The 72089-nt window shown below is 46.0% G+C and overlaps 2 protein-coding genes across 2 annotated transcripts in view; one reads left to right on the plus strand and one right to left on the minus strand.

The window, feature by feature from the left end:
* Positions 1–29520: 29520 nt before the first annotated feature.
* Positions 29521–58636, plus strand: NDUFA4L2 (NDUFA4 mitochondrial complex associated like 2). Its single transcript, XM_083599850.1, has 4 exons — positions 29521–29741; positions 42115–42203; positions 58061–58121; positions 58340–58636. The coding sequence occupies exons 1-4, from the start codon at positions 29640–29642 to the stop codon at positions 58394–58396; spliced, it is 309 nt and encodes a 102-aa protein (XP_083455976.1). The 5' UTR covers positions 29521–29639; the 3' UTR covers positions 58397–58636.
* A 10809-nt stretch (positions 58637–69445) lies between these two features.
* SHMT2 (serine hydroxymethyltransferase 2) overlaps positions 69446–72089 on the minus strand; it is a 19243-nt gene continuing 16599 nt past the window's right edge. Inside the window, exons 10-12 of the mRNA XM_083599777.1 lie at positions 71472–71627; positions 70518–70625; positions 69446–69876 (exon numbers count right to left, since the gene is read on the minus strand). Of these exons, the coding sequence (XP_083455903.1) occupies positions 69749–69876; positions 70518–70625; positions 71472–71627 (392 nt within the window). The 3' untranslated portion in view covers positions 69446–69748. The remainder of the gene's footprint in view (positions 69877–70517; positions 70626–71471; positions 71628–72089) is intronic.

Genomic DNA, 72089 nt, shown 5'->3' on the forward strand with positions numbered 1-72089 from the left:
ATCAGGGTCTTTTCCAGGGAATCTTCTCTTCTCATGAGGTGGCCAAAGTATTGGAGCCTCAGCTTCAGGATCTGCCCTTCCAGTGAGCACTCAGGGCTGATTTCCTTAAGAATAGAGAGGTTTGATCTTCTTGCAGTCCATGGGACTCTCAAGAGTCTCCTCCAGCACCAGAATTCAAAAGCATCAATTCTTTGGCGATCAGCCTTCTTTACGGTCCAGCTCTCACTTCCCATTTTTCACTTCACTTACCATTTTTACTTGTCTGAAAAGTGATGCAGCTATTTAAGCTTATACAATCATAGTTGTTGGGGAAAATAAATAAAACAACTGTTCATATTCAGTGGCGGAGCTTCATGCTCCAGCACTGAGGGTGGAGAGCAGGCTGGCGTGGTGCGCTGCCCGCTGGGATGTGGTGCGTGTCCTGGGGGCGTGGCACGCCATCTGTAGGGGCGTGGCACCCAGCACGGGGGGGGGGGGGAGGCAACTGCAATGGCACCCCTCCGGGATCATGGTGCCGGGGGCGGTGCACTCCCCCTGCCCCCCTCTTCCTCCGCCAGTGTTCATATTACACTGTATGTGTGTGTTTCAGTTTTCAAAGTCCTCTCAAGTATATTTTTTACAATAGCAGAGCAGTTTGTAAAATTCTGAAGGCTGGTGGGGGGGAAGCTGAGGAACATGTGAACGAACTGTGAAGTGAATTTGAACAGAATTAGTTCATTTTTGGAGGGTGTGAACAGGAACTAATTCCTTTTTAAAATCAACTTTCCAAGCACTGGTATCTCCTATATGTTTTGGTACCACAGGGATGCAGGGAGTAAGGGTTAAAACTCCGCTATTACCACTGTTGGAAATATCTCAGGTGCCTTGGGATTTGAAATATTTATTTAGCCATCAGCCTTGCACAGCACATAAAACGTTGAGGTGAGCTCCTTTAAAATTGACACCAGTGCCAAGGAATTGCTTGTGGTTTCCCAGCCCTGACTATTATCATAAAGTGTGTGTTTCAGGATTAGATTAATGTATATAGATAATCACTTTTTATAAGTATTCCCCTCTCCACATGGAACAGAAGCTAGGCATATCTGGTTGTTCTCAAGCCCAGGCTTTTATTTTAACCTGGATGGTATCCTCCTCTTGGCTTGCAAAACAGCAATGTAAAGGGAGTATACCAGGGACCAGAGACACCAGACTAGGAACACAAACTGAAAAACCTTTCTGCACAGACTGAGAGACAGAAACATCATGGAGTCAGCTCACATCGCCTCAGCCCCAACACCTCTCCATCACTTGCGTGTGTCTCTCCCTCTCCCCCCCCCCATGTGTATGGCGGGGAGGAGGGTCCATGCGCTTGTTTCATGCCATTATTTTCTCTGTCATTTTTCTCCACCACTCCCAACTCTACCCCACCCCTCCCCCACAAAGCATTTCCCTGGGAAGGGTATATTTTACCTTGACACCTCTTTTTTATTTATTAGCCTGCGGCTGGTGGCAGTAATAACATCCCCCGGCTGTGTACAGATCAGGCATGTGGAGAAAGAGCAATGCTCTTTCCATTCACAGCCATATAATGGTATTCCGTAATGGGAGATAAGAAGTGGTGTCAGGGAGGTGGGAGGAAAGGAAAGAATGAAATGTTTTTTGAGTGGTCATGCTTTTCGCTTTGTTTTTTTTTAAATCCCACTTTCCCATTCCAGCGCCATTTTGGAACAGACAACAGGCTCTGAGCAAAGCACTGCAGTTACGGTACATCATTTTAGACTCTGTGGTTGGAACAGTCTTATGGGTTCAGCCAGGTGAGAAGATGCATCACCTTCATGGACTTTGAAATAGGGGTAAGCCATCCCTGCTGCATTTGGGGAGGGGGTCCTCCCTGCTCCTTCTAGTGAGTGTGGCCCTGGATCTGTGCCCCAGAGTCCCACCCCGATGCACCATTGGCTGGACACACCACAAAGCCTCCAACCTGGGACAACTTCCCAAGATGCACCTTGAGGTCCCAGGGGTAGTGGTCAGTGGGCTTTAGAAGACTTGGCAACTTCTCCGTCACATCGTGAATCTTTGCACCCAGAAGACAGCACTTATGGTTTGAGTACTTCCTACTCCTTCCTCCCAGATTGTCATGTCTAGGCTGCAATTCCCTTTCTCTAATGTCATCTCCATGGAAGGTAGCAAGTACATTATAAGTATACTCATCCATGGTCAGTAGCCCTACATCTGAAGGAGTTAGGTCAAGAATGGAAAAAGACTCCTCCAAATCTATCTCCTCCTGTCTTTTTCTCCTGGGGGGAGGGGGTTGCAAGAATCATGCTGTGCACTGTATCTTTCACACCCACCTTCGTGTCTTCTGAGGTTGGCAACTGCTGTCCTAGCTCCTCTGGCCCAGAATATGTGTCCAAGGTGAGAGTACGGAAGCAATTTTGCGACTCTAATAGCAAAGTGTGGTTTGTGACCATCCTACCTCTGTGCATCACATCTCTCCAGAGGTTAGACTCTTGCAATGGGCAATCTTTCTCCACCCTGGGGGCACCCCATCTATCTCGGTGCTCAATCTCAGTCAACTCAGCTCTATCAAGTAACTCTGCCTGTTGCCCTGTTGCTTGAGGTGTGGCTAGGCGGGCCTCAAGTTGCTACACCTTCTGTTCCAGCAAGACAACCAGGTTGCACCTGCTACAAGTGTGCTGTTGCTTGCTCTCCGGCAGAATGACAAACATGGCACAGGTGTTACAGGTCACTGCAGCAGGTCCCTCACCCTCCATGTCTCCGGTCCTATGCACACCAAGAGACAGAACTCTGGACTTCCCCCTTAAACTCCCCTGCTAAATGCCCCTGTTTGTGAGGTCTGGTCGCGAGCTCCCAGGATCTGCACTGAACTGGGTCCAAGAACAGATCTGTGCCCCCTTTTACATCCAGTTAACCTACAGTTGGCTCACTGGCATTTTATCATTGTCATATATATTTTTTTGGTCGAAGAGACACTTTCACTAGAGAGGGGGAGCCTCCCTCCCAAAGCAATGAAGACTATTGATGATGAGAATAAAATCAAATGACCCTTGCCAAACGGCATACATTTGAAATCCCATTGATCAGGGGTTATTATTGAGGGGGAGTTTTGTTTTTCACCTCACTGGTTCAATATCAAAATGACACCCACCCCAAATCTATTTTCCTCCAGCTGCAACTGTGTGTGTGTGTGTGTGTGTGTGTGTGTGTGTGTGTGTTGCCGAGGTCAGGCACAGTAATTCTTTCATCTCTGGGGAAAAATTCTCAAGTTGTCTCTCACCTCCCCCCCTCCACAACTGCTGAGCCATCACATCTCAAAGATAACTTGAAGCCAGGAAGGGAATCCATAAAAGAATAGGAAATTCAAGCAGATTCCATTTTGCCTGTTATTTATTGCATTCCATATTTAGGGAGAAGGGGGAGGGCATGTGTGTGTGTGTGTGTGTGTGTGTGTGTGTGTGTGTGTGTATTTTCTACTCAGCCGTTTCAAAGTTGAACTGTAAAAGTTGCTCTTGAAAGCATTTCCCTCCTGAGGAACCAAAACAGCGCTCGGCTCTCTGCCTGTAATTAACAAAGAGGGGGAAATGACTGGTCTAAATTAAAGCAGATCTTAATTATAATAATTAACAATGGAGGGCACAGCTGCCTGAGGTTGTGGGTTAGCGCGCAGGAAATAAAAGCTTCTGTGGGTGCAGAGGGACTTCAGAGCTGCAGAGTTAACTACTCTGGTTCCTCCTGTGGTCTCCTCTCACTATTGCCCACCGCCAACACCAACTCTTTCCCTCTTTCCCCCTCCGCTGTCCGAGCATCTTCTGAGAGCACATTAAGCATCACAGCCAACATCTGCCGTGTGTGATCTGCTGCCTTGTTACTGGAGAGGGCCAGCCGTTTGGGCACTGGGCCACAAGACAAGAAGATCTGGGCTCGGCTCCAAGTACTGCAAACCTGTGTGTGTGTGACCTTGAGCTAGATTTCCAAGGACAGTGGAGAAGTTTTCAAAGGCACTTCTGGTTTTTGCCTGGTGTCAGCCTTTGCCTTTTCTGAACTGGCCAGCATCTGGCATCTGCTGATCTGCTTCTTCATCTCTGCAATTCCAGGTGCTCACATGTGAAACAGGAGCAGGGAGGGCCTTGAGGCAGCCTTTTCCGGTGGATGCTCTCTTTGTGTCTGAACAGTGTCCATCTCCTCTGTTCATCTCCTCTTCTCTGCCCCATCCCTGTATGAGCTTACTGTTTTAGGAGAACAAGGCCACTGCCAGGTTGGAAGGAATATTATCCTGCTTTTCAACCCCCTTGAGATACATTCTCATGGGGGGTCGACATGTCATCCAAGTCTGATCAGTGTCGTCATCTGCTAAGCAAGGAATGCTTTTATTCATCTGCCACCCTTTCTTCCTATTACTGATTACAAGTAGGAGCTGTTAAGCAATGTTGCAGTGTGGAGTGCACCTGTTCAGGATTGCAGCCTGTCCCGGTTCCCAGTCTCAAACACAGTCCTTGGACTCTCCACCCCATGACTTCTGAATGCTTTATTCCACAAGTCTGTGTGCTGTTTATACCTAGATCAGGTCACAGGCTACACATTTCAGAAGTTTAAAAGCAGAACTCTAAGATACATGGCTAGGCCCAAGTGAAGACACACCAATTGGGCTGCCCTTTTGAAGAACTGGAGTCATTCACATGGTTCACATCCTAGGTGTTGGGACTGGGCAAGCAAGCGGGCACTCCTGCACATGGGCTGGATCTGCTTACACCAGCACATCCAACAGTGTGTCCAGGGGCATACCTAGGACTGGCTACTGCTGAGAGATCCAGCATGTCAGAACAAGTTGGCAGTAAATCACAGGTTGGAATTAACTCTTCATTAGCAAAAACACAATCCACCCAGACCTGGCAGAATATCAGGCCTAATGAGCACAGCAACTCATTCCTGGCAGGTCTTGCCCCCCATGAAGCAGTTGCCAAGACTGAAGGTCCATGCCTCCCCACAGATGTCTATGTATCCTCCTCCCTAGGGCTTTTCCCAAGCAATCAAAGACTGCACCAGCATACCTGTCTTTGCTCCTCCCGTTTCATGCCTCTCCTGGTTCTGGGAGATCAGTAGGAGGGAAGCTTGTCTCAGCAGGAGTGGGAAACACCTGTGGCTTTTCACCAGTCAGACTCATCTCTGCCTGTAAACCTCCCTCATCCCACTTCTCCTCTTTCAGCTTCTGATTCTAAGCTTCTCTCTGCCACAGACTCTCTCAGCTCACTAAGCCCCGTCACCTCTTCAGCTTCCAACACCTCCTCTTCTCCTTGTGACCACTCACAGTCACCACCACTCCCTGGGCTCTGAGACTTCTTCTCTTGGTTGTTCCACAGCGGGTTCTTCCCACCATTCCTCTGCGTCCAACCAGTCCATGACACAGCAGTAGTGGGGTGGAGATGTCTCCCAGTGCACTATTGGGTCCTGCCCTGACATCAGACACAGTGTTGTCATCCCAGTCCTTTTCCTCCTCCAGTCAATCATGCCAGGACATCTGCATAGCCAGCCATGCTTTTTTCCAGGATACGCCATTTTGTTCTGTCCTCCTGGTTGTCTGTTCCACCCCCAGTAGCCAATCAGCATTCCATGCCCAGTGACCATGCTCAATCCTAACTGGGCTCTTTTTTGGGGGGGAGGCCCACTTAACTTCCTATCTAAAGTTTTGTTTTGTTTATCTAAATATTTATGCCAGCCTGGGTTTCCACCCAGGTCTGTTGATACTTTCCTCTTCTGGATGGGTGATGCCATTTTGGCCATGTAAGCATTGTCACTCACTGGGAATGGGGAATAAATTTAATTCAATTTGCACTTCGAAGTGAGTTTACCTAATTCATACTTCCTGTCAAAGCTGGCCACTGGAGTGGTGTGGGATGGGGGGATTGGGCCAGCTGTGTGGATCCAGTTTCCCCATCCCTGCTGCAATTGAAGAGGGCCCCAAGCTTTGTCACAGAGCAAAGTGACCATCATGACTAGGGAGGAAACAGGTAGGAGAAGTTACCTTGTTTCCTGCTGTCTTGGGAGACTTAAAGGTACATGAGAACAACCTTCAGTTTTGACCTGTCAACCCCAAAGTCCAACACAGCGTTAGACTCATTGTACAGGTCTGATCGGTAGATTAGTCAACTAAAGATTTAAGGAGTGGGGATAGGCAATTTTAATTAGAAGAACTGCAAGTTAAGAGCATACCTGTTAGTTTGTTTTAAAGCTGTTTTCAATATTTTTTGCTGCTTTGTTACTGTTGTCGGGAAATATGGGGAAAAGAAGCAAATATGAAAGATGCCCTTTCTTTTTAATATTGAGCAGTAGCTTTTGCTTATTAAGTTATCTCATACTTCCCTCAGAATCTCGGAAAGGTGCTTATACTGAATACAGATGTCATGTGGAGATATTGAAGGGAATGTGAGGTAACTTAAATACACCGAGGCTGAAGTAACATGCAAGATTATTCAAACTTAACTGAATTAATGGGTCAAAAGGCAAGAGAATTGCCAGCCAAAAAACCCTGTTCAATTGGTTCACAGCTCTAATAATAGCCCAGTGCTATTTATTTTCTCATTCAGTCCTTGACATACCTTTCTCTTTCCCAGGTTTCTGGAGTGTTGATGAGGGTAAAGCAGACACAGAGCTCATCCAGACTTCATAAGTCCATGATTTCCAAGCACGGGTGCAAGCAGTTGCTGTTGGCTTTTTTCAGTCCTGCCAGGAAAACCCACTTTCTACTCGAAATTGGAGCAAACATTGATTGGGTTTTCCACAGATGGAGACTTGCTCCAATTCAGTGGTAAACAGCTGGTTTTCCCGGAGGAAGCAACTGCTTGGATCCATGCCTGGAAAGCACGGACCTGTAATGGAAGTCTGGATGAGCCCACAGGGTAGGTTCAACATCAGAATAAGAACTTCTGAGGGAGCTCTTAGGATCACACAGCTCTACCTAGGCTCCCCCTTAAAAAAATAAAGCCAGTGTTCCAATCAGTGCCACTTGGTTTGGTCTGGGAGCCAACATACTGTTGCCTCAGTGCATTGTGAGAAATAATGGCAGTGCCAAGCCATTTGGCTCTGATCTGAGCATGTATGCCAGGCTTACTACCACCAGGGCTCACTCACATATGAGGACTTCCCCAGGTCACACAGCCTGACCATCCACTTTCCTCTTCCCAGTGCTATTTTTCTAGAAAGAGAGGTGCCAGAACTCACCATGAACGCCTCCCTTGCTCTCTTAGAATGGCAGTGGTGTCCACCTGAGGGTGCCAGAACTGAGTTCCTATGAGTTCCAACGGGGGGGGGGACGGGACCCTGCCTCTTTCCAGGCCACATTCCTCACATACTTTGCACCTTATGTAAATGGTTTTGCCTGGCTGGAATGTGTCCTTGCACTCTGATGATGCCTCTTAGTTACCTGGATGGAGGAAAGAGAGATGTGTGTGAAGAATCAATGCCCTGAGTGAGAGCTTCTGCACCTTCTTGGCACATCCAAAATTGGCTGTGAGGGGCAGGGGCACCGACTTGCCCCTTTGAAGGGACACAGCCACATGACGTCTCATGTGACGCCGGGTGGGGGCGGGATGTGTGGAGGGCAATCTTCACACTTGCTTGTCCCAGCCCCCGCCTGGCTCCTGGGCTCCCAGGCTAAGGGCTGGGATGCATGGAGGGCACTTGGCAGTGGGGGGCACTCCCCTCAATATTGAGGGGGGTAAAGCCACCTGCCCCAAAATATGGGGGGCTAAAGCCCCTTGCGCCCCATATACCTGATGCCCCTGGCAAGGGGGTGTCAGGAGAACCCCTGAAATAGGACGTGGGCAGAAGAGGAAGGACTGTTCCATCTGGAAAGCTGCAGTGTTTGCACTAACATAGCACCATTTTGAATTCCACCCACAGTGGCCAACCAGATACCTATGAGAAGCCTGTTACAGTTTCTAGCAACTTGTATTGCTAGAAGGGGGAGGGGGTTATTGATCTGTTTTTTGCTCTTGCTTTTATTATGTATTTGGTGTTTTGTATTGCATTTTTATGTTGTAAACTGCCCTAAAATCTGCAGATGAGGGGCAGTACAGTGGTACCTCAGGTTACATACGCTTCAGGTTACAGACTCCGCTAACCCAGAAATAGTACCTCGGGTTAAGAACTTTGATTCAGGATGAGAACAGAAATCGTGCTCCAGCGGCAGCGGGAGACCCCATTAGCTAAAGTGGTGCTTCAGGTTAAGAACAGTTTCAGGTTAAGAACGGACCTCCGGAACGAATTAAGTACGTAACCAGAGGTACCACTGTATACAAATTTAAATAAATAAATAATTAAATGATGGCAATAACAATAACAATAATAAGCATTATCGCCTCTGACCATGGTGACAGAGCATAGCCCCTCTGGCTAGGAGCCATGAATTTGTCTAATATTCTTTTAAAGCCATTTGTTGGACTATATGCCCTAGTTTAACTGTGCGCTGGGTGGCGTAGATTTGTAACTTACCTTCCCACCCAGGAGCTCAAGGTTGCGTATGTTTTTGTCCCCTCTCCATTTTATATTTGGAATGAGCAGCAGTTCTTGTCAATAGATTGCTGGGGAGGGAATCCATATACAGCGGCCCAGAAAATCTTGTTGACATTCCTGTCTGCGCATGCAAATTCTTGTGTTTACGTGAACCTTGTGGGTTTCTGCCAGTGGTTCACAGAACGGGAAAGCAGCCAGAGTTAAATACAGGAACCGCAGTAGGTAAAGAAAATCATGAAGGCCCCAGGACCTGATGCCTCTGGCCTCCCGACTGCAGAGGCAGTAAATCTCTGCCGTGTGGCAGTCCCTGCCAAGATAGAAAGACCCTGGGGGCACTGGATGACTAGAGATAACCCAGTGAGTTCCTGGGGAAGATTAGTGCGATGGGACGGATCCTGATTGCTGTGAAACCAGGGCAAAACCTGAGCTGGCTACTCTATATAATTGGTCCAACTGTGAGACAGAGCTGCAGCTTTATTGTTACCAGGAGATATTGATCTGACTGCACAAGCTTATGGTTAGCGTCGCATTTAGTAGGGGAATGCATAGCCCTTTCAGGTGCACAAATCAAATTCAAATATTTACTCGTGCTGGAGAGCACTTAAGGCCATGACTTGCACTGCAGAATAATTACTCGTTTCTTTTAGGCTATAGCTCTGCAGGAGGGGGCAGTGGAATATGCAGAGGCCCCTTGGTTTCTACCCTATTCCCCTATTCCAGTCTTTTATTATCAGTATTGTACCATCATTTTTGTGCAAGTGTACCTTGATTGATAGTGAGCAACTGCACCACCTTCTCATCCGGCACAGCAAGTATGGTCCTTTCTACTCCTTACTGATTGCAGGCATGGCCAGACTTGGCCCTCCAGATGTTTTGGGACTACAACTCCCACCATCCCTAGCTAACAGGACCAGTGGTCAGGGACGATGGGAATTGTAGTCCCAAAACATCTGGAGGGCCAAGTTTGGCCATGCCTGGATTAAGGGGTTCAAGAACATAAGAAGAGCCCGATGGATCAGGCCAATGGCCCATCTACTATAGCATCGTGTTCTCATAGTGACCAAGCAGGATTTGAGCACAACACTTTTCCCTCCTGTGACTTCCAGCAAATGATATTCAAGAAGCATTGCTGTCTGCAACTGCGGGTTTCTAATGCAGATCCTCCAAGTGTCCCTAATTTCCAGGGACAGTCCCAGATTTATAGAAGCTTTCCTGGTTTCTGATTTGATCCTGGAATGTCCCGCTTTTCCTTAGAACATTCCTGTTTTCACCAGAGAAATGTTGAAGGGTATGGAGCTATCTGACCCCTGATCCATCTGAAGGCAGCCCTGTGAAGGGAAGGGTTTTTTTTTTAATGTTTAATGTTTTATTATGCTTTTATATAGGTTGGAAGACACCCAGTGTGGTTGGGGCAACCCAGTCAGGTGGGCGGGGCATAAATAGTAAAATTATTATTATTAATATTATTATTATGGAATAGGACATCCCTATTTTCATCAGAGAAATGTTGGAGGGTATGCGGATGCCTGTTACTTTGCACGTAGGAAATACAGTGTTTGGCACAAAAATAACTCTCACTGGTACAGAGGGCTGTATCAGACTGGTCAAGCAGGGCCTGTAAGCAGCTTCTTTGGTGTTTTAAGGAGGCAGATCCTGTGCACTGTGTGATTAGGTAGCCCCTCTTCCCTGACCTCCAGTCACTTTCTTTTAACCATCTTGCCTTGACTGCCCACCACTTACAGACACTTTTCCACCTTGTGCCTCACTGCTCTCAGTGCAAAAGCAGAATTAAAAAGAAAAAAGAAACAGCAAAAGAAAAAGAAAATCCACTTTCTGAACATCAAATATTGAGCTCAGAATGCAGCATACAAATTGAAGGCATTTATGCAAAATAAGCAATTTTGCATATATGGTATTGATTTGAATAATTTATTCTGCACAGGCTCATCCACCATAAAGCCTCTTCCTTCCCTTGCTTGCTGTCTTCCCCTGCTCCTGTCTCCATGCCTAGGACTGGAACACCCAGAGAGAGAAAGAGAGAGAGAGAGAGAGAGAGAGAGAGAGAGAGAGAGAGAGAGAGAGAGAGAGAATATCAGCTCTTTGGGAAGAAGGAGTAGCACAACCAAGGACCAGCAAGGTGGGTACCTGTTGCTGATAGTTGAGCCATGAAGCAGAGGTGAAGGGCAGCAATGTATTTCCTTCTCGCAGCAGGTGGCAGCAAATAAGTGGTGAACAGTAGAAGTGGAAAGAGCAGCTTTGGACTGAGGGTGGGTACAGCTGTGGACATAGAGGGAACCAGCCAGTATTTAAAAAAAACCAAACAGATTAGAAGCTAAGGTAGCAATAAAACCAGCATTATGAGCCAGCATCATTCCCAAAGGCCTTCAGAAACAGCCATGATTTCATTGGCCGTCAAATAGCAAGGCGCCAAAGAGCCAGGAGTTGAGCCCACCTTGGAAGGCACTCCACGGCACTGGTGACTCAACTAAAAAAGGCTCTGCTCCAAGTACCGCCTGCCCCCCCACCAGTACTGCCCAACAGAGCCTCAGACGTTGATCTGAGTATTTGGGAATGTGAATATGGGAAGAGCTGGTAGCCATCGTGGTGGCTCTGCAGATATGTTGGACTCCAGTTCCCATCAGTCCCAGCCAACATGATCAGTGGTCAAGGAGCTGTAGTCAGCAACATCAGGAAAAATTTTCTGATGTTAAGAGCTGTGTGACAGTGTAACGGACTCCCTTGGGAGGTTGTGCACTCTCCTTCCTTGAAGGTTTTTAAGCAGAGGTTGGATGGCTGTCTGTCAAGGATGCATTAGTTGAGATTCTTGCATTGCAGGGGGTTGATTCTATGATTCCATGAACATCTAGAGGGCATCATGTTGGTTCCCCCTGATTTAAGTTCTCCCAGCTTCAGAAACTATGCTGCACCCCAGCCTTATTCCTTTGTCAGCATACAGATTTCCTATTAGCATGCCTTCCAATAACAATGTACGAAGTTGGGTGTCTGTAAAATATATTTCAGCATAGCGCCCTGGCCTTCATTCAGTTAGCCAACAGAGATGCAAGTCCTTCTTCCATTAGCATTCATGCCCTTTGGAAAGCTTTGCTGGATTCCACTCAATTTCACGTTGTTCTCGTGTGTTTTCAAAAAGGATACGTTACTAGCATCAAACTCACTTTTGATTAGGTTTTTTTTAAAAAATGAAATCAAAATTACTGGAGTCAATAGGTGACCTTGCATCAAATGGGAATCAAAGTCAATCGCCACACACCCAGAAAAAAAGACATTTGCATGAATGGCTCCCAGCTGCCTGGTATGTGGAAGAAAGAAATATTGAGTTCATTCAAGTCAACATGGGATTGAGTTCATTCAAGTCAACATGAGCTGCAAATTAATAAATAGTCACGATGGTCCGGATTGAGATGCAGCAGCTTGGAAAATCTGTCTTCTACTGCTGCCCCTGGGTGTACCAGAAGCTATCCCAAGTTGTTGCACCTGTGCTTCTCTGCTACCACTGTGTGGCACACCTGTTCTTCTGTGCATCCCATTTGGCAGAGGAGAGAGAAGAATTCTATATAACAACCCCTTACGCCTGGTCTAAGGGTTCTTTCTACTAAAGTTGCCCCCTTGCACAGGTTGAACCCTTCTTCACATGTTTCAGAGCTCCTTAGTGGCAAGTTTGTGGCTTTTGCTCCCACTTGCCTTGCTTAGAATGCTAATCTTCCATATCTGGGTAAGGTAATTGAGAGAGCGGTTGCTGAACAGCTTGGTAGGTTTCTGGAGGAAACATCGGCTTTAGATCCATTTCCGTCCAGTTTCCGTTCTGGTTTTGGGACCGAGACGGCTCTGGTTGCCCTAACAGACGATCTCCGTAGACAGCTGGATCAAGGCGGGTCAGGACTGGTGATCCTTTTAGATTTGTCAGCAGCCTTTGACATGGTCGATCATGATCTTCTGGACCATCGCCTCGCAGACGTGGGGATACAGGGCATAGCCCGTAACTGGCTGTGCTCTTTTATCTCTGGTTGGGGACAGAGGGTGGCACTAGGGAGGGAAATGTCGTCGCGCCACTCCTTGGTGTGCGGAGTGCCGCAGGGCGCAATTCTCTCCCCGATGCTTTTTAACATCTTTATGCGCCCCCTTGCCCAGATTATCCGGAGCTTTGGGCTGGGTTGTCACCAATATGCGGATGACACTCAGCTCTATCTGCTGATGGATGGCCACACCGACTCGGCCCCGAACACACTGACCAGATGCTTGGAAGCTGTGGCTGGATGGTTTCGTGGGAGCCGATTGAAACTAAATCCTTCGAAGACAGAGGTCCTATGGCTAGGTCGGGATGGCATGGGGATGAGGGACCAACTCCCTTCTCTTGCGGGGGCCCAATTAGTGCCATTGCCTTCTGTTAAGAGTTTGGGTGTAATCCTTGACGCCTCCCTTTCCATGGAGGCGCAAGTTACAGCAACAGCCAAGGCAACATTTTTCCACCTTCGCCGCATCAAGCAGTTGGTCCCTTACCTTTCCCGCCCCAACCTGGCCACAGTGATCCATGTGACGGTCATCTCCAGGCTTGACTACTGTAATTCACTCTACGCGGGGCTGCCCTTGAAGCTGTCCCAGAAACTCCAGCGGGTGCAGAATGCTGCAGCGAGGCTCCTCACGGGGTCTCTGCCATGGGAGCATATTCACCCATTTTCAAGCTGCACTGGCTCCCAGTGGAGTACAGGATCAGATTTAAGGTGCTGCTTTTGACCTTTAAAGCCCTCCACGGCCTAGGACCCTCGTACCTACAAGACCGCCTCTCTTGGTATGCCCCACGGAGAGCCTCAAGGTCCATAAATAGCAACACCCTAGTGGTCCCGGGCCTTAAGGAAGTTAGATTGGCTTCAACCAGAGCCAGGGCCTTTTCAACTCTAGCTCCGGCCTGGTGGAACACTCTGCCTCATGAGACCAGGGCCCTGCAGGATCTGATTTCTTTCCGCAGGGCCTGTAAGACAGAGTTGTTCCGCCTGGCCTTTGGCTTGGAGCCAATTTGATTCCCTCCCTCTCTTTCTTTTCTCTTTTCCTTCTCCTCCTGCGATGAGGCTACATTTTAATATTTTAATGTTTCAATATTTTAATGTTGTATTTTTAATTTTGTTTTTAAGTTGTAATCATTTAACTTGTTTTTATTATTGCTTGTAAGCCGCTCTGAGCCTGGCCTTGGCTGGGGAGGGCGGGATATAAATAAAAATTATTATTATTATTATTAATAATAATAATAATAATAATAATAATAATATGCCCTATAGCTATTGGCAGTCTTCTGTTTGAGGGGGTACCTGGTCCAAATCTGGTTTAAAGATAAAAGAACCCTAAGAATGGAGAACCGGAGCCTTGAAGTTGCCTCAAATGGTTAGTTAGCACCTGGACAGCAGACTGAGCAAGCACACAGCTCACCTGATCACAGTCTTCCCCACTATGATGAGATGGCTTTCCATTCTATAGAAATTGTAGTCTTGTGTGCCTCCTTCCAGCAACTCCTGCAGCCAAGCTGGTGCCAAACATATTGCCCTGCTTTCCTTTGGACCACATCACCGAAGTGACCTCTCTGAAACACAAGCCTGAGCAGAATGTTTGGAGGTCCTGGGCTGCCTAAAATTATCAAAGCACAACATAGCAAAAAGACTGCAGGTTTATGAATACTAGGGTTTACCTCTGAGTAAACATGAAATGGAATGTACTATTAAAGTTTGCTTGGATTGTGCCCCTTATGTGTTTTTCTGTCTAGGGTTCATTAAGTTTATTTTACTGGACTATTTAGCTATATATGATTACTTACTATTTGGGCATAAGATCTGTGGATTTCATATGGATGTTCTATTTTACTTTTTATGTTTATCTTCAGTATTTTTTAAAAAACTTGGTAAATTGCTTTAGCCTGTGGCTAATGCAATAAAGTTGCACTCAATCATTCTGATAACCTCCAAACTCTTATTCACAAACACACAAATGGATATTAGAATCTCTGTTTCACCCGTGCTTTGAGAGGGAGTGTGTAGAATATACTCTTCTAACAACCCAACTCTAATTTCAAGAGGGCAGTTAAAGATTATAAGGGGTAGATAATCTTCACCATGTGCTCCTGTGAATGTGACCTTAAGCAAAAAAGTTTACTCAAGCAGAGCTCATGCATGTCCGGGCTAGAAAAATCAATGAACAGAGAAGAAACCATTATGTGCTTTGAAGCCCTCAAAGGAGTGGCTCTCCATCCTACAAACTGCATCCTCAAGGGATCTGGCAATCCTATGAACTGTGTGTATATACCATATTTACTCAAATCTAATGCTCACCTTTTTTGTTGCGAAAATTAAGGTGTGCATTAGATTCGATGGCACATTTACATTCGCCAGCAAATACTTCTTTTGGTTTCAAGGTTCTGAAAATTGAGGTGCCCATTAGATTTGATGGCGCATTAGACTCGAGTAAACACGGTACTTCCAACCCTTCCCATTCAAAAAGGCGGGAAAGCTTACACAAGTTGTACTCCCTCCTTGCCTTTATAAGATACCTGTCTACTTCCGATACAATCCTACCCCTAGTTCAAGGAGGAAGAACCTGTAGCCCAGTGGAGGTTGCTAGGCTACAACTCCCATCACCCTTCATTGTCAGCCATCAGAGGTGGGCTTTGGTACTATGAAGCCTTGAGGACAATATTCGCCCACCCCCACAAATATTTTTTATTCTCACAATAATTCCTTTTGGTACCATTGTTTTTTATGGATGTTCTCAATGGGCCTAACTCTGAGTTGGTACCCATATAAATCTAGGTTTTACTACTACTACTACTACTACTACTACTATTGCTGCGCCCCCTTGGCTCAGTGCCCTGCGCAGGGGAACCACCCACACTACCCTAAATCCTGCACTGGCTGTGCTGGCTGGGGCTCACGGGAGCTTGTGGGGGGCCATTGGTTCTCAACCCCTGTCCTAGTTTAATGATACAGCAATTATATCCCACACAGGTACCGCTTTCCATTATAAATCACCTGTTGAAGCACCTAGATGAAAGTATGCTGATATTCAGCCACTCCTTTTATCCCTAAACTGCACAGTCCTCTTTCTTCCCTTGATCCCCTCTCTGGAATAAATTGTCTGAGCTTCTCACAATTTACAGGGGCAGTTTCAATATCTCCATCAATGCTACTGCCCCACACTTATCACCAGGATGAAGCCCAGCTCTGACCAAAGACTTGCCTCAATCACTGACATCACCTTTCATATCAAAGCTCACCTGGAATGGCAGGGGAAACTTATCTGATATGGTGAATGCGTGGATTTTGCCAGGCTCTCATGTACAGGGATTGATTCCCAGCCTGGTAGTTTGGAAGGGTGGACAAATGGGGGGGGGTGTCTGGTACCGTATATGATTAAGGGTGTGTGGCTTGTGTCTAAGTAAAATGTTTAAGGGCAGAGATGCTTGTATAAAAAGGTTACCTCTCCCCTCCACCCCCAAGAAAATAATTCTCCTGCACAACAGCATGGGAAATTATTGCAAACTATTGTGGCGGGGAAATAGCAAACCTTATCAAAGGTTCCACTTGGAGCAAGCAGATTGTACAGTGTGCGACTGCCATTTTGGGAGGGTCCTGAGCAAAATAAACATACAGATGGCTGATAGGAGGCAGGCCGAGCACAAATGGGTCTCATAAACGAATTGATTAGATGGATGAAAATCAAAAGAAACATCTGTGCAGTACTCTTGGTTATGGTTCCCCAATAGTTTATGAATCAAGTTTGTTATCATGGAAGCGTTGTTTCCAGATCTGGGAAAACTGTTAGTGTGCCATGAGAAATGAACTCATTAAGTCATTATAGGCTCTTGTGATCTCAGTACACTAATCCGCTCTGGATGCTGCCTGCTGTGTCTCTGTGTGATTCATTGTTCTTGTCTTGCTTTCTTCCCATCAGCCTCCAGTGAGGCTGGATAATTCAGTTCTTGGCTCATGCTCTGCATGTGGAAAGCCCCAGGTCTGATCTGCAGCATGTCCGCACAGGGCTGAGAAAGGCTGCTGTCAGAAGCACTGGAGAGTCCTTGCCAGTTAGGACAGATAACACTAGGCTAAATGGACCAGTGGTCCAACTCTGCATAAGGCAGTTCCCTATGTCTCTTTCTTTTTTGGCGATCACTCATAGCCAAGTAAATTTGTCTTCCATGAACACGGTCTTAACAGTGAGTCCGTAAGTGACGGTGGAGGCAAACTCTGGATCCACACATGCTTCCACAGTGGGAACATAGGTTTCTGGGCGGGAGTTGATCGCAGTGAGGGTTTGTCAAACATGCCTTCCTCCTAGCTCATTTCTCCTCCTTGGCTGGAGCTCAGGCTTCTTCAAAGTCCATGACACCCCTGATGTCCAGTTGGAGTGCTCGCAGGCCAGTGTTCCCCAGTTATTAGTACTTATGTTACACTTATATATATATTTGCCTTGAGAGACTCTTTAAACCTCTTTTGATGTTGACCAGTATTTTGCTTTCCATTCTTGAGTTAGGAATCGAGTAGCTGCTTTGGAAGACAATAATCAGGCACCCAAACCACATGACCAGTCCAACGAAGTTGATGTTGAAGAATCATTGCTTTGACACTTGTGATCTTTGCTTCTTCCAGTACACTGACATTCGTTTGCCTGTCTTCCCAAGTGATGTGTAAAATTTTTCGGAGACACCATTGATGGAATCTTTCAAGGAGTTGAAGTTGGCGTTTATTACTGTGCCCAGAATGGTGATTCTTATAGCAACTGAGAATCATTAAAATGTTACTCATAGAGGCTGCAAAATATCCCACTCCCTACAAGGGACAAATAAAGTGTTTCTCCAGTTTTAATTTGGGGAGGTGGGGTGCATACCACAGTTATAATAAATTATGGAATCATTGTAATAAACATATACAAGTCTACTGGCTTTTGTGTATGTGTGTTGTTGTTGTTGTTGTTGTTGTTGATGATGATGATGATGATTTAAACAGCAGAACCATCCCTACCAAGAGGCAAGATGCAGGAATTCTGTCATATGGCAGGTTTGGTGCACCTTGGAAGAAAGGGAAGTAACGCACACTGTTATCTGTATACTTCTTTTGCATAAGCCCTATTGAAATGAATGGAAGCTGTACAAGAGCACAGTTGCAGCCCTGGCAGGTAGGGTGCCTCTTCGCCAAGACAGACAGACGCATTCAGCTCAGGGATGCCCTCTGGCTAAAAAGCCATGGAGAGTGTGCAGCCTCTTGCTGATCCTACAATGGCCCCTGGAGGGAAGCGTTGAGGAATTTTCATAGAGATTCTCCCATTCACAAGAAATAGTAGTGTTAGCCTCTGTGCAAATGTCCCCAAAGGAGGAATTTGGGAGGGTTCCCCCCCCCCAAAAAAATCTGATACTAATTGACCCAGAATTTAGTTCTCTGGCAACATTTTTACAGTTCTGATGCACTTCTCTGCCGAAAAACACATTCTTAAAAATGCATATTCCAGTGCAGCTATCTGCTGAATCAGAATAAGTTTTGGGTTTTGTTATTTAAATATTTTGAGAAATGTAGAAATGTATATTTAAACACAAAATTTAAAAACCATAGATTGATTGACAGAACAGATTTATGGGTGAACTGCTATGAATGGGGCACTACTGGGAAGCAGACTGGTTAACTAACCTTTACTCCTAGGAAGGAAAGCCCCTATATCATATAACCAGTGTGGCACAGTGGATAGTGCATCAAACCAGGGCCTGTGAGACCAAGGTTCCAGTCCCCACTCGGCCACCATGCTCACAGGATGACCTTGGGCTGCTCTCTTTCTCTCAGCCTAACCTACCTCACAGGGTTGTTGTGAGAAGAAAATGGGAAGGGAGGGGAACAAAGCATGCCAACCTGAGCACCTTGGATGAAAAGTTATACATGTTATAATAAATAAAACCAAATAAGCAAGAACAAGAAATCAAAACTCATTCCAGAACCGAATAAATGCACTGGGGGTGGGGGGAGCCCCACGCCCTGCTTTGCACAAGCTTTGCTCTTTACACATGCATATACACAAAACAAGGGGGATATTAATGCTCCCCTTCCCCAGGACTCCACTCTATCCCCCAAAGGTGTATATATTTTCAGCCAATCAATTAGGAAGAGCTCCACAGCACCTGGGGAAGTTATACGAGCCCCCGCAGTTGGCAAGTACACCCGCCAGAGCAAAGATATATGCACCTCATCCCCACCCCCGATATATTGCCCATCATGTTTTTTCAAGTAAAAGGAAAGATTGCTCTGCACTCCGATGATTGCTAAAGCCCAGTCTCTGCAGCGCGGGAGCTGCGTCGGGGGAAGAAAGGATGCAATTTGTCTTTGGGAGTGGCACTTGATCAATTCTATTTCAAAACTCTAATTATATCAACAAAGGGCTCTACACGGCGCTGCTGGCTGGGATTCAAGTTTTTGTTTATTTATTTCCATGCACATCCAAGAAGTTCTCCCCTTTGTCCTTTTTAGACTTGCTGGAAGAAATGAGGTCAGGTTGGAGGCGCATCAGCATAACAGCGCATGCAGGGGGAAGGCTGCGGGAAGACGGAAGGATGGGGGCGGGTTGCTGGGGGCTATAAATACAGATGGGGGTGAAATGTGGGCAGAGCTGGAATAATGGTGGAAGGGGGGAGTTGCAGGCTGAGATATTCAGGGTCTGCAGGGAAGGGAAGGGAAAGGAGAGGCGGGGACCGTAGTGAAATGACAGAGCTGTTTCCCACATGCATACTGGCTGCCAGACGACAGCTGCAACATCCGGAAATTACTTGCATGTGTGAATAGCCCATGACAGAGCTGTTTCCCACATGCATACTGGCTGCCAGACGACAGCTGCAACATCCGGAAATTACTTGCATGTGTGAATAGCCCATCACAGATCTAACACCATAGACAGCAGAGAGGGACCATAGCTCAGTGGCGAAGCACCTGCTCTGCATGCAGAAGGTCCCTGGCTCAGTCCCTTGTATCTCCAGTCAGATAGGGTTCGAGAGCTGCTTCCCCTTAGTGTAGACAGTCCTGAGCTAAATGGACCAATGGACTGAGTAAGAGTCAACTTCCTTGCCTAATGCTTTTTTTTTAATGGAGTCAGTCCACACATTCAGCTGCACAGTGGTCACTAAAGGTACAGAGAAATTGAATGGTGTTACATGCAGGTATGAATCAGTCCAGAATTCAGAAAGCAGAGGAATTGAATAACTGGGCATGGGAGACACATGGACATGGTTCATTTTGAACCCAGGGTCATCCAGGGCTTTGCTTCAGGACCCATTTGTACCATCATTCATCTTTGGGATATGTGATTCAACAAGGAAGAGACTGCATTTGAGCACGTACAGAGTGCCTTTCCCATAGCAATAGATGACCAACCAGCTCTCAGACACCCTGTAGAGGGTGTGACTTGCAGCGGCTCTCATTTTTAGTTAAGAAGGGACAGTGGGTTGCAATGAACACCACTGGCAAAAGTGAGCCAACACTTGCGTCAGATTTAATAGAGATTCGAATCACAATGGAAAGACAGATGAGGGAGTCCATGATTTAAATGGCAGGGGAGGAACCATAGTGAAGCATGGGGAGAAGCATGAAAAACGGTATGGGGGGTGGACACATTCTAACCTCAACCACATTCTCTCTTCTTTCAACGATTGCGTCTGGCATTCCATGTGCACCAGAGAACTGCCATGCATAGAAAACATGGTGGTGGTAGAGTGATCGGTCATCCACAATCCTGTATGTATGGACAAAGCATAATGGCTGAATTTGGTTTCTTGGGAATCTCAACTTTCATCTGGGGATGAAGCACACCAAAAAGCCTTGGCCAATAGGAAAGGTTTTGTAACCTGGCGTTACAAAAAAAGCAGAGCTGGTACCAGGGGAGCTTCCCTCAGAAAGGATTCCAAAGCTGGAGCCACAACAGAGAAGACCCTGCCACAGAATGCCACCTGCCTCCATGGAGGAACCATGCAAAGGCTTTATGGTGATTATTCTTATCATTAGAACAGCTGTGGGGTAGAAATCCAAGGCACTGGCAGGTGACCACCAATCCTTTCCAGTTAGACTTTCAGTTTTCCCAGTTGCCTCCCCACCTCTGTCCCAGGAAACAGGCTTTGCTTCTGAGAGATGCCCTTTTCAATGTGGTCATTAGGGAGGTCACAACTGGAAAAGGCTAAAAACTTGCCTGCCTTTCTCCTGCAATTGTCCCACCCCACATAAATAATAATAATAATAATAATAATAATAATAATAATAATAATAATTTATTATTTGTACCCCGCCCATCTGGCTGGGTTTCCCCAGCCACTCTGGGCGGCTTCCATAGAAAACCAAAAATACACTAAAATATCACAGATTAAAAACTTCCCTGAACAGGGCTGCCTTAAGATGTCTTCTGAATGTCAGGTAGTTATTTATCGCTTTGACATCCGATGGGAGGGCGTTCCACAGGGCAGGCGCCACTACCGAGAAGGCCCTCTGCCTGGTTCCCTGTAGCTTTGCTTCTCGCAATGAGGGAACCGCCAGAAGGCCCTTGGCGCTGGACCTCAGCATCCGGGCAGAACGATGGGGGTGGAGACGCTCCTTCAGGTATACTGGGCCGAGGCCGTTTAGGGCTTTAAAGGTCAACACCAGCATACACTCACACACCTCCCAACAAGCAGCTGAGAGATTTTTTATTTTTTTTAATTCTTAAATTTGTATACCACCCTTCACCATCCAAATATCTCAGGACAGTTCACAGCAGAGAAAGTAGCATACTAGCTAGAGGAAGCGTCACTGAGAGAGGGTGGGTCTTCAGTGCTACTGACTCCCCACACCATTAATTCCTCAGGAGTATCTATATGTCTGGGGGCACTATCAGACAACCTGTTTGCAGAGCATCCAACTCGATCGGTTTGCAGAAAGATTGCACGCCACCAGCTATGTAATGAACATTCAGATGTTTGCAGAGAGGTTAGGTGATGATGTGTCACACGAACATTATCCTATGCCTTTCAGTGCATTTACCCGTTACTTTCCTTATTGCAAGAAGCCCAGGCTTTTGGGAGAAGCAGGTTTATTGCACAAAACCTTCCAATCAACGATAAATGCGCAACCTGAATTGGCCAGTATGTGTATGAATCCCACCCAAAGCACCCTGGGTTATTATGAGGTATTCAAAAAACAACCACAAAAAAAAGTTCTCAAAATGCATTGCTTTCTTGCAACTTAATCTTACATATACCTGAGAGCAGGCATTTGAACCTTGCTGTGAAACATCTCAAACATACCCAATGGTTAGCCAACATGATGCCCTACAGATGCTGTTGGGTTTCAACTCCTAGACTCCCCAGAAGGCATGGCTCATGCTCAGGGATGATGGGAGTTGGAGTCCACCAACATCTGGGAGGCCCTCATATTGGTTCCACATGCAATATACATGAAATCACTCCCTGTCAGAGCATCTCTTATCTCCAGAGTTAAACATTTCTTCCCTCTGCTCCTTGGAGGCCTGCTTCTCCAGGACCAAGCAGATCTGAGAGATGCAGGCACATGTCTTCCTGCATGTAGGAGATGCATACCATCCAACATTCCTCAGATGAAAATACATCAGTGCTGCTGCCTCGTCCCCCCTGAAGAGCACAGTGGGAGCACCTGGTCCCCTGCCCCTCCCCTCCCTGTGAGTCCCACTGCACCACCATGAGGGGCCAGGCCTCCTGCCCCCACCCTGCCCCACTCCCTTTCCCCACTTGCAGAATTAGGGACTCTGCATGACATAGTGAGAAGCCATGATGGCTTGAGGGTTTTTTTGACAGTCCTGACATTTTCAGGGCTGTTGGAGACTATGGCGATGGCAAAGCAGAGGGTGGGACTGGTATTTCACCCAACATGACTCTTCCCTCCCCCCAGTCCTTCTTCGGCATCTCTTCACCACCGGGGGAGAGAAGATAAGTAGCAGCTTTGGGAGGGCAGTTTTCATAAGGGGAAATCCTCTCCATGGCTGTTCCAATCACATTTGCAGCCTACCACAGAAGCATCTCCATAATCTTTTTTTAAAAAATAGGGGAGGGAGATATTACATGTAACTGCTGTGTAAGCCTTCAATGAGATGGTAAACCTGTATCTGGGATGTACCACTTCAGGCTATAAATGGGGTCCACATGATTAAATGCTCCGCCATACAACCCTCCCTGCCCTCTCCAAATAGAAAAATAGATATCTGAGAGGCAGGATCTAGCCTAGCCTTCTCCTGGACATGCTACATTTCTATGTATATAGAATATATATAACCCAGGCAGTCAGTCTGAAGTAGTACAGCCCGCAGAAAGGCTTACCACCCCAGCTAGACCTGATCAAGCCCTTCCCAGCCTCAAGTAAACCAGCCTCCCCCTCCCAACTCTATCATGAGAGCTACAGAGAAATCAGAGGGAGGTTTTTTTGGGAGGGGTGTTTTTTGGGACACAAGGAGAAATGGAAAAGAAGGGTCCAAGTCTAGGGTTTTTGACAGGGAAACAAAGTCGTCACTCAAAATTTAGGCATGAACCAAATATGACCTTGCCTGGCACAGTGTCCTTGGCTAGCACATGTCCACTAGTGATGTGCATCTAACAGATGATCTGTGATATGCCCCCACGATGGGAACAGGCACAGCACATGCTCCTGCTCTGTTATCTGTGCCTTCTACCTGCCCCCCCCCCATCTCTCTCATCTCATTCTAAATACCCATTAGGAGATATTATCCAACCGCTACACGGAATATTAAAAAAACTAATTAAAGCTCCGTTTCAAGCCAAACCAGGCCTCTGTTCCTTGCTCATATAATAGTTTAACAGCCCTCCTTTCAGGCACACATTCTGTCAATCTACAAATCTTTTGTTAAGAGTAAATGGATACAAATAGCTGTTTTCCATATGCACAGCAACATCTGTTACTGCCAGGAAAATTTGCATGGCTAAATGTAATTTGCGTATTATGTCATTTATCAAAAAAGAAGGGGATGGGGAGGGGAGAAGAAAGGAGATCAAATGCTGATGAGACAAACAGAAGGAGAAGAGGATGATGACCTAAGAAGGAAGTAACTTTCCTTACCTCTGCTGCCTTCTATTCATCTGGATGGATGACAATAGTGACCATGGGCCACAGATGCAAAGACCAAAAAAGCAACAGGGGAAAGATTTGGGGTGGATTCAGACATGCATATTCAGCTCAATCTGACTGTAGCAGTCAAGCAGTGGCTTGCAGGTGAGAATCACTCCTCCTAGATCAAGCACCCAGACAGAAGTCTCTTATCTTCCAACTAGCAACACACCACACAGCCAATACTTTTTTGGTGGAAGTTGTCCACATATTCATTCAGCTTTTATCCAGAAGATGAAAACAGATCACCGTTGTCTAAATAGTAATTCAAGATGATGTCCCTGTAACTGCTAGCGGGTGTTCACATTACCAACTTAGACCACGGTGAACTTGGGTTTTGGAGGGGGAAGTGTTTCACAGCTCCCCCCCAGCTGTTCCCATCAGCAGGGCTGCAATTAATTTCTTTTTGTGTACACATCAGGGGGTGTTGATGGAGAAAGGATGTCTTTACCCTATGCAGAGGTGTTCATACCTTGTATAGAGAAGAATTAGAAGAATTGGGAATGGCTTAAGGACTTCAATCATTATAAAACTGGTTGGAGAAACAATGCAAAAACAGCAGGATCTTATTGTTATAATACATATACAGGAGACATATGCATTTTTGGAAAATGTGTTGTGAACATGGATTAAAAGCCTAGCACTGGAAACACAATGAGTGCACAGGAAACAGGATTGTGAACTCAGCCTTAGTGATGAGGTGACTTTTGCTATGACACTAATCAAGGACTGTTTCTAACTGACCCACAGAGGCTTAGGAACAGCTTTCTCCTGCTGTAGCCCCATACGGCTATGGTATATGTGACAATGCACAAGAATACGGGTTGGGCTCATTACATGACTCATTACCATCTGACCATCCTTTTGGAGGAGTGGCAATTGGCTGGGAAAAAGCCAGGTGATCAGCCTAGTCCAAACATACAGGGAACCAGTGGCAGAGCTTCATGCTCTGGCACAGGGGGGCGGACAGCAGGCAGGGTGGGGCAGGCGCGCATCCTGGGGGCGTGGCGCTCCCCCCGCACTCCTCTTCCTCTGCCAGTGCAGGGAACTTCCTTGTGGCACAGGGAAGTAACTCTGATGCAGCTGTGGGCGCAAGAGAAGGGGATTTAGGTTGAGGAGGGAAGATTCTGTGGCCCTGTGGGTGTTGCTGGATTATGGCTCCCATCCTCCCTCCCTGACCATTGACAATTATGGCTGGGGCTAATGGGAATCCAACCACATTTCATTGGACCTCAAAAGTGGTACCTGTGCATGTGTGAACCAGCCCTAAATACACAATTATATATGGCTGATACGAGAACTTGGAAATGCACATAACTCAATTTTCTCCACCTTTTTATCAGAACATTCCATTATTGCCAGATATAGCCTATTTTGTTTTACTAATCATCATCATCAGTAGCAGCAAAATGGCAGCATTATGGTTAGTGTGTGCAAATGCTCACAGAATGAAGGCTCATATAGTACAAGAACCAGGTTTGCTGCAGTGAGGCTGGGCTACCCATTGTGTCCTTTGATTTTTGTCAACAGGGGTAAAAACAACCATTCATTTATGCAGTAAGAATGTAACAGGGTGCCCTCAGGAACACAGGGAAGTCTCAGGGCTAAACCTGTTGTCTCTGCATCCAGTATCTCAGTGTTTGGGGGAAGAAGCTGGCTTTGCCCCCTATTTAACTACACCCTCTTGGTAAGATCCCATCTACTTTGCCCTGTATAAAATTCACTGAACATTAAGCGTACTCTTCTCTGCAGAGTCCTGATCCAGTTTCCTGGTCACTTTGAAGTATGACAAACGTTGGGCGAATAGGGTGGAACAGAATGTTGGTGTTGGGAAATGGCTTTTATAGATACGTCATCAAATATTAAGTACTGTGGAGTTTCTTCAAAGCACTTTCTCTTTCTCTCTCCTACCCTCCCATCCCCCTTCATGGATCACTGCCTTGCCATGGCGAAGGGGCTTGAATAACTCAGAGAAGCTATGAGCTCTGCCGTGCAGGGCCACCCAAGATGGACAGGTCATAGTGGAGAGTTTTGACCAAACGTGATCCACCTGGAGTAGGAACCGGCAAGCCACTCCAGTATCCCTGCCAAGAAAACTCCATGGACAAAGACAACAGGCATATAGTGCCTGGCGTACTCTGGTCCATGGGGTCACGAAGAGTCAGACACGACTAAATGACTAAACAACAACCCTCCCATCTCTATCTTGCCCTCACTTCCGTGTGTCCTCTGCCCTTCTCCTCAAGCCTCATTCTCTCTGCTCATTCTATAGGTTCCACTTTTCTGTCCATTGCTTGTTCCGTAGCCTTCCTTCAGCTTCCCTGACTCTAAGCTCCATACCCCTTTATTCTGCTATATCCTAGATTTCTTTCCTGTCCTGTTATCCCTTGTGTAATTTAAAACAACAACAGCAACTCAGCCAAACTGACAGCTTTTCCTTTCCTCACAGAAGCTGAATTGCAAGCTATTCCCTGAACATCCTGTGCCATCACACTAGCTCAGTCAATCAGTGTCAGAGGCTTCACCACCACAAGCTCAATACAATATAGAAAGATCATGGCACTTTCACTACACATTAGAAAGTGCTTCATGATTTAGCTTTCCAACACATCCACAAGCTAAGTTAGGCTGAGTGGCAATGTGTTGCTCAAGGACATCTGGTGCGCTTTGTGAATGAAAAGGGGATGTGATGTGAGGCATCTTTCATGTCTAAATTGAACAGTCTGGCCACTTCACCCGTCTAGCTGTGATCATTTCTGACTTTGTCCTTTGCTCCCATCCTAGAGCTAACAACAGAATCCAGGAATTCAGAGGTGGCCCGTGATATTTTGGGGGCTGCCTATCTAAACAGTGTTCCATGTGGTCATAAAAATAAACAGAAGAACTGACAATTGGATGCCCCAAAATCTTCTTCCTGAGGTGGGTCACCTCACTCTGCCTAAAGTCAAAGCCAGCCCCTAGGAGTTGTTGCTCACCATGTTTTCTGACAGCTTGAAGCAGAAGCTAGCAAATCATGATCCTGCCCCAAGACTAGCATCAGGCCCAGCCCTACAAGCCACCCTTTTAATTTCCCACAATGCTCCTGTCTTGGCATCACTCCGGGGCATTGTGGGAAATTTAAAGGGTGGCTAGACCCAGTTGTCCAGCACCGCTTGGGAGTAGTGCCACCACAGCCTGCTATGTCCACCAGGGCCCACTGATACTGGGCCCCACTGACACTTTGCCCAGGGGCCCTCAAACCTGGCGCTGACTCAATCTGCCTCACCTTACTCTGGCCAAAATATTTCATTACGTATCCAGATCTGGGAGCAGAAAACATGGATCTCTATGTTCTAACAATCAGATTTCCACTCTGACTGAGCCAACTAGGGAGAAATTACCACGTATCACATTGTCCGTTTCTTTGCTCCCCCTAAATCCCAACATCAAACACACTGTCACTCTAGCAATATGTTTTTGACTGCAATGCCCATCATCCCTGACCATTGGACTTGCTGGCTAGAGCTGATGGGTGTTGGGAGTCCAACATCATCTCAAGGGCACCAGCTGGAAGAAGGCTGCACTAGTTTTTACAAGAGCAGGAAATAAGGCCGAGGATCCTGCTTTCCCATCCCATCTCATTACATTTTATAGCTCACATCCCATCCCTTGCCAAAGGTTGGAATGCAAACTGCCCTAGTTGCCCCCTGCCTGCTCTAACTACTGGATTCTGCGGTCTCTACTAGCAACAGCAAGCCTGCTGCTAATGAAGGAAAGTTTTGTTTCCATTCAAGAAGCCAGGTGGAAAGCGAGGGGAAACACTGTGTGTGTGTGTGTGTGTGTGTGTGTGTGTGTGTGTGTGTGTAAAAGCAATGCAGGTTGATGGCCCCATCAGTTATAAATGTCACCCTCGCCTGGTGTGAAGTGTAGGGACCCAGCAGCAAACATACCTGCGTTTTGTTTGTATGAAAAATAAATTGATTGCAGGCTGGCATATGGTGGAGAGACGTGCATTTTGTCGGCCTTGGCAAATATTCCCGGCTCAGCCCTGCAAGGGGTGCGGAGAAGACGCAGTCACAAAAATTGTACATTTCTTGAAGGCTGTGCATAGCACAGACAAGGCAGCGAGCCAAGCTACATGCAAGCTGTGTGATCAGTGTAACATGTAGCTCGGCTCTATGGTGGAGAGATGTATGCACATCTCCCAGGAAAGTGCTTTGTCTTTCTGTGTCTTTTTTCCCCTTCAGGAGGGGGAAGCAAACAAGGAAATTAATTTCAAGAGAATGACATTTTGAGAACCATGTAGGCAGCTTGGATAGATTTTGACAGGCTGTGGTCCCCAACACACACAGTGATAGCATCTTCCAGATGCACAGAAACAGCTCTGTGCCTCTTTAGGATCAATTCACATGTTAAGAAGAAGAAGAAGAAGAAGAGTTTGGATTTGATATCCCGCCTTTCACTCCCCTTCAGGAGTCTCAAAGCGGCTAACATTCTCCTTTCCCTTCCTCCCCCACAACAAACACTCTGTGAGGTGAGTGGGGCTGAGAGACTTCAAAGAAGTGTGAGTAGCCCAAGGTCACCCAGCAGCTGCATGTGGTGGAGCGGAGACGCGAACCCGGTTCCCCAGATTATGAGACTACCGCTCTTAACCACTACACCACACTGGCTTAAGTCTTTTAGGCCCAGGATGAACCTTGTGGGTGATTCATGTGAGCTCCAAGCCTCCATCCTCTTTCTGGTCTTGCAGCTGGAGGCATCCTTGTGCACTCGGAGAACCCAGAGCCTAGTGAGACAGAGGAAGGCCATTTTTAGTAAAAGGTGAAAGATTTATACGATCTGAGCTGAAACCAGAATATTGACAGAGGAAGGCCATTTGAGGTTCCCAAAGGTTGCTTGGCCCAGTATCTCAGGAGTTCTCAGCACCTGGAGTGCTTGACATAGGTACACGGCAAGCTATTCTCCCCCAAACCTCGGGCCATTTGGCAATCTTGGTGCTAACAGCCAGCAAAGTGGGACACTGGCAGGGGCCCAAAGAAGCTGGGGGCTCCCAAGCATATTGCAAAAAAGGGTGAGGGTTTTTTGTTTAACTTCTCTCACAGTGGGTCCCTACTCTGCACACACTTTCCCCAGCCTCTCCACCCCCCCCCCTTTGCCATATAGTTGTGTCTAACATTACTTCCCCTCCCCACCCTGATTTAATGAAGGGAGGGGGAAGAAAAGAAAAGAAAAACGAGAATGAGAAAAAGGTGAAGGGAAGGGGAGAAACACCACCAGCTCACACCAAGAAGCAATAACTTTTGTCTCCTCTTTCTTTGCAAAACCATCCACAAAAGAGTCTACCCAGGTTTCACTAGTCTAAGCAAGTTTCCCTAGAAGTAGCATATAATTGGAAGGCACCACAAGGGTAATCTAGTCCAACCCCCTGCAAGGAGGGACTTTTTGGCCCACAACCCTGAGACTGAGAGTCTCATGTTCTACCTTCTAAGCTACCTGCCCCACAGGACCTGGACTTGCCTCCAGCTCCCGCGAAGAGCATCTTTCGCGCCGCCCACTAAGGGCGCCTCTTGCGCCTCTTAACTGCTTCTTGGCCCGCAGAAACGCAACAGGTGACCCCACTTCCTCCCCTCACCAAGTTCCACGCCCCGGGAGTTTCTCCTTCGGGGAACCGATCAACCCAAAGAATCATAGGACTGTCTACCCCCTGCAATGCAGGAGTCTTTTGCCCAACAGGGGACTCTAACCCAGAACCTGACATTAAGGGTCTCGTGCAGACAATCTGGCCTCAAAAGAAGACCCCCACCTCCACCAGCTGAATCAAAGAAACTTTTCTCCCCCTCCTCTCTTGTTTTGCCTGAGGTCCCCCAACTTCCCTCCAGAGGTCCCGGCGCCTCCCTCGCCCGCCCGCCCGCCCGCTCGCTCCCAGCCGCCCTCCCCGCGGGTCCCGGAGGCGGGCGCAGACGCTGCTGGGACGCGCTGGGCTGCTGTGGAGCCGCCGGAGCCGAGGAGATGGGAGGCAAGGAAGCCAGCGCAACTGCCCAGCCCGGCCCCGGAGCGAAGGGCGCCCCTCTGAGGGGCAGATTCTCCCGGCAGCTCAAGAGACATCCAGGAGTGAGTCACCTCTTTCCCGCTTGACCTCTTAGCCTAAGAGTAGTGACCCCCAACCCCGCTCCCCCGCCCCTTGCACAGTAGCCCCAAACCCTCAGCACCCACAACCCTAAACCTTTCTTTCCTTCTCTCGCCGCCCCCGGCACAGAAAGTACTGCTGAGCATCGCCGCAGGCAGAAACTCGCCAGGTGCAGCTTTCCCCTAATAGCTTTTGTTTGTTTTTAAATGAAAATGAAACGTGAGAACCAGCCACCTCCATTTCCCCTATCCCAAGGAGCGAGGTGTTCCAGGTTTCTTTCTTCCACGCTCCCCTTCTCTGTCAGGCTCCCGCTCCTGCCTTCCTATGGGGAATGGCAGCAGCGTAGCAGGAGAGCCCTGACTGCGCGCAAGGTCTCGGGTTCCATCCCCAACGTCTCCAGGCAGGGCAGGGAAGACGCCTTGCCCGAAACCCTGCAGAATCGCTGCTCTTCAGGGCTCTTCCACACTTGCCGCCTTTTGCCCTGGGCTTCCTAGGCAAAGATCTGCACTTTCCCACCCGTGTCGGAGCACTTTTCTTTTTCTTTTTGCCCCGCAGCTTTCCCCTGGAAAACCCGCTCTTTACCGCTGAATCAGAGCCAAAGGCAATTCGAGTTTTCCGCAATGGTGAAGAGCAGGTTTTCATGGGGAAAGCATCAGAACAAAAACCAACCAACCAACGAACCCTTGGACCTGGACCTCGAAAGCCTTGAGCTATAACTAGAAACACAAAGCAAAGGTAACTGTGGATGAGCCCTCAGTGTTAACAGTGATGTGCTGGATGGACACAAGGGTCTGACTTGGTAGATGGCAGCTCCCCCGTCCCTCTACCCCCAGGCACGTTTGAGCCTTATCCTATAACCTCTAACCCTACAAAGACACTATAAAGACTCTAACCCTAACTCTTTGCATTCAAGAGGAGCATCTCATCCCTAACTGCTTCCTTCTAAGCTCACTCAGGAGAAAATATACCTGCTTCCTCTGCTAGCCGGATTCCTATCAAGCCCCTACCCTCAGTGATGCAGTTAGGTAGTTGTAGACCATAGGCACTGGCTCCTAGGGGCTGAAGCACTTGAAGACCCACCATGGTGGGTTTTTTTGAGGGGACCTTTTTTTGTTCAGTTTTTTTTGTTCAGTCATCCTGAGAAGCTGGTGCCTCTGCTATATAGTCAGAGTGGGGCTGAATTCCCAACAGCCCCAGCCAGAATAGCCAGCGGTCAGGGATGATGAGAAGCGTAGCCTCAAAATATCTGAAGGCAGGGCTGGTGGAGGACATTTTGGCGCCTGAGGAGGACCACAGAATGGCACCCCCACCTCCCCACCTGGGAATAAGGGTTGAGTGAAGATCTACACCAGGAACAAGGGGGAAGTGAAGATCTACATCAGTTTCTGCTGCCAGTGGCGTAGGAAGGAGGGTGTGGTAGGTGCAGGCTGCCTTGGGTGTCATCACTGAGGGGGGTGACAAAATGGCAGAAATATGTGTTTTTGAATAAATAACTCCCGCACCCACCGCACGTCCCTTCCTACGCCGCTGCAGGAGCCCTCTCCCCTCGAGTGATTTCCAGAAACCAGAAGCATTGCTGCCTCCAACTTTATGGCTAGTAGCCTTCGACAGCCCTTGCCTCCATAAATCTGCCTAATCCAGAGGCGTAGCTAGGTGAGGCGGGGGGCACTGGGCACCACACTGCGGGGCATACAGCAGGCCTGAGCCACACGTCTCTCCTGAGGTGGTGGGTGGACTCCCGGCAAGCTCTATGCTGCTTTTTCGAGCAGCGCAGGGCTTGCGTCTGCCCACCGCCTCAGCTGCCCTACAATTGAGGGGGAGGCTGTGGAGAGGCTCCACACAGCGTGCCCTGCCTTGGCTCACCCCACCCCATGGGCAGCTTGCCCCGCCATCATGGGTGGCTCATTCTGCCCCCAGCTGTAGGGCACGCGCGCTGCCCCAGGCACCTGAGCGGCTAGCTACGCCGCTGTCTGCTGCCCCGTCTGGATCACCTTGCCTCATGGGTGGGCCGGCCCTGTCAGAAGGGCTCCTAGATTCCCTATCCCTATTTTAGACTCTGGACTTTATGCCACCCCCCAGCATTAGGGTTGCCATATTTCAAAAGTAAAATCCAGGACCCCCCAAAAGTTGTTGAGCTTGAAAACCTCAATTTTTTCAATTGACTTACCTAAGATCCAGAACAAATCTCGCGCCCCCCCAGGTAAATCCAGACATATGGCAGCCCTACCCACCATATAACAATCCCCTGATTCTTTTGAGGGTGGGGGCATGACTGTTTAAAGTGACATAGTTGTGCTTTGACTGCATAGGGCAGGTGGCTAGTTTCATGGGATTCAAAGGTATATTTCTTTCTCTCTTTCTCCCAAAAATATTTATTTATTTACTTGCTAGCCCAGGCTTTTGAGCGTTTCTCTCCCTCCGTCCATAGAGGCAAGCTTATGCATATTTAATTCTTGGTAGTTTGTTCCCTAACCCTAGATGTCCGTGGACGGCTGCCACGCAATTGGCAAGAGGGGAGATTTGATGTGTTGTTATTTACCTTGTTATATCGGATGTCTCTAAGGGGTTTTTCAACACTCTAAGAATAAATCAACACACAGCAGGTTCCAATTTGCCCCCCCCCCATCAAAATCGAAAGCCAGCTTAAGGTGGTTCCCCGCCCCCATCTTTCCCCTCATATGTTGTGATCTAACTGTTCCCCCCACTTCAGAAATTTCAGTGACAGAATGGAAAACCTACAACCCACCCCAACCCCCCCTTTATCCCGTCTCCCAAAGCCATTGTCTCGCTTTCCATCAAAAATTCATGACAGGGATTTTGTTTACAAATATGAATAAACCCTGATAAATTATATATGCCCATGAGGCCTTGATATAAATACAATTTCCCCTCTCACAGGCTAAAAATGGGGGAGGGGGGAAATGGACTTGCCTAAGCTGGCTACACACACACACACACACACACACACACACACACACGGGAGGGGAGAATAAAGGAGCACAGCTTTCCCATTCCATACAAGGAAGGATACATAAACACATAAAACCAGATTTTCTCTTAAAGGTTACTGGTTTTCGCTTGCTATAGATCTGCACTTGGTCTCATCTGAGGAATTTTATTCAAGCATTGGCAAATGGACAATCTAACCAACCTCCTAGAGACAATCTAACTCTCGGAACAACCCCACCCCACACCTCTAGACCACAGCCACTCTCAGCAAGCAGCATCCTGGAAGGTCCGTTTATCTCTCAGAATCCACCAGTTCTCACAACATAGATGTCCCAAACAGTGCTAACAGCAGGTTGCAGTTAACATCTGCTGAGAAGTGCTAAAAGAAAATAAAAGATGGGGGAGATAGAAGAAAAAAGAAATGCTGTCACTATGACACCCACCCACCCAAACCGCCAGTATTTGGGGTACCTCCAAACTGTCACTATTTTGCAGGAGAGCTTCAGGTCCATACTGGGAAATTTAGGCTTGTGCAATTGAAGCAGATTAAGGGGCTCTTTCCCCCTGGTGCAACAAATCTAATAATAATAATAATAATAATAATAATAATAATAATAATAGACTTTTTGCAGTTAGGGAAATGGCAACAAAATGCATTGAAAAGTGTGAGATGAATGAATGATTAATAGGAAGATGTGTATGAACACTAGGGTTATAACTTTTTTTACAACCTCATGTTCCTGTAGCTTAGTTAGATGAATTTTTGCCTAAAAACAAAGGAATGAACTGTAATTTCCAAATCTTTTGAAAAAAAGGTCACCCCAAAATCAATAAATTGATTTTTGTATATATGACCGTATAATGTATTATGTAATTATACATCATAATGATAATTATGTTTTAAAATACAGGAAAAACAGAGCTTGCAATTTTTCTGATACTTGTACAATGTTTTGTACATTGTACATCACTTCTTATTGCTTAGAATAAGTCGAGGTTGCAGTTTGTCTCTGTTTCTGCTGCAAGCACCATAAAGTTTCCATATCACTTTGATTGTGTGTTCTGCGCACTGATTACTTCTTGGTATCTGGAGTATAGATGGCTCCGGCTTCCAGTGATTCTCCATACCCATAATGCTTTTTTTGTAAGGTTTCAATATTTTTGACAGGTTCTTGAACTCATTTTCATTGAGTAGTAACATTAGATATATGGTGATTCCAACTTTTCATTTCAGGGTGATATTTTTCACAAATGAGAAGAATTAGTCCCTTTTTTAAGTGTTTTTAAGCGAAAGATCATTCCTTTATGATATAGGAATTATTATTTTTTAAGTCAAAAAGTTATAACCAGGGGCAGAGGAAGGGGGTGCAGTGGGGGTGGATCGCCCCAGGTGTCACCACTGAGGGGTGTGACAAAATGCACTCACCGCGGGGCCTGTAGCGCAGCCGAGCCAAGCATCTCTCCTAGTGACGCGGTGGCTTGAGCGCCCGCAGGCTCTGCACTGCCCCAAATGATTCACCCGCTGCCTACCCCTCTGCTGCTGGTTATAACCCTAATGAACACCCTGCAAGGGAATCAGGATGAATGCAGGGCAAATGCTCGTTGCCGTCAAAGCTCCCTGCAAACAAATCAGAACAAATGCTCAATACAGACTGAACATACAGTCATATCCTACTCAGAGAAGACCCACTGAAAATGGAAAAAAAAAACCCTTAAGTTGATCTTATCTGTTCATTTCAATGGTCTGCTCTGTGTGGAACAAGCACTGGGTACTAACGCATAGTCTAACCTCTGCGTATGTTTTTAAAAGCTTTGTGCCAGCAAATCAGGATGGCTGCTGAACAAACAGGTCGTCCAGAGGAGCCTTTGGAAGAATTTTGCTTCTGAAATTGTCCCCTCAGTTTTTACACACACACACCCTGAAGCCACCATTGTTGCAACTCAGATACAGTGGTACCTCGGGTTAAGAACTTAATTCGTTCTGGAGGTCCGTTCTTAACCTGAAACTGTTCTTAACCTGAGGTACCACTTTAGCTAATGGGGCCTTGCCACGTGATTTCTGTTCTCATCCTGAAGCAAAGTTCTTAACCCGAAGTACTATTTCTGAGTTAGTGGAGTTTGTAACCTGAAGCGTCTGTAACCTGAGGTACCACTGTATTCACCAGGATTTCCTGTTTAGGTAAGCAATTATGGGGAAGTGGGGAAGCAAGCAAACTCTAGTGCACATGTGCACACACTATCAACGTTTTAAAAAGGGCATTCCCAAATTCGTCCCACAGAGGCAAAAAGGAGAGAAAAGGAGACAATGATTTACCAGAGACAGATGCTAGAAAACCGGGACGGTCCCTGGGAAATAGCAGCAGTTGGAGAGGGTGCAAAGGGTTAACTGTGAGCGCCAAGCTCTGCCTGCCTGTGATAGGTTGAAAGAAGTAGGGGGATTGGTGCAGCCCTGACACACCATCCATTATCCACCATCAGCTGTTCTTTGCACCATCCATGTGGATCAGCATTTTCACCTTGCAACAGCTTCTCCTGCTGCTGTGTGGCTGCACTTCCCAGGGAGCCCAACTGCCTCAGCCTATGATTAATGCCAACTCCACATCTACCGCCAACTGAGCAGAAAGGAAGGAAGGAAGGAAGGAAGGAAGGAAGGAAGGAAGGAAGGAAGGAAAAGGCTTGCAACCCCAGAACTCTGCTGGTGGTACAGAAACAGAGCAGAAACATGCCGTTGTCACAAAGCAAGGCTGATGAGAAGCAGAAGCTGTGTTGCCTGGTGGTGATGGGATTTTGTGAAGTTCTCTCTCTCAGAGTAGCAGAGACTTAGCCCTATAGTTGTCTTGCGCATGTAGAAGAAGAAAAATCTGGACCAGGAGCATGGGCATAGCCAGGATTGATGATAGGGGGCAGGCTTAATGTTAGGGGGAAGAACCTCAGTTATTTTCACTGATTTACAGTGGTACCTCGGGCTACATACGCTTCAGATTACAGACTCCGCTAACCCAGAAATAGTACCTCGGGTTAAGAACTTTGCTTCAGGATGAGAACAGAAATTGCACAGTGGCAGCGCGGTGGCAGCAGCGAGAGGCCCCATTGGCTAAAGTGGTGCTTCAGGTTAAGAACAGTTTCAGGTTAAGAACAGACCTCTGGAATGAATTAAGGAATTAACCCGAGGTACCACTGTGCTTGATCTGTGGGGCCAGGTGCCCCCCCCCCCCGGTACGCCCAAAGCCAGGAGAAAACTCCCAAATCCAGTAATTCCTAGATGGCAGCCACACACCTGCACTTTCTTTCCACAACTGGCATCCTTTGCTCTTCTGCCCTACTCCTAGGGCAAGGGAAGAGAACAAGGCCAGACAATGTGGGGGCTGTTGGGAGTTGAAGTCCAGTAATAAATGGAGGCACCACCATGTCTCTAGACTAGAGTTCTCAGCAAAATAAGAACACAGGAAGTTGCCTTATGACAAGACAAACCATAAATCCACCACCCTCAGCACTGTCTGCAATGACATACCACCCAACTTTTTCTGACTGATACCAGGGTGGAATCTACACGCATATAAATAATGCTGTGAAAATGCTTTTTCAAAAAACGTTTTGAAAAATATATTGAATTTGCCATAGCTCATTGTCGCCATCTAGTGTCATATATTGCACTTTACAACACACTTAAAACGTTTTATTTGCAGCTGTATAGTCGAGTCCCAGGACACACTCCCAGGTGAGTAGCATGCGGTGTTCTTGCCCCTTCAAAGCACTTTGGGGGGCGTGATCTCGTGTGGTGCCCCAAAACACACATTTTTGAGCACTGCACAAGGTCACAGTTCTCCCCAATGCTTGGGAGAGGGGGCAAGAGCACAGCATGAGAGCAAGCAAGATTACAGCACCCAAAATGGCCACCATGATCTCATGTGTAAAAATGGGACACTTGGCAGGTATGCAATGCCTGGCAATAGCTCTCCAGGGCTTCAGAGAAGGAGTCTTTTCCAGCCCTAACTGGAGATCCCAGGGATGGAACCTGAGGCCTCTTGCACGCACAGCAGATGTTCTGTCACTAAAACACAAGTCTTAGTGCCGTAGTAAATTGTACTTGCTCTTCCCACCCACCTCTCTACCTTTCCTTTCTTCATTCCCTTTCATTTTCTTTTTCATAACTTGCAATAGGTAATTCCATCAAGTTAGCGGGGGGGGGGGGACACATACACACATCTGAAAACATGCAAAAAGAGGAGTCAGGAAGAAACCTGCACAAGTACTCCAGTCACATCCTCACAAAAATGCAGGAGTCTGGGAGCAATGACGAGCCAGAGAAAGGAGAGTGGGCTAAGCGCGGCCACAATTTTACTGATGACAGCACTCCACTGGTTCAGTGCAGCATAGAGCAAGGTTCTGTCCATTGGGCAGCCTACCCCAGCCTGTCCACAGGAGGATTTCACTCCAGGCCACCTCCGCTGGGATGTGCCTCTCACCAGCCAGCCAGGACATCTATCTATCTATCTATCTATCTATCTATCTATCTATCTATCTATCATCTATCTATCTATCTATCTATCTATCTATCTATCTATCTATCTATCATCTATATATCTCTATCATCTATCTATCTATCTATATCTATCTATCTATCTATCATCTATCTATCTATCTATCTATCTATCATCTGTCTATCTATCATCTATCTATCATCTATCAATCTATATATTTAAGTTTATTTTTAAAATTTGACTAGTGCATCACATAATAACATTTGTAGATTGTTGCTGGATCCGGCCAGTTGCCCATCTAGCCCAGCATCCTGTTTTCACAGTGGACAACCAGATTCCCATGGGAAGCCTGCAAGCAGGACCTGAATGCAACAGTCCTCTCCCCTCTGGGATGGAGACGTATGCTGCCTCTGACTGGCTAGTAGCCATGGGTAGCCTTCTCCTCCATGAGTTTGTTTAATCCTATTTTTAAGGCATCTAAGTTGGTGCCCCCCACCACCTCATGTGTGAGCAAATTCACTCGATTAACTATGTGATTGTGGGAAGGACTTCCTTTCATTTTGCCTGCCCTGAATATCCCAACATTCCACTTCACTAGATGCCCCCGAGTTCTGATGTCCTGAGAAAGGCAGAAAAACCTTTCCCTGTCCTCTTTCTCCATGGCATGCATAATGTTATACAAGCCTATTCCTCACCTTTTCTCTGAACTAATATAGAGAGCAGTCTCACTGCGGCTGCTACTACCACCAGCTTCCTATCTTGTTAGATTCCTTGAAAACTAGCACCCCTTGCTAAGCCTTTAGAAAACACAGAAGAGGACAATCTGAGAGCCTTCATGGCTAAATTTAAATATTAAGCGGCCCTCATGCTTTGTTTACACAACATTTTCTGAGATACTTTCTGGAACTCACACTTCAAAAGGCTTTTGAATGGGGTGGGTTGAGGTGGAACAACTTGCATCCTCTGAAATCCTGGAGAACAGGAAAGCCATTTGGAAAACCTATCAGCAGTGCAACGTTCTTCTATCCTCTGCATGGATCACACGCCTACTGCCATAGTGCCACAGCAGCTTTCTTCCCAGTGGCAGCCAAATTTATACGTTTATCCCCAGTGAGTTGCCCATCCTCAGATGTTCCCCCAGAATTAATAACCCAGAAGATGCCAGCAGCAGATGGTGAAATACTTCTGTAATCCCTGACTCTCTGCAGAGGTGCCAGAAGTCCCTGGGACTGTGGCGTCATTCTTTATTATCCGGTGTGTTTCAGCTAGAAGCCACTGCCAGGTCCACTTGGCATGGGGCCGGCACACAATGTGAAAAAAGGAAAATCATTATTTCTCGACAACTCTAACCTCCTGAATCGCACCTGGCGTCTGCTGAAAGTTGGATGCGCCAAAGGGTGTGAGGTGGGGAGGGTAGCCGTGGCTCAGACTGAGCATGCTGAGATGTTAAAAGAAAATGGGGGAATGAATGGGGCGCTGCCTGGTCACAAGGAAAGTTGTGGGGTTCATGGTGGCCAAATTATTCTAGATTCCAGAAGGATGTCAACAAGTCTCCCAATGGGAGATTAAGAATGGATAGGAACCCAGGAAGCTGCCCTGCCTTATACCAAGTCAGACCATTGGTCCATCAAGCTCATGGCAGTGGCTGCTCAGGAATGCTCCCTCAGGAATGGATCTTTCCAAGTCCTACCTGGAGGTGCTGGGGATTGAACCTGGGACCTTCTGCATGCAAAGCAGGTACTCTACTACTGAGCCACGGCCCTTTCTGGACCGGAATAAAATATTCCATGATGGGAATAAAACCTATGAATCCTTATTCCCAACCCTTTCTTTCCCCTTGTGTTACATCAACCCTCAGAGAAAATTATGTGAAGTGACATTTTTGGGGGGGATCTTAGAACAAAATATCTTTGGGATATATACCCCAACAGATAGAGTTTTCAGTACCTGGATTCCTAGCCCTGTCAAAGATCACAGCCCGTAATCAATCAGAAAAGTCATATTTATGTGAATGCCTTGCCCCTCTACTTCCCAGATTCCACTCTGTGTTCTGGGGTAGGCAATGTTTTGATTTGCTTCTATGGCAATAGTTAGGATTATAAACTCCTGGCTATTTGTTTCCTAGAGGGCAGGGGGGGAGACACAGAGGTTCATTATGCTCTAAACATCTAGCTGGGCATGAGGGGCCAGTGCAATTTGGGAAAGGTCAAGCGGCTGCTGTATCTGTTTGGATTGAGGCTTTGCACCTTCAGCCTCCTGGGGATTCATATAGCAGGCTAGGAAGGAAATTACCTTGGAATTGGATACAAAAGCTGTTGGCGTTCAGGGCAGCTTCGTTAAATAGGGATGGTAGCTGGAGCCCAAGAGGCAAGCAAACGTAAACATTTTGTGTATGTGGGTGTGCACGTGTGTTGCAGGGATTTGGAGAGAAGTGTTGCTGTAGAAAACAGCCTCAAAATAAAACTATTGGCAGGAAGAGTATTTGGCACTGGACATCAAGTTTGGCTGGAAAGCAAGCAATAGTGCACCAGATAGTGGAAATAGGATTGTTTCCCTTGCTGTATGTTCCACAGTAGACTCTGATCAAACCAGTTTTGCAGGCTTTTGTGACACTACCCAAATCTGCAAAACCTGTTTACCAGAGGCAAAAGTTGGGATGGGGTACACAACATGAACAGCAGCCATACTCTATCATATCACTTTCAACACTCTGAAAAGCAGCAGTCATCTGTGTCGAGTCTTATGCCCCATTCCAAACCACCACCAGCAACCAATAATGCCCAGCTTGATTAGTTGAGAATACTTTAGCTCGGAGTATTTGGGATGGACATAGGGTGATGCTCCACCCTATGGACCCTCCAATATGGGGTGTCGCAAAGGTCAGCCTTATACCTCATGCTGTTTAACATCTACATGAAACCACTGAGGAGGATCATCCGGGAATTTGAACGGCATTGTCATCAATATGCAGATGAAACACCTCTCTATTTATCCTTTGCATCTGCAGTTGTGGCAGTGGACGGTCTAGACTCAGTGATGGACTGGATAAATGCTGGTTAAACTGAAGCTCCATCTGGTTCTTTTGACTGTACTGGTGGGGTCAACCTGTTTTAGGTAGGGTTGCATTCCCTCTAAAGGGGCTAGTGCTCAGTTTGGGGGTTCTTCTGGATCCACTCTGGTCACTCAAGGCACGAGTAGCTCTGGTGTCATGAAGTGCTTTCCATCAGCTTCAGTTGGCGGTCCAGCTGTGACCCTGACTAGATATTCAAGGCAAGCAAAGAGAAAATATTTCTTTACAAAATACAGTGGTACCTCGGGTTACATACGCTTCAGGTTACATACGTTTCAGGTTACAGACTCCGCTAACCCAGAAATATTACCTCAGGTTAAGTACTTTGCTTCAGGATGAGAACAGAAATCATGCTCCAGCAGCACGGCAGCAGCGGGAGGCTCCATTAGCTAAAGTGGTGCTTCAGGTTAAGAACAGTTTCAGGTTAAGAACGAACCTCCGGAACGAATTAAGTACTTAACCCGAGGTACCACTGTAAGTTCTTAACCCAAGGCACCACTGTACATGGGGGAAAGCAAGGATGCAGCTATGCCTCCTGACCAGCAGAAAACTTTCTCTACCATGTCCTCTATATCAGCATTTAAGATTTAATCATGCATTGCCCATGTACTTTCAGACTGTTGTAACCATATGGACCAGGAACTTTTTATATATTAAAAAAGTTGAAAGAAAGCTGAAATTTTAAATTGCATTTTAACCTGTATTTAAAATTGCCCCCCCCAATTAGGTTTTTATTGTAATTTTACTGGTATTAGCCGCCCTGAGCCCAGCTCTGGCCGGGGAGAGCGAGGTATAAATAAAAATTATTATTATTATTATTATTATTATTATTATTATTATTATTATTAAATTGTTAGAATGATTATTCCTCTCCAGAAGGCTGTATCCCTATATTCTGTGTTAATTAAACCTCATTCCACAATCTGGTTCCTGTAAAGAGGAAACCAGTTGGATCTCACCAGACAGCAGGCTCCATGTCTTGGGTGCCACAGTGGGCAAGGCCCTTCACCACACTTTCACAACAGTGACACTTAAGACAGTGGGAGGATATGCTAAAGGGCTGCCCACTTCCTTGTCCTCAATGGATGGCAGGACTGTGTGGAAGGAGACATTCCTGTAGGAATGCCTGTACCAGAAATAAGCATTAATCCATTAAGCATTCCTCAATGACATTGAGGAAAGAAGGAAGGAAGGAAGGAAGGAAGGAAGGAAGGAAGGAAGGAAGGAAGGAAGGAAGATTGGATTGGGGTGTGAGGAAGAAAACTCAGTGTGAACAAAAGAGGTCAAGAATGGGTAAGTGGGTTGATAAAAATCAATCTGAGTTGGATGGAGAAGTGCAAAAGTGAAGATACTAAGTGTATCACAATAAATAATGGCTTTCATTTACCAGACAAAGGTGCTCATCTTCTCATCTCCCACAAATAGCAACCACAGCTCCATCAGTTACATCGCTGTTGACAAAACGCCCCTCATAACCATCTCCCTAAGGGCTCAGCAGGCAGAGGGAGAAAATGCATGCTTCCTTCTACTGCCCCTAGACTTTCCCACTCACCCACCAATATGCTCCAATATCCAGTGTTAAGAGGCCTTGCTCTCCCCCATCCCGGGAGGTATGGGGAGTGGCAGGCAATTTCTCATCCCCAGATCCAATTCCTCCCCTAGATATGTCTATTTTTCTCCCCCTTTTAATTCAGTCACTCAAACTGACAGCTACACTGTGTACTAGAGCTTGGCTATACGATTGCTGTGCCATATTTTCCCTGTAAATCTCCTGATGTGTCAGGGCTCCCTTTAACTCCCCAGTCCCCCTGATAAATATTCATTTTATTTGCGTATTTTTCATCTCTCTCTCTCCAGCTCATCCCCCTCATTGGCTTCATTGGACTCGGACTGGGTAGCGCTGCCCTCTACCTTTTGAGGCTGGCCATCTACAGCCCCGACGTGAGGTACGTTTCTGGAGGGAGATCACTATGAGAATGAGTTAGTTGCAGTATAGTCGCAGGCATCATCATCAGTTTATTCGTATGCCACTCTCCTGTGCTAAACCATGCTCTAAACGACTCACATTCGCAAAGTTTACAGAATAAAATATAATAACATTTCCAGATCATTCACTGATAGTTGCAAAACATAAATAAAATACAGATAGTAATAGGCCTGATGCTATTAATAGACCTGTGTGGATTTGTAATGCTTTGTTCACTCATTTCTGGTAGGGCATCCACACAATACCATTATTCAATCATAGTCATCCTGAATTCTCCCTGTGCTTCTTCCCACTTTTTTTTTCCAGACCAGGGAGACTTATTTTTCAGAAGAAATGGAAGGGTAGTGCACTCTCTACAGGTGCAGCCAGTAGTTTCCCCCCCAAGAAAAATAGGTGCTGCTACACATCCATGCCCCTGCCACCACTTGCCTGCCCACCCACCCCCTCTCTCCTTCACCGCTTCACACTTCCTGTGGCTGCAGGCACAGGCTCCCAGAGGTGCTTTGCCACCAGCTTTTAACTATCGCCAAAGCACCTCTTACGATCACCTGGAAGACTCATTGGCAATCGTAAAACGGTGATGTCAGTAGACATAGATGGAAGTGACCAAGTAAATCTAGCATAATGTTTAGCTGAGGGTATCACCATATGTTTCAATAGTTTTTAAAGAAATAGATCCATGTTCTCAAAACTATGTCAAGAAGGTCTAGCCAGTGCTTAATTCTGAAAGCAAAAGGTGCCTCTGAATAATAATAATAATAATAATAATAATAATAATAATAATAATTTATTTCTACTCCACCCATCTGGCTGGGTTTCCCCATCCACTTTCAACAGGCTTTCAACAGAACATTAAAAACAGAATAAAACTTCAAACATTAAAAACTTCCCTAAACAGGCTGCCTTCAGATGTCTTCTAAAAGTCGGGTAGTTGTTTCTTTCCTTGACATCTGATGGGAGGGCGTTCCACAGGGTGGGCGCCACTACCGAAAAGGCCCTCTGCCTGGTTCCCTGTAACCTTACTTCTTGCAGTGAGGGAACGGTCAGAAGGCCCTCGGCGCTGGACGTCAGTGTCCGGGCTGAGTGATGGGGGTGGAGGCGCTCCTTCAGGTATGCTAGATGTACTGTCTGCCTTGGGAAGGAAGCCCTGCTCAGCTGCTCAGCGGTAAGTGAAAGAGGCTTTGTACATGTCCAGAGTACTTTTCTTATTTATTTTTGCACATCTGCATCTTTAAGGAAACTATCTTGCCACAGATGAAGCAGCCATCAAGTGTACAGCAAACAGGTCTATAGTAATCAAGCAACGTACATGTGTGAACTATAGACCTACATCTCCCAACCCCATCATTCCAGCACTGCTTTCCACATTGCAGCGGGGCAGAGTCTATACAGTGGGTGTGACTGACCTGCCCTGACACCACTGCAAGCCCTTGCGCAGTCCCAATAACTGGTTGTTCCATTCTGCTATTGAGACCCTGTAGTTCCCCAATAGCATACTGGCAAATAGCCAAGGTGGAACTAATGGGTGGATTTGCAGTTTGCACCTGTGCAAAACTGCCCTGGAAAAAAATGGAGGAAGGAACAGCAAAGGGGCAAATGGCTATTCATCCCTCTCTCTCAGTTGCCTATGCCTGCCTGCCAAACACCAGGCCGCTGCGCCTCTGGCAAGTGCACCGTGAGTCACCCTTTGAAGATGCCTAATGCTTTTATAATATCTGTTTGCTTCCGCTAAAACTATCATTGATTCAATTTGACACCATCTGCCCAGGGCACTTAGCAAAGCAATTATCAGCTCTAGAGCCCCTGTGCCTGGGATTGAGCTGTGCACACAACACTTGAACAGACGTCCGGGGATGTTCACCAGCCTCTTAACAGGCATTGGCAAAGCCAGCTCTGGATTTTTGTAGGGCCCTCCATGGGCCCTCCTAGTCCCATTGCGCCCCTAGACAAGAGAAGACCATGTCCTAGAGAATGTACAGTGTGCTTTCCCTTTCCACTGTGTAACCACAGTCAGCTTCAAAAGCCAGGGAATAGGGGGAGGGACTTCCAAGGCAAAGCTGGTTATTTCCACCACTCATGTCATCAATTTCTATTTATTATCTGTGTAGATCTGAACCCAAATCCCCTGTGCTAGGGTGGTCAGGGAATTGTAGCACACCTCTCTCTCTCTCTCTCTCTCTCTCTCTCGTTCTCGTTCTCTTTCTCTTTCTCATGCCCCCTGTCCTCTCTGTGTAGTGGAAACTGAGGCTAATCCCCTTAACAGAGTCCTCCCAGCAAAGGTCTGTCACTACTAACTGCTGGTTCTGGCCAAAGCAATGAAGGAAAAAATAAAACCCAAGGGTTGCTACCATTGAAATTAATGAAGCATAAATGTCTTATGTCCATTAATTTAAATGGATCTAATCTGAGTAGGACTAGCATTGGAAACAACCCCAAGCACAGATGTGGGATGAGGTAAAAGCATCCAGATTTGGTTTCTCTGCCACTGTCAATGCAAGCGCCTTCTTTTATCATCAGTGCCTGATTCCCACATGGAAAGTTTGGTCTCCTGCTTCCTGTCCAGGGCCAAAGTGTGAAAGGAGCAGGAAGGAGTTCATGTGTGTGTGGGAAAGAGTTTCTCGTGGGAACTTTCCTGGCCTTGATCTCCAGGACTGTTTTTTGGGCTTAACCTCTCCCCTTCCCAACCCACATCCTGAGCTGCTTGTTCACAAATACCCCAAAGCTAAAATGAAAAACAGCTCTGAGATACTTAATGTTTCAACAACAATCACCCTTAGGAGATGAAAAGACAAGGACAGATTCGCCCCACCCCACCAGCTTAGCTGGTGTCTCTTGAAATCTCACAGTCCTATCTCCAAGATTTGAAAGATCTCAAGCACTGGTCCACCAATCTCTTTCTCCTTACAGTCAAACCATCATCTGTTATCTTTTTTTTCTTTTGAACCACAGTGTGTCTTCAGCAGCTCATAGGCATGTCTAAACTACAAAATTGCATCAGTTTTATACCAGAGGGATATCTGTGTTTGTCAGTTGCAGCAGAATCAACAAATATTGTTATGGCAGTTTGATGCCTTCTTAAAGAAATGACTTCCTGCAAAGAATCCTGGAGATTGTCATTCAGGAAGATGCTAAATATTCCTCTGGCTCTAAGTCCTGGCCCTAGCCCTGGTTCTAACCCTTGATCCTAAACCTGGCTCTAGCCCTAGCCCTGGTTCTAAGCCCTAACCCTAGCCCGGGTCCTGGCCCTGGCCCTGGATCTAAGGCCTAGCCCTGGCCCTACCTCTACCTCTACCTCCAGGACTTCCATGATGATTGGAGTCTGTAGTGCAGAAATGACCAGCATGTATTCCTCTTGCTAGGAGAGTTGGGCACTCTGGAATTAGAGCCAATACCATACTTTCCCATATTAAATCCTTAAAAGTACCAGAAGAGAGCAAACTAGCTAAGGATGTTCCTCTCCCAAATCGACTGACACTTGCTCGATATAACCTTCTGCTATGTATTCGATCGGAAGGATTCAAACCACTGACCTTCTGATTGGCAAGCCCAAGAGGCCCAGTGCCACCCGCATCCCAAGGTAGGGACTGGTAGGAGGACAGAGTGTTAAATACACCTCACCACAGACATTAGTAGGTGACCATCTTTAGCTCCTTGCCATGGAGCGTTTCATATGCTGCAGATCAAGCTGCATTGCTGCCAAAGGCACCAGGCCATTCTGGAGAAGGATGTTGGTTTGTTTGTCTGTGGTGGTAGGCTGCTCTTATTATTGTATATTGACAGCAGTGTTTTCTGGGACAGGGCTGAGGAAGGACACAATGGAAGAAATATGGGAGGGGAGAGATGGATTCAGGGCTGCTGCCTGAGGCAAAAAACAAAATGGTGCCCTCTACATTGACTGAGTTGGCAGTTGACTCTTACTTCAGCACTGGCATTCTGCACCACATCTGTGATAGAGAGCCACATTAGGAGACCCAGGACAGACTAGGTGGCAACAAACGAGAATGGCTGTGAGCCTTGGGAGGAACAGCCACCTGTTGCACTTGTCCTATTCTGCCTAATGGTTATAGATTTGAAAGAGACAGAGGGAGATCTGTGACTAAGACCTGCATAGGTCTTGTCATTGGTACACACATAATTGAGAAAGATTGAATATCCCTGTAAATCCATGGTTATCTAGCCTCTGACCTAGTTCCCATGACCTTGCCCAGAAGGAAGAAACGGAATCTCACCTTTGTGGGAAAGCAGGAGGCTGCAGAACCTGGGGGCAACCCAAGCTGCTGATGCTCTCACCACAGGGTCTGACATAGTGTCTTCTTGCCAGGTCCACAGGCATGGTGGATGAACAAGCAAGTGGCAGGGACCATACACTCATTCCGTAATGAGGTGTGAGGGGCAAATCATACCTGGGGCATCAGTACAGTCACCTTCAGCCTCTGTGGCAAAATAGGCGCAGCAGCACATGGGGCTGCTCCTCTTTACAGGTTTTATTCTCCAGTGTACCTGCTCACACATGCCCCAGCAGAACACATCTGCGGCTGGTCCTGGAACCACGGGTATACTCCCCAGCTCTGTCATTACATTGCAAGGTTAGCCTTTGGCAAGTTGCTGTTTCTCAGCCCCCGTCTCCCTTTTGTAGGGACTAATAATGACAACTCACAGATTCACTAAAGGTGGTAAACACTTCTGCACCTTGCAAGAGTTTTATCAGTAATCATTTCCAATATCAACACAAACAGCCACAGAGATCCAATCAGCAACTCTCCCCGTTTCTGGGGATCCTTTTCCTCATGGTCACTGAGCAAGCAGAGCTGGATTAATGCAGTCCAGAGGGAATGTGTGGATAAACAAAGCAATGACCATAGGGATTAAGATATATACACAACTAATCAGAAAAACATGGCCCACTGGTGCCTGGTGCCCATTGGGTCTGGTAGGGTGGAAGGTAGAGAGGTCAACAGAAGGTGGAGGCAGAACTAATGACAGAACCAATGTCCTCATCCCTGCTGAGTTTTACAAGGACAGAGACCAAGAAGGGGGCAGGCTGACAGGCAGTGCCACCCGCTGGAGTGGATATAAGCAAGGAGGCAGGCAAATGGGGGCAGGCTAAGGTTGGTGGTCCAGGTCCCATTTTCCTTAATGGACCAGCCTATACTGCCAGACTGGAATGAAGGGGTGGCTGAATCTGTCTATTTCAGTTTCTCTCAGTGTCTCATTTTTATTTATTATATTATATTATTTATTTCACAATGTTTATATACTGTTTGATTGTAATGAAACCTCAGCCCGGTTTATGAAAAGGTTTTTCCAACCTTACATTCAGATCTCAAATTTTCCACATCAACTTTTGTTTTTTTTAAAACCTCATCATGAAAATTCATCAGCATTTTAGTGTGAACGTCTCTTAAAATATTCATTTTTGTACGCAGTCTTGCCTAATATACACATTTTTGCAAACCAATTTCCCATAATATAATGCATTTTTCTATGTTATTTTCATGAATATATGCATTTTTGTGCACATTACTTGGTTAGAGAACCACACAGCAGACTATGGAACAGTGTGAATTTCAAAAGATGGCTGTGTTTTGGTCTGCATATTGTTTCAGAAAGTTCACTTTTAGATGCAAACTGAATAGAATTTCTCTCCCATCCCAATGGAATGAACAGGAGAGCTGGGGGGATGTAAATTCTGTGGTCAGGTTTAGTGAAATTTAGGGTAGCCAGATGCAAAAGAGAACAGAGCTCCTACTTATACTTTTAATAGTTGTTTAGAAGATGGGATTTGGTAGGGGTCAGCTTTTCATCTCCCAACGCTGCACAGGTGAGCCAAGCTGGACCTGTTGAAATTTCCTTTGCTGTATATCTATTAGGAATACAAGAGAGAGCCCTGCTCTGCTTGGCATCAGGTCACTCTAGTGATGAAATTCTAATTGCCTGCCTCTTCTGAAGCACAACAGCATAACTTAATTTGAAAATACATGGATAAGACAACCAGCAATGGAAGAAATAGCAAGAAGGAGGCACACATGGATCTTAGCTAGATGGACAAAGCAAACCAGAGGCAAAGAATGACCTAAGGTGCCTGTGAACTCATACCATTAATAACTGAGGAGACTCCACAGAGGAGCTCAGAGGTGGGACAGTGGGGGGTATGTGGAGAAATTCATTTGATTCACATTTCAGTTTGCACCTGCCTAATTCATACTTCCTGAACCAATATGTGAACTGAAGCACAATTCTTCTTTGTGCTTCTACAAAATTTGGGATCTTTAATGCCAAAAAAGCATACAAATATTTGTGCATCAGGGGCAAGTGTAAAAATGCCGTAAGTATACTATACAGCAATTATGAAGCAATGTTTAGGAAAATGTATGTATTGGGCAAAATTTCATTAAAAATGTGCATATTAGGAGAAAGTTGTACAAAAAAGCTTAATTTTTGTGGGGCTTAAAGAGAAAAAATCTGCTGTGGAAACAGGCAGACTGAATTGAAGCTTGGAAAAAATGGGAAATGGAGAGAAACCTAAATTGACAGATTCATTTATCCGCAGCTCAGAGTACAAGGTGCAACTTTAGGATGGGGTGGCTTTGTTATTTTTAAAGGCTGGGAATCCCTAGCATAAAAGGATTTGTGTTTGGGTGCACAGAATGAAAGAGAAAGACTGAGATGGGATGGCAGGATATTCGTTTGTTGCTCACTGACAGGCAAATACCTAAATATCTATACATGTGAGACCAGCCGTATAGATTACCGAATATCCTGGAGAGAGGCACGCGTGTGCCTGTGTGGCGGAGGGCAAATGTGGCTTCTCCAGGGGACCCACGTGCTCGGTTCATTTCCTCCTTTTGGATCCACAGCTACAAGCAGCTGGAGTTCTAATATGGCTCCATGCCTGGCAGTCTCCCCAGCAGCCAGTTGTCATAGCTACAGGAGTTCACAGGAGTCTCTCAAGTTTTTTTAGTGTTAATTTTGAAGGCTTAATTCCATCTCTTCAGCTTCACACATGGAGATCTTGTCCTTGTTCTCCTTAACACCCAGTGTGAGGTAGCTGTGACTGCTTCAGAGTAAGGACTGCTGGGCGGGTGGGCGGGGAATTTTGACTGGAAGTTAGAAGACAAGTAGTAGGAGCTGAAACCAATTTGCTTGAAAATATCTCATCAGAGAATTGGTATGCAAAATAGTCACAGTATTCTGAATATTCAAATATTTACTGGACTTCCTCTGAATATTTTACATCTGCATACAACACCTGGTTGTATTTGATCTGAGTGTTTAGTACTGGACAATTTTTGAGAACCATTGCATAATGGCATTTTATATTTGACAGTTGGCATGCAATAGCATTTTAATAGTATTTCTTTATTTGGTGCCAACATCATGTAATGGTTAGAATGTCAAATTAGAATCAGGGAGATGAGGGTTCAAAAGCCCGCTTAGCCATGATGCTCTCTGCATGGCCATGGGCCATGTATTCTCTCAGAATTACCTCATAATGTTATCACAAGGATGAGGCAGTGGGGAGAATAATGTACACCACCACGAGTTCCTTGGAGGAAGATTGGGATAAAAATGTGATAAATAATATTTGACCGTATTTGATTATAGCTGACATATGGATATTTGCCTGTATTTGACAGATGTCATGTGGCAGTATTAGTGTTTGACAGTTAACAGCTTGATGAAATTTCATATTTGATACCTGCCAAAATCAAAGCAGTCAGGAAATGCCAAAGTGTCTCGTGTTCTAAAATACTGAGGTAAATTTTCACATTCAGAATTTGAATTACCCACTGAGTATGTCATGATTTGCAGTCACCTACTCCAGCTATACCCAGGCAAGTTGGGATACTCCACAATATCCCAAGATATTAGTGAACAAGGATCTCACAACTTGCCTGCAAATCATTGCTCAGGTTGTAGCCATCACCCACCTCAATGCTGTCCACCCATTATGCTCCTGATTGTCCCACCCTCATCCTGTCTAGAACCAACAGCAGTGACTGAAATACACAGCCTTTATAGCATAGCCTTGTGTCAAACAAGGCAGTACTATAGCAGCTGTAGACTGGGCTCTCCTTGTCTCTTTCTAGCCTTAGACTTTGTGGCCCTTAAGCTTAAATCCTGAGTAAAGGTAAAGGGACCCCTGACCATTAGGTCCAGTCGTGGCCAACTCTGGGGTTGCGGCGCTCATCTCGCTTTGTTGGCCGAGGGAGCCAGCGTACAGCTTCTGGGTCATGTGGCCAGCATGACTAAGCCGCTTCTGGCGAACCAGAGCAGCGCACGGAAACGCCGTTTACCTTCCCGCCGGAGCGGTACCTATTTATCTACTTGCACTTTGACATGTTTTCGAACTGCTAGGTTGGTAGGAGCAGGGATTGAGCAACGGGAACTCACCCCATTGTGGGCATACAATTGAATGCATGTGGGTCAGGGAGGGGCTTACTACTACAGTCCCAAATCCAATACCCACATGTTTTGACTATATGTAGCTCTAAATCTTCTAGCAGAAATTCTGCCTTCGGTCAGACCAAACCTGGAATAATGTGTCCATATCTAGGCGCCACAATTTAAGAAGGATATTGACAAGCTCCGGAACGTGTGCAGAGGAGAGTGACCAGGGCTGGATCTACACTGACCTTTTTAACATTATTAAAACAATACTAGCTATATTGTTCTAAAACGTCCCAGGGCATACTGTTGTTGTTTTTTAAAAAAAAGTTCATTACCTTAACGTTCTTCCTCCATAACAGTTCCTCTTACTGCCTGGTTCCTGGTTGCTTTGCAATGCCCTCTGGTGTCACATTTTAATAACACATTCTTAGCATTCTTAGCAAAATGTAATGTGACCCTTACGTTTTGAAAACCATGCCTTAACTCTTTCTTAATGTTATAAACCATGAGTGTAGATCCGCCCCAGGATAATAAAGGGTCTGAAAACCAAGTCTTATGAGGAACAGTTGATGGAGTCAACTGGAAGAGAGGAGACTGAGAAGAGATATGATAGCCATCTTCAAATATATCATGGATTGTCACATGGAGGATGGGACAAGCTTGTTTTCTCCTTCTGTGGAGGGCAGGACCCGAACCAATGGCTTCAAGTTACAAGAAAGGAAATTCTGACTAAACATTAGGAAGACCTTTCTGACAGTAAGAGCTGTTCAGCAGTGGAACAGACTCCAGTGTGAGGTGGTGGACTATCCTTTGTTGGAAGTTTTTGAGCAGAATTTGGATGGCCATCTGTCAGGAATGTTTTGGTAGATATTCCTGCATTTTCAAGGGGTTGGACTAGGTGACCCGTAGACAGTGGTGGAGCAAGCCGATCGGGTGCCTGGGGCAGTGTGCATGCCCTGTGCCCAAGGGCAGGGCCAGCCGCCTGCGGGGCGGGGCCAGCTGGGACAGGACGCTCCACGGGGCCTCTGAGGGGTCTGCCTGCCTCCTCCCACTCAACCGCCCTACAGCTGAGGGGCAGGCAGCGGGCGGACTATTTTGAGAGACGCATGGCTCAGGCACGCTGCAGGCCCCGCATTGAGTGCGCCCGGCATTTTGTCACACCCCTCAGTGGTGACACCCGGGTCGGCCTGCCCCCACTGCACCCCCTTCCTCCGCTCCTGCCCTTTGGATCACTTCCAAATCTACAATTATGTGAGTCTGTGGTTCTGTGATCTGCATATGGTTCCCATCTCCTCTGTAACCTTAAAAAGCCAGCTATGTTTTAAGGACAGAAAAGAGAATGACAGAGCCCTGGTTGCAGTCAACAGAGTGTAGGGGTGTACAACTCTATTCCTGCAACAGCTGATCACCTAGAGGTGACTGCTGTTACTCCCTCAAAGTAAGAAGAAATGAAAATTAATACAGGGGGCCTGTGCTGGGTATTGGGCAGAGTGTTGGACAAGCCACTATTTCTCTGTTCAGCCTCACCTCATTGGGCAGTTGCAAGGGTAATATGAGATAAAGCTTCCTTTTCTTCCTCCCTGCCCATTCCTTTTTCCTTTTGTTTTGCATATTTTGCACTGTGAGCTGCAGGCACACTTATCTTTTTGCATTTTCCTCTGACCTTCTTGGAGGAAGGGGGAGCTGATTAATCATCATCACCATCATCGTCATCACTATAGCAACAATAACAACAACAGCTCCATGTTCCCAGAGTCTAAATTCTGAAGCCAAGTTTATTTTCTTTAAAATGTCTTCCCATCCTATCAGGTTCCTTCCAAAGCAGGGATTACTTTGCCATCTATAGCTTCAAATGAAGTAAACCCCACCCCACAATCTTCCCTCTGCTTTAAGATTGTATTATATTTTAAATGGTGAGTTAGGCTCAGTGATGACCTGAAAAGAGTTAACGCTGCCCCATTATAAGAGGACAGGCCTGCAGCTGACAGTCAGCTTTCCATCTCCTGTCAGGCCTCAATATCATGTCAGCCGTTGTCCTGGATATTCATTTAAATGGAAAGATGCAGGTTATTTCCCCCGGGCACTTCACCACGATCTGTGGCCATTGCCTGACAGGTAAATATGCATTAAAATGCCATTCCTCAAGTCTATACCTTACCCAGCTTACAACAGCCTCTGTTACCATAATATCTAAGCACCTTAATATATTTTATTTTACCATATTTACTCTCTGGTCCCCCTGCATGAATGAGAAACCAAAATCTAGAAATGAGGCTTGCCAGTCTGCCAGCATTTTACTGGCCGACAATGACCACTAGTAAAACCACATTTTGTCAGGTAACCCATCCTGGCCTCCAAAAAGCCAAGAAATCCTCATTTAGCCAAGTTGTACCCAGCTCCATCAGTTTTCCAGAATCTGTCTTAGCTCCCCATTGATGCACGGTGCCTGCCCACCTTGGTCAGCCTTGAGACCAGCCCAGGGTGCCATCTTTAACTTAAACCAAAGTTGGCACACTCCATGCTAGCACACCAGTCTAGCTTTTCAAATATAATTTCCCTCTTCACATCCTACCATTCAATTCCACTACGTCCTGCTAGCAGACTGTAGCATACGAACATTCATTCAAGCAGTTGCAAGTTACTCCATGAGGTAAGGGTTTTCACACTTGGATCCAAGCATAGAGGATGGCGAGGGACCAGGATCACTCTGAGTGGCCCACCTTGCCTTTCAGCCTCTTTGTATCTGTTGGCTCCACCCTTAACCGCCATAGACTGAAGGTATTCTATTGGCATGCAGACAAGTTAGATCCCTGCCACTTTATAGACCTGATGCACATGCAGCTGAATATGGATAGGACTGAGTGCAATTAAGTCATTCTCAGAGTAAAACCACTGAAATGAATGCACATGACTAAGTCTTGTATATTTTTCTCTGAAGACACTGTTGTTGGTCAGTTCCAGGGGTGACATACTGGGATTGGGGAATAGTTGATTTGATCTACCATGATAGTCTAGGGCTGCCTCTGCCCTCAGGTTAAGCAGATGTCTTTCAGGTATCCCAGACTACTCCCCAGCCACCCACAAAGTTCACGAAACCATTCAAAAGGTGAGCGGAAGTGTGATCTGGTGCTACCAACGGACGCAAAGTTACATCCTTGTGCACTGGGCAAAGAATAACTCAGAAATACTCAGCATCGTGTTTTTTCATTAACTTTTTCATTGTGATGGGATAAATTCGCACAACTACACTAGAAATCTTCTCCTGGGCTTCATTTAGCTCTCTCTATTTTAGTTATTGTGTGATTCTTCTCAACAGTGTATTCTCTATTGACTCATTCAGTCTAATGTTTCAAAAAAACTCCACAAAATCTCCCCATCACTCCGTCATATGATGCTTCACATCCACCTATTCTGCTCCCCGCCCCCCCCACTTTCTTCTTCTTTTTACTGCCTCACAATCTGCAGGATCTGTCAGTGCTGGCTCTAAATTATTCTACTTTCCGAACCATGTCAGAAAGCTCAGTGGATAAGTGCGGCACCTTATGACCAGGGACGGTGAAATCTGTGGCCCCCAGGGAGTATTGCACTGCAGCTCCCATCATCCCTAGTCATTGGCCAGGCTGGCTGGGGCTGATGAAGGTTAGAGTCTGGCAACAGCTGGAGGTTCCCCATCCCTGCCTTTCACAGAGAGTCAGCCCATGTGAACATGTGAAACTGGCTTTTACTGATTCAGACCCTTGGTCAATTTAACCCTACCCTCCAACATTTCTCCAATGAAAATTGGGACATCTATTATTATTATTATTATTATTATTACATACCCCACCCATGTGACTGGGTTCCCCCAGACACTCTGGGCAGCTTCCAACACACACAGAAACATAATCAAACATTAAACATTAAAAAAACCTTCCCTATACAGGGCTGCTTTCAGATGTCTTCTAAAGGTTGTACAGTGGTACCTCGGGTTGCATACATTTCAGGTTACATACGCTTCAGGTTACAGACTCCGCTAACTCAGAAATAATACCTTGGGTTAAGAACTTTGCTTCAGTATGAGAACAGAAATCACGTGGCAGTGGCGCGGCGGCAGCGGGAGGCCCCATTAGCTAAAGTGGTGCTTCAGGTTAAGAACAGTTTCAGGTTAAGAACGGACCTCCGGAATGAATTAAGTACGTAACCAGAGGTACCACTGTATAGTTCCTTATCTCCTTGGTTCTGTTGAATCTTTGTGTGTTTCTTTTCAGTCTCACGGGGCGCCCCACATGCTCCTCTGCGTGCTCCACTCTGTGCAGCATTGTCAAGCCTTTTGTGGAGACAATCGCTGATGCAATGAACTCACTTCACACCCACGGTTCAGGCAGTAAGGTTCATTGCCAGTTCACATCTTAATGGTTCTGTACCCTCACCCCAAAAAATAAATTAGATTTCACATTTACGCAGAATTGTGTTTTAGCTCTAGAACATATGGAGCCCACTATTGCTAAAGCACTACTTCTGCCCCAACATTTCTTTATGCATAACCTTGGTAGGCTGTTCCACTGTCAAATTACCCTTGGGCACAAATAGAAGACACCAACGTGCATGAGATTTGCATGTGGTCCTTTATATGTATAGGCACAAATTTGGAAATAATAAATGTAATTTAAAGAGAAGGGAAATGCATTTATCACTGTGGTTGAGATGACACCAGGTGACTTGTGTGACTGCTCAGTCGGCTGACCAGGAGCTCCTGATTGTTGATGGGCAACTTCAGGGCTCCTCTTTTATTTAAACTAGACCAGGACTGGGCAGTCCTCAAAGAGAGGACACCTTCAAAGAGCAGACCATCTTCTGATAACCCTTCAAAATAGAGGATGGTTCTCTGTAACGTAGGTCACTCACATGGCTACCCTAGCATAAAGACAGAGCAGGAAATTGTTAATCATTGATTTGAGCCCCTATCAGGGCAAAAGAATAATAATGGCTGCGTTCTCATTTCTTGGGACCGTGGAGAGGCACTTGTGGGATTTTCTTCTTTAGCTAGCTTTACGTGCTGGGGGGGGGGGAGGCAGCAATATGTCTTAGCCTGACCTTGCAGAAGCCGCCCCACCCCCCACCTTGTTGTTGAACTAAGATTTTCAAATGGTTTCTTGTTCACTTTTAATACTTTGATGCCTCAAAAGGCAATTCTGAACAAAAAACGCAACAAAAATCTCTCTCTCCACATTGATTATATGGTTAGTGCAGTCGACAGAAGAGGATTGTAACAAGACTTGGCAGTTTGTGGCTTACAACCATCATCTTGTTAGCACGTTGCATTACTTGCTAAGGAACCAGAGTCAGCAGCTAAACACCCAAACACCCTGAAGAGTCTGTGATTGTGGCGAGGGGGGGAGGGGAGGGAAAGGGGGGGTGCTTCATCCCCTACAGAAGGCAGCAGGAAGATGTGTATTCACAGGAGGGACCCTCATGTGTGTACACATTATTTATATGAGGGCACACATCTCGATAAAAGCAGCCACAGCCAAACCACATGTTTGAAAACCAACCCCCAATCCAGGGAGCTAGAACCATAGCCTTGGTCTCCATCACTCAATGGAAAGAGAAAATGGTTGTCCAGATGTCAGTGTGGGCCTTGGGGGACCTGGTTTCAAACTTTATCTGGGCCACATTTTCATGTGAGATACTTGTTAGTCCTTTGCAAGAACAACAATAGACATTTAATTCTTCTTAATTTACATGACACTTTTTCTTAATGTACATGACAACATTTAAAGACAAGTCCTGAGAAGCTTACATGTAAGGCTAAATTTGAAAATCAGGACTCATGGTTAGCTCCAGAATCCAGATTTCATGTCAGGGTTCAGTTGTATGCCATAGGGTATATAGAAGCACCTCTGAACATGTACAAAGTTCCCTTCATTCACCACAGGAGAGGAGAATGAAAGTGCTTGTTTCTATTTTCAGTTAACCGCAGTTTAGCATTATGTCTGAACCTTAAACTATGGCTAAACTATGGTTTATTGAAAACATAGGCTTGAAGTTGGCTTGTTTCAATTTATAAATCATTTTTTAGACTAACCACAGTTTGTTCAGGTTCAGGCACAATCCTGTGATTAGTTAAAAATTGGAGCAAACACTTCCAATTGCCTCATTGCAGCCATGCTGGAAGAGGAGCATTCACAAGCTCATTCATGGTGACTAAGAGAGACCTGTCATGCCCCAGTCCTTCAAGGATGGCAGCTGCAGATTGACCTCAGCCTCCTTGCTCACCTCGTACCGTGGTACCTCTGGTTACAAACTTAATTCGTTCCAGAAGTCTGTTCTTAACTTGAAACAGTTCTTAACCTGAGGTACCACTTTAGCTAATAGGGCCTCCCGCTGCCGCCGTGCCGCCAGCGCGCGATTTCTGTTCTCATCCTGAGGTAAAGTTCTTAACCCAAAGTACTACTTCCGGGTTAGTGGAGTCTGTAACCCAAAGTGCTTGTAACCTGAGGTACCACTGAATTGGGAAACAGCAGAAACAGGATGAGGAGCAGCAAGAGCAGTGGTCAGGCATTAGAATGCTGATACGCTTAGAAGTATATGAGCAGCACCAACAATGCCAGAAGCAGCAGACAAGATCAAATGCTTCTGGCCCCATGTGCTACTTCTGCCACCATCACCACATGTGAGGTGAATTCATAAGGAAGATCTTGCACTCCCCACCACTGATCTCGTGTCTTTTATACATGGGACTTGGAACCTTCCAACCAATTCACAAGTAATGCAGTAAGTCAAAAAAGAGAAGAGACTCCCTTCACAGAAAAGTGCCATGGTGTAGCTTAGGTAGTTGGAGCCAGGCTGTAATGTAATATCTGGACCAACACCAGCATGTGGCATCCTGGGGCAGCTGCTCAGCTCGTGTCCCACAGCAGGACCCATCAGTGTTTGCAGTTGCCCTGGGCCTTCTACATCAGGCAGCCAAGTCTACTGGGCTCCATTTTAATTTCCCATGATGCCTCAGAGCAATCCTACATTGGCTACCACTGCCAAGAAACCCATCAAAGTAAGAGAGGACCCTGCCTGGTTTTCTGTCCTCTCGTGTTATTCGTAGCTTAGGAATACCAGTGCTTGGGCCAATAAGAGTTTTGAAGCCTCAGAGGAGCAGTGGTTAGAGACAAAACACATTTGAAGCACAATGAACCACTGGGGAATCATTGTTTGTTAAGGGAGTTGTAGCTTAGTGATGGGCAAATTATGGATCCCAGGATTCTGCAGTGGGAAGCCCTGTGCTTTAAATGATGTGAATGTGACTGGATGAATCCTTCGTAATAAAATACTTTGAGGAGAAAAGATGAAGAAATCAAACCTGCCTCAGGGTGGGAGGGTTATACTCAATGGCACTATCCAGATGTGTAAAACTTATTATATGTGGCTTTCCTTTCCTTTCCCCCCTTTCAGTTGGGATAGGAAGAATAATCCAGAACCGTGGAATAAACTGAGTCCTAATGAACAGTACAAGGTATGTGGGAGGTTACATGTTTTGATCACCCCAGCTAAAAAACAAGAGAATGAAGAAAAGGTCCAATTGGACCATGTCAAATGTAGGGTGGAGTGGGAAGAGTCAGAACCCTGGAAAGGCTGGGGAGTGGGCATTGAGGGATGACACATCATGCCATAGTAATTCCAATGGGGCAAAGAGAGCAAACCACCAATCATCAGCAACACCTTCTTCCATAGTTCATGGCTGTCTCCACGGACTACAAAACCCTGAAGAAAGATCGCCCAGACTTCTGAGGGTGCCACGGCCATCTTCCAGCTCCTGCCATGTCCAGGGAAGAACCACTTGCTGCTCTGCACAGGCACATCTTCCGCTCTCACATTGAGTCTTTAATCATCTTTCACTTAAATTGTGTACATGCCTTAAAATTGCACACATGCTACTGCTTCCTGCCTGCCTATGTATTGATTCGCTGGTGCCACACTACAGATGGCCAATAAAATATCTACAGCCCATTCAGCAGAAGCAAAGCAAAATATTAGCCCATTCTTTCTCTAGGAAACGCCTTGGATAACAAACAGCTCTTTTATTAAAAGAGGTGGAGGGAGAAAATGAGAAGGAATGGAACAAAGGGTGTTCCCTTTGGGTCCTAAGAGGCTTCTTGGTTCAGTGTTTCCCAGCCCCTTCCTGTGAATGCCCCTGCTGAACCTAATTTGCTGCATTTCCTGTCTCCCACGCTCAACTGTATTATTCCCACAGAGAAAGGACAGCACCAAATAATAGACCTCAGAGTCGATCATGCTTACCGAGACCTTTGGGGAGGTGCCCTCCATAAGACAGGCAACTCCTGGTTTGGAGGAACTGGCTTGGTGGGAGAAGGCTCATTAGGAATGGTGCAACACAAGCTGTAAATGTTATAGGACATTTTCATGGGATTCATCAGCAGTTGGTGGAGTTAGGTACTGTGGTGATCTGGACTGCTCTACCTATGTATCAAAGGATAATTATAGAGGTATTGGCATAGCATATATAGAATATATAGAAATACTTGATTGTCATTATACCACTTGTTTACAGTGAGATTAAACGAGCTCCCCCTCCCCCCACAATCTCTCAGTCCTTTTTACACTCTGTGTGCTGTTGTACGACCACCAACCCCAAACGACAGATGCAATGTTGCTGTCTTCCATTCAGCAGCCTCACGACCCACAGGTAGAAACTGTTCTTTAACCTGTTAGTGCGGCTTATTAGGTTTCTATATCTCCTGCCCAAGAGCAGGAGATTAAAAAGGTGCTGGCCAGGGTGTGAGTCATCCCTGAGAATGTTCCTCGCTCTTCTGAGGCAACGGTCTCCTGCGATGACATCTAGCTGACTCAGGAGACAGCCCATGATATCATGTGCTGTCTTCACCACCCTCTGTAGGGACTTTCTGTCCATGGCTGTCAAACCAGCAAACCACACCATAATACAGTATGAGAGAACACTTTCTATTGTGGACTGATAGAAGGAAATCATCAGTTGCTATCTAACATTGTTCTTCCGCAAGACCCTAAGGAAATGAAGTCTCTGTTGGGCCTTCCTGACCACCTGGGCTGTATTGACCTTCCAAGTACAGTCTTCACTAACATATGCATGCATGTGTAAATTTATTCTTCTTTTTTCGCACGTAGTTATTTGGGTACACAGTGTTATATAAATATAAGTATACTAAGCATACTATCATACACCTAGCATCCATGCAACTAGGCATATATGGAGACTACTTACCGGTATATAGTATTACACGTGAATAACCAGGCTTTTATTTTATTTGAGCCAGGGCCAGAAATCTGTTTTCTGTGCCAAGACATACAGCCCTGGAATATGCAAAGCAGTCACAAAGACTGTAGAGCATCTCTAGAGTGCATTTCATTTACCAAGTAACCACAACCCATTTCTACACATGTGGGTTAAGCAGAAATAAGTCCCAGTTTTTGTATTCAGCCAAATTAAGCCCCAACATTTCCTCTCTCCTCTCTCATGTTTCTCTGTGTGTATATGAACACAGTGTACACAACGCAAATACATGCTATAGGTATTAGCCAATGCAGTGCTAAATAATCTGTTTGGGGAGGGTGCAGGCCATGCACAGTGAGAGGAGAGGGCGGAATGTACAGTTGCAAAAGCATAAAGCCTTGCACTAGTGGAATGAGTGCACTGGATACTGCCCCATATGCATAAGAACAGCAGTCATGATTACACGTACATGAATGCGGAACTACATACCTGAATGGTAAGTAGATGCCTTTGGAGGTTGCTTATGTATGCATGTAAGAATTAAGCATTTGAGCGATAATAATTTGTGCAATGATGGGTGAGTATTGTTTTTGGCAGATGCTGCCTCTCCAGCCAAAATCCAGAAAGCCAAAGAAAGCTTATTTATTTGTAGACCACCTTCATTCAAAGACGCCCAGAGAGCAGCTTCAGTCTTGTACCAGCTGGGTTAGCCTGAGAGGGACTTGCCAAAGACCATCCAAGTAGCCCTTTAACTGAGCAGAAATTTGAATACGGATTTTATATGGCAAATGCAAGCAGTCTGGCACTTGTTCTGAACCACTCGTGTGAAGGAAGGAGCACAAACATCACACAAGTGCAAAATAAAGGTGATTCCAACCTCTAGAAGCAACTGAGCTTGGAGTGAAGAAACGCATTCTTGAAGAGAGTTGAAAGTGTTTTGAAAGAGGTTTGGAGTGCTTCCAGATGAGGCCTCAATATTACCTATGTTTTATTGAGATATTGCAAATAGGTGGCAAGAACTTATTATCTGGGGGAAATTCCAGATAATCTTGATTCCAATGACATTGTGTGGATGTGGGGAAAAACCAAACCAAACCAAGCATGCATGAGCAACATTGATCATAAAACACCCATCTGGAAGCACCCTTGGGGCACTTACAGACTGTTGCTACTTTAAAATGGGATTCAGTCACATAGCAGAATATTCAGGTTATGAAATTAAGGCTGAGTTGGAAGTCTTTGCACAACAAACCAACTGCCCCCAAAGACTGGACTTTCTGCAACAAGCAAAGTGTCAGTAAAATGCACTGGGAGGTGTGGAATGACACTTGGGGCAACACCATCAACAACCTCCCCACAAAGAAATTGGAATGAAGGCTCAATAAATATCTGGTGCCTTCTATACTTTCCTTGCAAACAGGACAAATGCTTGGTAAACAGGACATCTGAAAGCTACTTTACTTTTCTGTGGTATATGTTCACCACAGACACATCACAAACACATAAATATTTGCTTTGGCCCACTGATGGCTCCAGTTAAACTGGGGTTCTGGATTTTTGAAACAAATATATAAGAACCTGCACAACCTGCTTACCAAAGTGGAATGTGAGCATACAGAACAAAAGCAGAAATCCTCTTTTTTCAAGCAGCTGTTTAACTCTCTGCAAAAAGTGCTGCCTGCCTCCCTTCTGTGTTCTTTGGTTTGGCTCCAAGAAAAAACAAACAAATACAGACCAGATCTGAGAACAGGACGTGCTACTGTGCAGGCAGCTACTGGAAGCACTGCAGATGCTAATGGGGCTTTTTGAAGACACGTAACAGATGCCACCTGTAGCTAAGGAGCCAAAACAGACGTGGCACAGCAAAGCCATGATGAGTTCTCTCACAGGTCCACACCCACCATACATTTAAAGTACTGTTATGCCACCATTAACAATCATGGCTTACCCCAAAGAATAATCAGAACTGTAGTTTTTTAAAGGTGTGGGGAATTGCATCTCTGTGAGGGGTCCCCTAACAGCTCTCAGCACCATTAACAAACTGTTGGTGCAGGAAAAAAATATTGTATAGAAAGGAGTATTCCTGGATGCCAGGATACAGGTTTGAGACAAGTACTCTTTGGTGAGAGAACCCCAGGAGAGATTTAAGATCACAAAATATGCAGCAAAGCAAAGAATGGAAATATAGGCTGATGGACCTTTAAAATATGTCGGTATGAGTTCCAAAACTTCCCTCTTACCCAAGCATTCTTGTTTGGTATGTTAAAAATGGTTCACTTACAAACTCTACAAAGATCAAATCCATGCACAGGCAGTAAAACTTGGCTTAGTTATACAGTGGAGATAGTTCCTAAATTATTGATATAGGAACTGAATAGTGGCTTGTTAGGGCCATGTGGGCTGAGCTTGGAGCAAGCAGCTCAGACCTCATACACTGAGCTCCTCAGGTAGACTGGGAGAGATCAAACGCTTGATTACCTAATCCCTCCCAAGGTGAGCTAAGCCTGGCAGGACAGCTTACTGAATGGTCTTAACCCTTTTGTGCATTAATTAGACTTAAGCATATTAGTTATATGAGGCTGACTATCCCACAAACTATACTTTCCAGGATTTGGGGGGGGGACAATGAATGTTAAAGTGGGATTAAAATGCTTCAGATGCATGGTGTGGATGTGACCACAGTTTGCTCTTCCTTTAAAGCAGTTGGGGGAAATGGGGCTCTGCTTTTAGTCAGAGCAGGAGCTTGAGGGAGCCTAAAACATTTTGGGAAAGGGTAATTTTTACCAGGAAAACATTGCAGAGGGGAAAGGGCTCCACCACCACTCCAGCTGTTTTAAAGTGGGGGCAGGGAGCGAGTATGTCAGGCGATGCAACCACAGATCTTCTGCATCATTTCTGTTTTGGTCCTCAGCAGAACTGATAAGCATTACCAGGTTCTTTTTATTAAAAAACACACCAGTTGCTTTCATCCATGCTCCACATTGTGAAAGCTCTAAAAAGGATGCTCGGGAAGAGAGTAGGAAACACCACTGTCTAATGCCTCTGCAGTCACCTGTGGTTTCCTCCTGCTCCCCAAATCTATTGTTTCATCCAGCCCTCTAGGAGCAGATTACTGTTCTGCTTGAACTGTGGAGACAAATGCAACAGTCACTATTATTAGTGGCTGCCGCCGCCCTCCACCCTCCTCTCCTCTCCTCCCCACTCTCCACCACTCCCCGCACCCAAACAAAGCCACATAGGCCTGAGGCAAAATCCAATCGCATTGAACAAATCCAATTTGCAGTAGCAGCTAATAGAGTTTGTTGCTGGTTTAAGCGATGGCAGCGTCAGAAACGCTCTGAAAAGCATCCAGGCTTCAGGCCAAGCAGAGAAAGAAGGGAGCGAGTGGGAAACTTAACCATCCCCACACACTGGCCTGGCCAAGCCTAGCTTTGTCTCTCCCCTTCCCCTTCCCCACCCCGCCAAAGGGGCACAATTTTTCCCTAGAGAATTGTTTGATTGTACCTCCCTAACAGTTCCAGGTATGGCTGAGGCAACCATAGCGATGGAGGGCTGGGTGGTGGAAGACAAGGGTGTCACATAGTCTGCACTTCAGGTTTCCATTTCAGATCTGCCACTCAGGAGACAGGACCATGATGCTGAGCAGATTATGCTGACTCAATGTAGCCCAGAAGTGGGCTTCTTCTTCTTTCTTCTTCGGTGTAAGTTTATCTCCCATGAATATGGTCTTAACAGTGTGTCCGACTGTAGGTGACTGTGGAGGCCAATTCTGGATCCACACATCCTTCCACCGTGGGGACATAGGTTTCTGGGCAGGAGTTGTTCACTGTAAGGGTTTGCCAAATGTGTCTTCCTCTTAGCTCATTTCTCCCCTTTGTCCTGAGTCTGTGGTTCCTCAAAGTCCATGACACCTTTGGTAGAGGCTATTCTCTAATTGGAGCGTTCGCAGGCCAGTGTTTCCCAGATGCCGGTGTTTATAATACATTTGCCTTGAGAGCATTTTTAAACCTCTTTTGTTGTCCACCGGCATTATGCTATCCATTTTTATATTCGGAATAGAGTAGTTGCTTTGGAATAAGATAATCAGGTACTGTATCTGAACAACATGACCAGTCCAATTAAGCTGATGTTGAAGAATCATTACTTCAACATTGGTGTTCTTTGCTTCTTCCAGTACATTGACATTAGTTTGCCTGTCTTTCCAAGTGATAATGTAATTTATTTTTTTTAAGAAACAGTTGATGGAATCTTTCAAGGAGTTGGAGATGGCATTTATAAGTGGTCCATGTTTCACAAGCATACAGTAAGCTTGGTAGTACAATAGCTTTGTAAACAAGCATTTTGGTTTCCCTGCAAATGTCCCAGTCCACAATCACTCTGCTCTTCATGCAGGAGAAAGCTGCACTCGCAGAGCTCAGGCAATGCTGGATTTTGGCATCAATGTCGGTCCTTGTGGAAAGGTAACTGCCTAGGTAGGAAAAATCAACATTTTCCAACATTACACCATTAATTTGGATTTGTGGTGCACTTGCATCTCAAGAACCCCCTTGGCCTAATTTCATGCAAGTGTGGAGAGCCCCAAGGACAGTGAGGATCCTAGACATTTTGCTGCCTGAGACCAAAGACAGGATGGAACCCCTCCGCACTTCACATAGAGCTCAAATGGACAGACCACCTTTAACAGGGAAAGGGCCACAGTTCAGTGGCAGAGCATCTGCTTTGCATCCAGAAGGTCTCAGGTTCAATCCCTGGCTTCCCCAGGTAGGACTGAGAGAGGCTCCTGACTGAAATCCTGGGGTGCTGCTGCCAGTCAGTGCAGACAGTACTGAGCTTGATGAACTTATGACTTATATTTGTATAAGGCAGCTGTTACTATTAGGACTCTGTCATTCTGCTGTCCTTTCACATCTGGAGTGAGCTAATTGCACTAAATGAAGAGGCAGCAAAAGTATCTGCCCTCAGAGGAAACTGCACATTTAAGGCACATGCCTTCCCCCAAATAATCATAAGAACTACAGTTTGTTAAGGGTGCTGAGAATTATAGCCAGTGAAGGGTGAAGCACAGTTCCTGGGATTCTTTGGGGGAAGAACTCCTCAGAATGCTGATCCTTACGTAGTGAAAGTAGCCCCATCCACACACATAAGAGGAAGGTATTTGTAAGCTTGCAGAAGTACAAAAACTCTCTAGTTAATGCCTAAAGATGGGGACCTGAAAAACCGTCCAATGAGGATCGAGCATATTAGTGGTCGTGGAACTGGTGTTTGGGGAAGGGAAATGGAATGGAGTATCCTGAAAGATGGTATGCCTGGCTGGCAACCTAAACAGAAGCACTTCACGCTGCAATAGTTTGCTGCCAGTCCCACCAGTCCTGGTTTAAGTGTACCTTCTGTTTTAATTCCAAGAGAACAGTGTGCCTCAGCATGCCTCTTAGAAGTCTGAGAAAGGATGCTTTAACAGCAGCAAAATGGGGCTCAGTCTCAAGCTTCTCTAGTCCTGACTGATTTAAGAAGACTGTTCCCCAAAGCACATGGGTGAGAAAGGAAGGCAAAGAGGTCAGTCCGCGAAGGAAGAAGCTGCAGCTGAATCCTCTTTCTCCAAGACCATTAAAGAAAGAAGTCTGTTCTCCAGGTTGCAACCTAGCAACCTTACAAGCCACAATTCTACATTATTGCTGTAGATGTCCATGCTGTTCTACCTCTTCATTTGAATCTGAAATCTTGCCTCCCTGTTCATTTTTCATGCAGTCGATTTCACTCAAGGGGCAGAATATGTACATTTGTTTGCTGGGGTCTGCCTCCTAAACAATGTTATATTGCCAATTAAGATAAACACCATTAAAGGCTACATTTCCTGGATCAACACTGCAAAAACTTTACCATCTCTGCAACCTGATTTAAGAACAAGCTTTTCGAAGCCATGAGGTATTATGTCAGAGCAGAGCCCCTTGTAATATTTTGGCATCTCCCTAATAACCTCAGCTCCTTGCAGTGCTTGAGCATCAGGTGTGCATTTGACAAGCCTCTGCAACAGGTTACATGAAAAATCAATGTTTGAGCTTAAGATTAACAGTGCCAGCAGCATAAATATACCACCTCAAGACATAATATGTGGCAGCGTTAAGCACCTTCATGCAATTGCCCTTTATCTCTTCATTGCAGAAGCCACCAACCTTTTTGGACCAAGAGGCATATTTTGAGAGCAGTGCTAGATTAAACCCTGTGGAGGTCCCTAGTCAGTCAAAATTGCATGGGGGGGGGAGAGAGAAGCTCTTGCAAATTCTCTCCTAATACTCATTAATATTCTACTAGGATTTGGAGTCAGTGGAACTCATGACACACTAACTCACAGAAAGCTTTGTACCTGGAGGTTTCTCATGCTCTCGCTCTAGTGGGATGACATTGAACGAAGAGAGCTTGACTTGATCCGTTGTCATGGAGCCCCTAAAAGAGCCCCCATAGGCTGGTGCCTAATCTGCCCTTTTGGTAATCTGGCACTGTTTGAGAGTGTCATGGGGGCAGCAGTCACAAAATGGCTCTCATGGGTGTGTGGCGAAATGCAAAATTAGAGAAAGCACAGTCACAGTGAGCATTTCCCCATAATTATATTTCCATGTAAGTAAAGGCTTAAACTGTTGAATTTCTGCCCAGGAAACTCTACATCTGGAAAATCTGCCGAGGAACCTGAGTCGATGAGGGCTCTGCATCCTGTGCCCACCTGGGAACTGTAGCACCGTGAGTCTAGGGTCTAGCGCCTCCAGTGGTCTTGCCTCCAGTGGTGGTGGAGGCCCTGCAACTGGCCCCTTTCGCAGTCCTGGGGCCCTCACGGGAATTGAACATTAGGAAATTCTGTAGGTAGAATGAATTTGGCAGTGTAATGGGTGCATGTTGCTCTTTTGCATAAGATACACACATTTGTCGGATGTTGGATTTCAAACACAAGCAAACACACACACACACCCCTCTAGACCTGATTCTTGAGGGCCTCTTATCTTAGGGAAAACTTGCATGTCTGCTTAATTTTGCTGGTACAGTGTGCTCCTCCCCATCCGAAAGACAGTGAATGTGTTTATCTACAGTAACATGCTTCCACCTACCAGGAATGTCACTACAGCTAACCATAGTACACCCATTATTCTCCTGTGTTTACATGTGTGCAGCATTGCATGTTGGGAAACACCACACAAAAATAAGCTTAAAACCAAACTATGTGATCAAAAGCAAGCAGTGGCAGAGGGAAACTGAACAAGAACAAATGGAAGTTAAAGCAGGATCCATTCAAATGAGAAATAAGGCACCAATTGTCACCAGTGAGAGCAATTAATCATCAGGACAAGCTGCCATTGGCTGGAGGAAGCGAAGAGACAACAGTTCCCCATAACTTGAAGCCTTCTGGTGAATATTTATAGACTCCCTCCATAAAACTAGAAACAAATGTAGTAGGTTGATTTAGTAATAAGCAGAAGGAATTCCCAAGCATGTAGGAGAAAGAAAGGGAGACAAGACTGTCTCAGGGGGATTATTTGCCGCTTTGACCATTAATCTAAAAGATGAGGAGAAAATTGGGGAGTGGGGTTGGGCAGGAAACGAGAACTATGCTGCCGAGAGATGCTCCCAGTCATGCGATTTGTGTTGTGTTCCAAATTTTATATGCAGATTCCTCCTTCCCCCCCCAAAAGGGCAAACGTTTCTCTCTCTCTCTCTCTCTCTCTCTCTCTCTCTCTCTCTCTCTCTCTCACACACACACACACACACACACACACACAGTGAGCAAGACGCAGATGCTGGAAGCTGTGGCTTGAGATTAATTCTTTTGAAAACTGTTTACTTTTGGGTAGCAAAACACACACACACACACACACACACACACACACACACTCATGGTCCCTACTGGTGACCTTATGCCACCAAAGATCCCAGTGCGCAGGACCAGGAAAGAGTCAAGTTGAGGAATGCAGCAAGCCTCGGCCCAGAAACATGCTTTTCTAGAACACAATAGAAAAGAATCTCTCCCTCTCACCACATGTCATTACTACTGCATTTGTGGACATGCATGCGCACACAAACTGTGCCCCAAGGACAAATAATAGATGGCCAGAGATTGCTACTTCCCCAGGGAGGCATGCAGCAGCAACTGCCCTTCCATCTAGCGCAGGCCCTCCAGATGTTGTTGGACTGCAATTCCCATCAGCCCAAGCTGGCGAGGGATGTTGGGAGCTGCAGTTCAATAACACCTCGAAGGGCTGCTGCAAGCTTCCCCATTCATCTTCTGGATTGTTCACAGAGACACTGCTGCCAGACCTAGAGAAGCTTGTGTTCACCATCCTTCATCCAAATAAAATCTAGTTATTAGATTCATGTAGTGAGTGCTCTCCACAAGAAACATCCCTCTACAGAAGGCAGAGTCAGCATGCAGAAGTAAGCAAGGAGCCTAATTCTGAGAAACAGAAAACATGCAGGAGTTGGGAGTTATGTTTGCAGTTTTTAAAAGGTTGCATGCGTTGGCATGTGAGAATATTCTGCAGTGCTCCTCTACGAGTGTGTTCTCAATTCCTTTCCTGTCTGTAGTGGATGGGAAGAGTGGGGTCCATTGACCATGTAGAATCCTGTCATTAAGCCACTTGGTCAGAGCAAATACCTAAACCACACTTCTTCACCCAACCAGAAATGAAGGAAAGCAGACAGTGGTTTAGGAGAAGACCAGCTTACCAAGTAGTAAAGTTACCTACATTCACATTGAGGGGGGGAGGGGCTGGATGTGCTTCTCCTGTTTAATAAAACAGGGCCAATCCATTAATCCATTTTTCACACAATAAACCTACAGCAAGTAGATATTTTGTGCAATATTGACACTGCGAAAGCAGCCTTACATATGCCCCAACAAGGAGACAACATGCTGGGAAACTTGCAAGAACCACTTGGATGCAGAGGCTGCATCTCTGGCTCCTGTAGGGTGCATTGAGAGAACCATTTCCCCACAGCAGAATTTCAGGGAACAAACAAGTCATGTTGCCTTCACCATGTCAAAGGAAATGACTCCTCTCTGTGCTCTCATTGGACAAGCTAATGTTAAAGCTCTATAATAAACAGAAAAAGTGCTCTCTTTACATAGTCAGGCACACAGACCCTGAATCGGGAGGTAGCATACAGCCATCATGACCAGAAGCCACCGAGAGCCTTGTCCTCCATGAACTTTTCCAATCTCCTTTTAAAGTCATCTGAGCCGACCCCCAAGATGGAAGGCACAGGCCTCTGAGCAGCAGGAGAAAGTGACTGCTCTCAGGTCCTGCTTTGGGCCTCCCAGAGGCACTTGGTTGGCCACTGGGAGCAAAGTGTGCTTTGGCCTGATCCAGCAAGGCTCTTCTTACAATCTCACAAAGCATAATTCTGTCTGCATGGTACTTAGAAGCCCACAAGTGTGCATGTTAACATCGCTGGCTGTGTGCTTCTGGGCAGAGAAGGTACTGTGAGCATGTACACATGTATACATAAACACTCTCAAATATGGATGGCAAAGGGCACGACATTAGAAGGTAGTTTCAAAAATGCTCTGTTTTGGTTTAGTCAAGGGAGAGAGATGAAGCTGTTTAATTCTTACAACCCATCTTGCATAGTGGGCAGGCGGAAATATTACACAGGTACCGTGGATCAGAGACTAGTCCTGCTATAAAACGGAAAGGAGGTCAGTTGTTTTTGAGTCACTATAAAATGGGCATTGGGAGAAGGAGAAAAGGTGGCCAAGGCAATCACCCTTCCAGAAAAGGGCATCTGCTGGCTGGCTCTCAGAGGTAGGACTACAGGGACCCCAAGCACCTGGCCTCTGGCAAGCCCCGCCCATCTGGGGGTAATCAGACAGTCTCTGGTTGGGCATAACATCAACGTTCATCAAAGCCAGGCATGGGGAAGGCACGGGCGAAGGTCTCAACTCGCTGCCTAAGGTCAGACAGGCGCTGCTTCGTCTCTGGGTCAGCCAGCAAGAAGGTTTTGAAGTCCTGGAGCTTGGCTGTGGGAAAAGAAGGAGAGCAGGGATATAAGTAAACCAGGAGTTGCAAAAACACAGGGAGACTGAGGCACAGAGGGAGGAGTTTCAATTATCTAAGAATGTACTCACGCCTAAATCTGGGGCCAAGCCTGAGAAATCAGGAACCCCCATTTTACCACTTTAACCAACTTTTGGTTACATAGAGACACATGGTGGAAAAATCTTGACTTGCTCAACTTCTCTGTGTTAAAAGGCACAGAGCAGGGCCAATAAAGCAGTTGGGGGGGGGACCTGACCTTCAGAGGATGTTCTGTGACCTCTTGGGTCTCAGCTGAATCAAGGAAATCCATCATTCAGAAACAGCAAATGTAATTAGTGCTGTTTTTCTAGAAAAAGAGGTGCTGGAGCTCACCGTAAACTTCTCCCTTGTTCTCTTAGAATGGCAATGGCACCCACCTGAGAGGTGCCAAAGCTGAGCTCCTGTGAGCTCCAGCTGGGAAAAAAAGCCCTGAAAAAGTCTATCAAACAGATCACCTAGTTGTCCCACTAAAGAAGTCAAAGTCTCAAGTTAGTGGTAGTCAACATGTACTAGCAATTGCAACATGCAAACAACCCATCCCAATTCAACCTGCTAGCTTTTCCATAACACACCAACAACTTACAGGTTTTCTTTTTGACATCCAGCCCAATCTGGATTCCTTCATCCATGAACTCCACCACCTTCTGGAAATCGCCTTCTCGGAATTGCCGGGAGGTAAGTGCAGGTGCCCCTGTGAGGGATTGGAAGAGAACAGCTCTTCTCTTTGAAAGAATAAACACCCTGGACAGTGCGAAAGCTCATAAGCAGGAGAAGGACACACACACAGACCTGACAAGGAGTTCAAAGACCTCCATTCTCCTTACTCTCTTTCTTAATCATATTGACGGATTGCCTACAAAAACATCACCAATACCTACCAATACCGTTTTCTGCAATTGGTATTCCAGGTGTGTGTTGGGGAGGACACCGCGGGGAGGGGGTGAGAACAGAAGAGTAATCATGGATTGTAGTGTCCTATCCCAGTTCAGCCTTCCTTCCCCATTAGTATAAATAATCTGCACTAAAAGTGAATGAATGAATGAAGTAATTTGGGCCAAGAAAACAAGAACCTGGAAATGAGGTGATTTATAGCAATTTGCTTACTCTGCTTAATTTATTATACTAGTTAAGGGCAAAAATTTACAAGATACTGGAACTTTCTTTCCTCACTCTAATTTCTGGGATACTTTCAAGCCTATTTTTGCAGCCTTAAGGGATAGAAAGTTGTTTTTTTATTACATGAACAAGATTCTGAGCTTGCTGAACTCTGGGCCCAGTACTGATTTCAGCGCTCACAAGATGCATCCATGGAATGTGAGTAGTGCACCTATTCCCAAATTTCCATACCCTTCCCACTGTTTTTCTCCCTAACAGTCCTGAGCAAAAATAATTGATATTAATTAAAAAGAAGGCATCTCAAAGCACAGTTTAGCTTTTCTTGGGTAGAATCTGGATTATTTCAGTGTAATTATATGCAGCTCTGAACATCAGAAACAGCCATGCACCTGACTTTTTTTATTTAAGTCATTGTTCTTACCAAGCCGCAAGCCACCAGGTGTCAATGCACTCTTGTCCCCAGGACAGGTGTTTTTGTTAGCTGTTATGGACACCAGCTCTAGCACCCGCTCAGCCCGGGCCCCGTCAATGCCTTTTGGTCTCAGGTCCACAAGTACCAGGTGGTTATCAGTGCCACCTAACCAGAGAGATAGAGATAGAGAGAGTATAAGCTTCCTAACTCACATCCATTCTCAACACTCAAATAATAGGTCCATCTCATAACAATTATGATGATCATTAGAATTACCCTGCTGGGTTAAAGACCTTCATAGTTGCTTGCTGACACAGCCTCTTCATTATGGCGGACCTGTTGATGGAGCCATCCACCATGATTTTATCTAATCATCCTAGTGACCACCTTTCCCCCCCCCCACCCCGAAAAACTGTGACACTTAATTCATAGACTATCCTATGTTTTTATTTATTTATTTCATAAAATTTATATACTGCTTGTTTGTAGAAGCAGTAGTACTGTGTTTAGAGCAGGGATGCTTAACCTGTGGCCCCTCCAGATGTTGTGAGATGCCATTGGCCATGCTGGCTGGGGCTGATAGGAGAGGGAGTCCAGCAACATCTGGAGGGCTAGAGGCAAGGCACC

The sequence above is a fragment of the Podarcis filfolensis genome, assembly GCF_964270895.1.
Source record: "Podarcis filfolensis genome assembly, chromosome: 2".
NCBI classification, from domain to species: domain Eukaryota; kingdom Metazoa; phylum Chordata; class Lepidosauria; order Squamata; family Lacertidae; genus Podarcis; species Podarcis filfolensis.

Coding starts and splice junctions, on each gene's coding strand:
- NDUFA4L2 (XM_083599850.1), top strand. CDS start 29,640: ATGGGAGGCAAGGAAGCCAGCGCAACTGCCCAGCCCGGCCCCGGAGCG. Junction 29,742..42,114: donor AGCTCAAGAGACATCCAGGA/GTGAGTCACCTC, acceptor CTCTCTCTCCAG/CTCATCCCCCTCATTGGCTT. Junction 58,122..58,339: donor GTCCTAATGAACAGTACAAG/GTATGTGGGAGG, acceptor CTTCTTCCATAG/TTCATGGCTGTCTCCACGGA.